General features: G+C 34.8%; 1 long non-coding RNA gene and 2 other non-coding genes across 4 annotated transcripts; all 3 read right to left on the bottom strand.

Moving 5' to 3' along the window:
• Positions 1–12,481: 12,481 nt before the first annotated feature.
• Positions 12,482–17,118, bottom strand: LOC130804988 (uncharacterized). Of its 2 annotated transcripts, XR_009040121.1 has the most exons (5): positions 17,009–17,118; positions 16,325–16,581; positions 15,865–15,974; positions 14,837–14,990; positions 12,482–14,252 (listed from the first exon to the last, which is right to left on the bottom strand). It is a non-coding gene; the product is annotated as an uncharacterized LOC130804988 (long non-coding RNA). The 2 variants fall into 2 exon arrangements; XR_009040120.1 differs by lacking the exon at positions 17,009–17,118 and having other exon boundaries at positions 16,325–16,928.
• Positions 17,119–21,409: 4,291 nt separating this feature from the next.
• LOC130807104 (small nucleolar RNA R71) lies at positions 21,410–21,515 on the bottom strand. The gene has a single exon (XR_009040476.1). It is a non-coding gene; the product is annotated as a small nucleolar RNA R71 (small nucleolar RNA).
• A 7,073-nt stretch (positions 21,516–28,588) lies between these two features.
• LOC130807118 (U11 spliceosomal RNA) lies at positions 28,589–28,717 on the bottom strand. The gene has a single exon (XR_009040489.1). It is a non-coding gene; the product is annotated as a U11 spliceosomal RNA (small nuclear RNA).
• Positions 28,718–65,655: the final 36,938 nt, after the last annotated feature.

The raw sequence follows: 65,655 nt of genomic DNA, 5'->3' as shown, positions 1-65,655 counted from the left end.
TCTTTAGCTCCAAAGCTAGGCTTGGTGTATACTCGTTGTTACTAACAGCGAATTAAAAGAAATGGTCAAAAAATTTAGTCAAGTTTAAAGTCGCTGTTAATTAAAGCGAACAGCAGTAAACCTGGTCAAACCAGGTCAAGCCTTTGTTCGCTGTTACTAACAGCGAACAAATGTTTGACCTAGTTTGACCAGGTTTGCTGCTGTTCGCTTTTATTAACAGCGAACAAATGTTTGACTTTTATTGACTTTTTTGTATGATTTAAACTAGCCGTTGTAAAATTGAAAAATAGCCGTTATGAAGTTGAAAATAGCCATTGTTATTATGTTCTATAAATAACTCCATCATTTCCCTACTTCATTGTATCCAAACTCCATCATTCTTGTTCTAGTTAATCGATTTTGAAGGTAACATAAAGTATTATGTTTGTATTATTCTCAATTTATAAATGTTAATATTATTTTTGAATGTTTACTTATGTTACTATATCATATGTGTTCCGTAGATGTCACATGAGCATTCTATTGAAGAGCTTTATGATTGTAGTAATACGATAAACATATACACATCTACATATATATTACAAAATATACACAACAGTCCACATGTTACAAATATTCAATATATACAAAACATTACTAATGTTTAATATATAAAAACAGTATACTAATGCTAATCCTCCTCCTGTACCCTCTCTAACTGTGACGGTCTATGACGCCTCCTACGATAGTAAGAGGTCGTCGCATGACGCTCGGGTAGGGGAGGTGATTGATACTGGGATGATCCAGCATGCTGTGAGGACCCGACACCATAGTCGGGGCACGTTAAGTCTACCTCCTCAAGATGAACTTCGGCATGATGAGGAGATTACCCCTGAGCGTCCTTAGTGGTGTCAGGCACAGCGACTTCTGGAATGAAGTGCTGAAACTGTGTCCCTAGGAGTATGCCTTGGGCAATCTCCCGTACAGGCTCCTCCTGGCTGGAGCTGATGACAGCTGCAATGCCCTGTGCTTGCATTCAATTTGGAGTTATTGAAATTTATAATATGTAAGTTCTATGGATAATAATCAACATGGAAGAATACTTACAAACTGTGTCATCGTCGGTGCTGCGGGAGCGTACTGGGCGGCTGCGATGATACCTCGTGGTGTCATCCATCGACGAGTGATGGAGAGGAACCACGGCATGTAATCCGCCGACAGCATCGATCGGCGGGCCTTGGGCCAGCAGATCTAGCCTGTGATCCCAACGAGCGATATGGCGCCAGTTGATCTCTAACTAGTTCTTGGGTTTCCGACCCTTGCGTGAGCTGTGATGGAGCTCCGCCTCTGTGTCACAAGGCGGCTGGATGCCCTGCACTATCCCAAATTGGCGCAGTACGCGCTCAGGGAGATGCACTTCGACTATGTTGAAGCATATCAAAGGTACAAATGCTCTCCACGCCCCTGATAATATCCATGAGTGCTGAGGCAATGCAGTGTATGCCTCGGCGGGGTAAAGGTCCCATCGAAACTACACGTGAAAATGTAATTAATAAATTACGCAATATGATAGTTACAAGACTAGTAAGTGAATCCTTTACCTGGTCAGCTCGAAGTAGATCCAACTGATCGCGATAGAAGCCCACGCCAGATCCTATGTGAGTCCTTGTACGTCTTTATGTTTCTATACTCAAATGATGATATTGTTTACCTAGACGTGCAAGTTCTAGTGTAGTGTCCTTTACTACCACACTGTCGACAAGCGTTGCGTCTCCTTGAACCTTCGTCCATCTCGTTGGTGATCCTCCTTGACTTACGTCTTCTTAGTCCACGGATGTAATCTGGATCGTGTATCACCTCAACACCGGTGTATTGAGGCCATGACCTCTTATCAATCAACGACATGAATATGGATTCATATGTATTAACATAGCTCTGGGTAGTGCAACAGGAGTTCACAAAACGCTCATACGATAAGTGTCTTTTAATACAAACGGCAAGAACATGAGAACAAGGTAAGTGATATATGGAGGGTTTGTTACAAGTGCAAAACCTATGATGGGAATTTGGAGGTTGCCATTCCGGCTCCTCCATGGTTGCTAGAATGCTCGCATGTCTATCAGAAATAACACATAAACCTGGACTATGCGTCACATGCTTACGAATACACGCCATAAACCAAGACCACGCAGTTATGCATTCTTTCTCTACCAAAGCAAAGGCAAGCGTGAAGATTCGCTTATTCCCATCTTGAGCAATCGCAGTCAATAATGTATGGCGATACTTACCATACAAGTGTGTTCCGTCAATGGCAATAAGGGGTTTGCAATACTTGAACCCCTCAATACTAGGTTTAAAAGCCTAGAACACACGTTGGAAAGTTCTAATACTAGGACGGACGTACACACCAACATCATTATCTTCCTTATAGAACAACTCAACTACAGTCCCGGGGTTAGAAACTTGCATTGCTTTCAAGAAGCGTGGAAGGAGAGGATAAAAGTCTTCCCATGTCCCATAGATGGAGGGAAGGGCTTGCTGTTTAGCACACCATGCCCGCTTATAGGTCACTTCGACACCAAATTGGTCTTTCACCATTTGTCGCACCACAAAGACCTTAATTGATGGGTCTTCAGCAACACAATTTCTAATAACATTGTTAATCACAGAAGATGTCAAATGAATGTGTCCACCTGACACATTTTCAGTACATAATACACAACCCCCATGCTTCCCTTTACATGTAATAATTTCCCATGTAGATGAATAAGAGCTCTTCCTAGCCCTTAGCCTCCAAGCACACCCCCTCTTACACTTCAAGGTAAGCACATTTTGATTTGAAGTCTCAGTTCGGTACTCAACGTTCCTACGAATATGATACAATCTAACAGCGTCCAACAAGGCATCCTTGCTATCAAACATTATACCCTTTTGAAACTCTCCTTCATCGGTGTAGGTTGTATCACATGCCCAAGACCTCCAAGAGTTGTCCTCAACGTGTTCATCTAGAGGGGGAACTAATGCATAAGGTGTAGGAGCAACTATTATTGGAATGTTGCCTAAGGTCATGTCATTAGCTAGAGCCTCCTCATCAACACCCGCATCGTCCTCAGAAGGAGCTTCAACGAATTCATTACTCTCACTATTAACATCATCCCAAGGCTTATTTGTATCTTCTAAGTTAAAAGTATCATCATTTGAGACTTGAATTTGAAGTTGATTGGGTTCATTAGAAGGAGAAGAGGAAGATGGCATAATGGGATTTTGGGTTTCTTGGGTAGAGAAAGGCGTAGGAGAAGGAGCAGAAGAAGTTACTTTCAGGACTGCATTTGTTTCTACAACATTGACATATTGATTCTCTAGGGGTACCTCTTCTACATATAACTATAAAGAAGGAATAGAGGTAGACTTTGAATACTCCCACATTGCATCTATAGCCTCCTCATCCTTAACCGGAAGAGCTAACAATTCTCCACTCATATTGTATTTAAAACTTACTGCTGGCTCTCTTAGATTTTGATGATGACTGCACTTTATATAAACAAATGTATTTTTAGAGATTGTATGCAGGTCGATATCCGGTCTTGAAAAGGATCGTTGATAGTGCCTATGACTTAGTCTATGAACGTGTACTTGTCAAATGAATCCAATGAAGTTAGATAAGGTATATCGCTTAGGATGTCAAATGTAGACATGAGGTCTACTGTTCCCAAGTTTGATAATCTGACGTTGCTGGAAAATGGTAACAGTGCATTGTTCCCAGATTGAAGTCTGATGAAGTTACGTCTGCTGAAAAATCTGATTTATTTATTTTCTGATTTTTTAGTTGATGTATTAGTTAAAATTAATTTGTTGCATTATTTATTAATTAAGTTAGTTGGAAAAATATTTTATAACTTCCTTTAAAAAGGTTCTCTCCTTATTTTCCTCCTTATAAAAAGGCTTTTTGGACCTAATTTAAGTAAGTAACTAACCCACCTATTTTTAGGAAAAGGGAACCATAGCTTTTTGCTTAAGCACCAAGCTTCCACTTATTTCTTCCTTGTTCATGGAAAAGGGTACAAGTAATAAACACATGATCCATATTATCCTCCTTGTTTTTAGGGATAATGGAATAATGGAATAAAGGAATAATGGGTGGTTACTTTCCATTATTCTTCTTGTTTTTAGGGATAATGGAATAATGGGTGGTTACTTCCTATTATTAAGCAAAATAAACTCTATAAATAGAGAACTTAGTTGTTCTTCAAAGTAAGCAATTCATTTGAGCCATAAAATCCATAAGAGAGAGATTGAAAAATCAACAAGAAATATTTTGTTCAAAAATTGCCAATTAACTTATAGTATTTTCTTATGCAACTCTTTAATTTTATCTTTAGAGAATTTATCCTTGTAAAGGGTTTTTGAGAGAATTATTGTAACTAGACTTGGGTAAGTCTAGGGGGAATTAGAAAGCTTCTAGTAAAGCTAGAGAAGAGAATAGCTTTGAGTAAAGCTAAGAGAGAAGCTTTGAGTGAAGCAAGAGAAAGAGAAGTTGGCCTAGTAAGAGAAGCTTTGAGTGAAGCAAGTTGTTTTATGTAATTGTAACGAATTTCCTAAAACATATTGGAGAGTTTTAGAAATCCCGAGGGGTCGTGGTTTTTCCTTCTATTTAGGCCTAGAAGGTTTCCACGTAAAATCGTGTTGTCTCTTTACTTTTTCGCATTAAGTTTAAGTTTTATTTCTTCAATTTAATTCCGCAAAAACAGGGCTAAAATTCTTAAACTTATCAAAACAACAATTCACCCCCCCTCTTGTTGTCGTTCCCATCTCTAACACAGTCTACACTTACATTAACAGTACTTCTTGTAGTGTCAATGCCAATCTTAGAGCATATAAGATGTTTAAATTCATTCAAATCCATGTTTGAGTTGCATGCAAACAGTTTACGTCTTCCCCCAACATACTTAACATTGCTACTACTTGATCGAATTGAACCATTCCAAAAACATACAACAGTTACACGAAATGAAGTTATTTCTACAACAATACGTACAAAATCAACATCACCATCAAGTTCATAAGAAAGCAAGTACATTATTCAACAACTCTCACAACTAGAGTTCACAACATTCATAACAACATTTAAAAACAAGGCACATTGATTATTGACTACATATATATATATATAATTTACAAATTTAGGGTTTGCATTTAAACATTCTCTACATTAAATTCATGAACAAACAACCTCATTATGAAGATCATGGCAAATAACAACTACATTTGACATATTTATAGAGTTTAAGTGTAAATGACCATTATAAATGACATACTTTTTAAAAACAAAAAGAACTAAAAAATTATAATAAAAAGGTACCTTAATAAGCTGTAGATCACTAGAAAGGTACCTTAATAAGCTGTAGATCACTAGAAAGGTACCTTAATAAGCTGTAGATCACCAAGGAGTAGTAATTTGCAAGTTTATGAACCTGCATTTATGTGAAAGTTGATGAAGAAATATAAAACCTAAATTTTCGAAAAAAGTAAAAAAAAAACCAAAAAAATTATTACCTGAAGTGAATGTAGGAAGATGACAGAACTAATTAGTAGTAGGAACTTGGAATTTGATGAGATTAATTGAAGGATTGAAGTTGATTTTAATGGTGGAAAGAAGAGGGAGATTTTCGTGGGTTAGGCGCTGAAACAAAGTTGAGTGAAATGAGAAAGAAGGAGAATTGTTGATATTTAGGGCAGCATAATTTCGCTTGTTGAACTAAAAATTCTAGCAACTTTATACTCGTTGTTAGTAACAGTGATTATGTACCAAGCCTAGCTTTGGGGCCAAAGACGCTTATTTTGGGAATAAAGTTTGGCAAAAGCTTATTTTTTGACTAAAGTTATTAAAAAGTCTTATTTTTTTCAAATTTTCTGTATGAGACGAGTGTATATACATCATCTAATTTAGAAACCAGTTTGCCACATGTCAGTCCCTCATGCAATTTTATCTTTCATAATAATGCGCCACATAACAATTGTTGATTAATATTGCATCCAACAATCTCAAAAAAAAGTATATATAAAATGTTGTAATTTTGCATCATAATTCTTATTAAAGAAGCTGACAAAATTCCATAACATTCCTCCTTAAATACCTTAATTACTCTACTATAATGGAAATCAGTTTGCCACATGTCAGTCCCTTATGCAATTTAGGCTTTCATAATAATGCGCCACATAACAGTTGTTGATTAGAGCAATCTGAAAAAAAAGTATATAAAAAATGTTATAATATTGCGTCATAATTCTTGTTAAACAAGTTGACAAAATTCCATAATATTCCTCCTTAAGTACCTTAATTACTCTACTATAATGGGTAATAAGTATTTTGAAATTAATAAGACTATTTTTCAAAGCCCACGAATAACGTAATTAGAAAACTGATATAACTCTCGAGTAATTTTCCATAATTCATGCTAATATAAAAGGTAAGTAATTGTTCTGAGAATTTGGTTAATAAAAGGAATTTAATACCATCAATATTATATTTTTTTTGCAACTTAAACCCTTATAAGTTGTATAAAAGCCTAACTCAATAAAACTTGCTTTACTGCATTTTCATACTCTCACATTTGTACAAAAGATTAATTTTTAAAGAAAAAACCAAAAAACAAAAAGGTTTATGCAAAATAATGACAATATGGATTTTCTCAAGGAAATCATACGAATAGATGAGAATAAAACATAAAGATAATGTTTGTTGCTTGTGTGCGATTGGTGATGTTGGTTGATTGTCGTACAAATGTGATATTGGCCGAAGGATATGTGATGAGCAGAGAAGGTTATTGTTGTGACACCTTTGTTAAATTTGTTACTTTCTTATAATCTATTCAAGTAAGAATGTAAAACTTTCATATCGATTTAAGAAAAAAAAAATACAGTTTGAGTTGCCTATCATTATTACCGAGGTTCGATTTCTTGTAACAAAGTTTTAAGGGATCAAAAGTTGTTATTCATGAATTAGCCTTTGTTTGAAGTAGCCTCATAACAAGTGGTATTGTAGTTGGCTTCTTTTAACGAATTTGGGTTGGGTTATGAATTTGATATATTTGAGTTTATTAGTTCAATTAATTGTGATGGATTATTTATGTGATTTGGGTTTTTTTGGGTTATTTAATATTGAGTGTGTGAAAGTAAAATTATTTTAGGATATAAATGCAAACACTTTTATGGAAAAAAAAAAGAGTAAAAGTAGTTTTTTCAAGCAAATTAAATGATGAATAAAACAACTTAATATGATATTGAATAATAAAAGGTATTTCTATCATAATAACATGTGTTTTTAACTTTCACACCCATTATACAATTTGTGAAGGTATAAACATGACATAATAGTTATAATTCAGACATTTAATGGTATTTTGTTTTAATTTTATCGATATGAATAGTGTGTTTGATGTTTCTTTATCTATAATTTTATACAATATATTACTTTTTTATACGGGACTATAATAGTATGCTTATTTTCATGTCTCACACATAAAGTGATGCTAATATTAGATAACCATGATTTTATATTCAATTTTAACAAATATATATATATATATATATATATATATATATATATATATATATAATTGCAGTTTTTAGGTTAATTTTACTCCACAGTAAGGCATATTTTCACATTCTTAAATACATTCACATATCTTATGTAAGAAAAAATAAACCTTTCCCTTTATCCCTTATAAAAGGGATGAACAAAGGAGAAGTAATAATTATTCAAGTCATATGAAGCATGAGCATTGATCTTTGTATGCTTGTTTAAATGTCAGTTTGAGTGCATCACCGAAAATGTGTTTGATTGCATTTATACTATAGTTTTGCTCAACTTTTGACTTCTGCCATTTTGATAATTCAAATAGTTCAAAAAGTAGTAAGCATAAAAAAAAATCATCACTTCCTGTTAGTCAAAACAAACCAACTCGAAAGGTTAACCACCAATTGTCAAACACCATTAATGCACTGATGTTATTATTTTATTTTATTATTAATAGTGTAAGTTAAAACATAGTCAAGTTGAGTCTTATTTGATTCATATCAATGTAAGGATTATTAATATCAACGTTATATAATTTTTTTTATTATGTATAAATAAAGATATTAAAATTAAAAGTGTATTGGTAAACGTGTCAAAAAATGAGATAAAGCTAGGGAAATGAGAGTATAACGAAAAGAGACAATATAAAATAGAGCAAATTACGGTGAATGATACAAAATTTTGCTAATCTCCATACAATAATCCCAAAAATTTGATTATCCATGAATAATACAACTTAGGGGTGTGTGTTCTTGGAATAATACTAACTTTTTTTTTATTGTAGGTATTTGACAAAAAAAGGTAAAATCAATAGTTAAACAAAAGTTGGTATTATACTAGGATAACACCCCTAAGTTGGTATTATTGATGGTTAATTAAAAGTTGGTATTATTTTTGTAAAATCAATAAAAGTTTCTAATATTGTTACATATTATTATTATATAATAATAATAGTAATAATAATAATAATAATAACAACAACAACAATAATAATAATAATAATAATATTATGTAATAATACCAATTATTATTACATTATTATTATATACAGTTATACTTAGGTTGATCAAGCGAGTATGAAAGGATTGAAGTCTAAGATAAGTATTAAGGGCAAAGTGTAAAAGACTAAAATCTAAATTATACAATGGAGATTCTACGTATAGATCGAGATTGAAAGCGAGTTTGAGACTGAAGAATCTAAGACATAATTCTACTGGTGAAATATGTTCATTGAAGTCCGATCCTCTTCAAAAAGAAAAAAAATTATGAAATCTTGATCAGATTTTTGTTAGTGTAGCTAATCTGAATTTAGCATTGAAAAGTGATGGTTTAAGCTATTATGATGTTTTTTTTTTAATCTTATTCGGTATAAACAAGAGCGGACCTAAGATTTAAAGAATGGGTTTCTTTAAGTACTGAATAATAAGTATATAACATTCTAGCCATCTAAGTTTAATTGCTTGTTCAACTTTTCTTTATTTCTTTTTTTTAAAGCTTAACTGGGTCCAACCCTCAAAGTAGTGTTTTGGTCTTAGTTGAAGTCATGTTTACTCTGCTATGATCTGGATGTTTAAGCAACTATAGATCAGTCTACAAATAGGGTTCCTCTAGTAGCTCAAAGTAGTAATAATGGAATCCCCAAATTTTATATTATAGGAAAAAAAAAAAAAGAAAAAAAAAGAAAACTCAAAGATGTGCATTATAGACAGGAAAAGGGTTCATCAAGATGGATACCAACAATGGGGAAAGTTATTACATTGCCCCGGTGATAACCGGATTTCTGGCCCGTCGTAAATGCTAAGAACCGGGTTATACAAACAATATTTATAATCACCCTAATACTACTACAACGAGTGTAATGGTAAGTCGGGGGTCGAACCACAAGGATAAGGGATGCTAGTCTAAAGACTTGGTGTGAGAAGGTTATATGGAAGGTTGATTGGTGGGTGAACTTAACTAATAACGAGAATAAAAAGGGAAACTCAACAATGAAAGACAAGCGGGGAGTAGATTACGTCCACCCTAGGATGGTCTATTGGAAATAAAGATAAGCTAGGTCAAGGGAGTTCGAACGATAATCAATCAAGACCCTCTAGATATCGAGAGGAAGTTGGTGACCCTATAAGCCACACGAACGACCTATAATCGCCCTATGTCTCTCTAGGAGTGGTGGGACAAGATTCGAATCGAATATCTATCAACAACCATCAACCTCCACCCTAATCCTAAACATTGAAGACAAGACCAAACCTAGGGTTTCTATAATCTAAAACCCCTAAAGAAACTACTCACACATACTCATATTTAAAGTAATACCTTCCAAAAGCTTCAATGATAATACATCAATAGTTGAAGAATTTCAAGTTGCAAACATTACAATAAAAGATGAAGTAAAGGTTGTGTTTAGAAAATGGAAATACTGAATTGAAAGAGAAATTATGCTAATACTAATCCTAGAATACATAAACACTACCTAAGATGAAAGGTAAAAACCTCCATCAAAGTTAAAGACTTGGATCAAAGATAAAGACCTTGATCAAGGGTAAAAACCTTGATGAATGCTCCTTCTTCCTCTTCTCTATATATAGGCTTCAAGAACAAGTGGGAGGGTGGTGGTGCATGCTTGCTCTACCATCCTTAGGTTGTAGGAGGGGGGGTGCCAACCCTAGTGAATAGGTAATGGGGGATGGCAGCCTTGGCATAGGCAAAACGAATCAACGAATAAAGCAATGACGCTTTAAAAGTTTCGTACGTATTGCTGTTGCCCACTACGCTCGACCCGAGCGATCTTGCTCGACCAGTCGAGCAAGTGTACTGTACTCTTGAATTAAGTCCTGCTGATGATCAGAAGCTTCTGGGAGTGAAAATGCACTTCGGTCGACCCGAGCCATATCGCTCGACCGGTTGAGCGAGCTTCAGGTTGTAATTTCTAGCTTCTGACTCGAGCAATGTCGATCGAATCCAGGTCCATTCGACCGAATCCAGGTCCATTCGACCGATCCAGGTCGAATCCTTGTCGAATCCTTGTTCTCCTTGGCCCGTTTTCGTCTTTTGAAGCTTTGGATGCCTTCTGGACTTTGCGGGGACCTTGGGGAAGACTTGGAATGCTTGGGAAGGCTTTGGTACGCGTGTCTAATCTTCGATCAAAGCATCTAAGTCTCGTACGCAACGTAAAATACCTTGAAATCTCCGAAAATACCAGAAATTACCGCAAAACACCATGGAGACAAGAACAAGGTAAAATCATGGGTAAAGTGTGTAAAAACCATTCTAAAACGCGAGACTCGACACTAAAATGAGGAGATAAATGTGCTCTAAAAACGAGCACATCAACTCCCCCAAGCCAAACCTTTGCTAGTCCCTAGCAAAAGAACTAGCAGGGCAACATGAAAGCGCGGGGCAAAAACAAAACTAAACTACGAAAAACAATAAAACCTAAGACTCACTTTCGTAGGAATCACGGTCGCACTTAGCATGTGCGACAAGCCCTTTAAACCCCTAGGTCTCCCGTAGAGGACGATTAAGGTCTCGTGAGGGTTTTCAGAAGGAAACCCACAAATCCAATGCAATGCAATGTAAGGTGAGCGGAAAACAAAACAACGGAAGCTGTGCACGTGCAAACTCTTTCTTAGCCATAGGTGTGCAAGTAAAATGGGCTCAAGAGAGCGCAATACCAAGAAGGATGACCAGTTCTAAGGACTAGGGATCACTAAATAAGCTACAACACAGGCTATGCCAACCATTACACAGAGAGATCACAAGTCTACGCTCCCCGGGTTATTTCTCAAAAGATGTGAGAAATATGCAATGACGCTCATGTGTTTGATTATGGTTCGTGTTTTGCTCATAATCATCCGACTAAAGATGAGTCGGGAATCAAACACCTAATAGGGGAAAATCTTGGGGATTGTGTCATATCTACACTCCAGCACAGAACATACTAATCAGACCAAGTCGAACAGGTTTGTGAAGGGTTGTAACGTTGGCTTTGGGTTAAGGTGGGATACATTTGGGAATGTCGCGCTAAAGTAGAGGATAACAAGTGACCCAAGACTAAAGATACCACAAACACCTCATAAAAAACCAATAAATACCGTATCCAATAATGATATCAACCCAAAAATCACAAGTAAGCACAGATGAACTCTATCATAAAACATCATGAAAAATTTTGAATTTCATCACAATTTGTGTTTTCAAGCTCATTTCACTTTCTTTGATAGATTTCCTCACTCAAATAAATATATATGTAAATCTCTTTGTAGAACAAGCGGAAGATCTCCTCACTCAATGAATGTGTACGTATATATATGATAATCACTATGTAAAGCACAAGAGGAAAAGGGAGAAATAATATGAGCAACAAATGAATGAATAGAGTTATGATAAACTAACAACCACTGGACTAACCAAAAAGTCCACAACACAATGTAACTCACACCAACCCCACCATCACTACACTATCCTCTAGGTCAAAAGAGGGAATATTTGAATATTTGGCTCATGTGGAGTTTAAACAATGTGGCTACAAAAGAAAAGGTAAAGGCAAGAACTTGGCTTAACCTAAAGTCAATTTACGTCCATAGTAGGCTATTTGGCTATGTAGTTCAAATCTAACAAACGTGTTATCATCCCCGGCCCTAGAAAAAGCAGACTATGTTGGAGGAGAACAGACACAATACTTAGATCCCCTAACTAGCACTCAAAATAAATGGAACTCGCAAGGAGTCCAAAAAGGTTCAATCCTCATAGGCTAGTCGAAATGTGCCTCAAAAGGTAGTCATCCAAGCCACCAACCAAGCAAACCCAAATCCCCCAAGTCAGGTGGAAAACGGTCAATTACTTGGTCCCAAAAACAAGCACAGGGCTAAGAAAATATGAGTATGTATAAGGCCACAGATGTACACACCAGAAGCTTGCATGCTAGTTTCAAAACTCAAATTTTTTTTTATTGAAAACAGAAAAACAAAGCATGAATATGCAATATATACAGTATGTCGATCGAATCCAGGTCCATTCGACCGAATCTAGGTCGAATCCAGGTCGAATCCTTGTTCTCCTTGGCCCGTTTTCGTCTTTTGAAGCTTTGGATGCCTTCCGGACTTTGCGGGGACCTTGAGGAAGACTTGGAATTCTTGGGAAGGCTTTGGTACGCGTGTCTAATCTTTGATCAAAGCATCTACATCTCATACGCAACGTAAAATACCTTGAAATCTCCGAAAATACCTGAAATTACCTCAAAACACCATGGAGACAAGAACAAGGTAAAATCATGCGTAAAGTGTGTAAAAACCATTCTTAAACGAGAGACTCGACACTAAAATGAGGAGATAAATGTGCTCAAAAAACGAGCACATCACCCGGATCCTGATCTTAGTCATCATGCTTCTAAAAAGGGAAACCCAGGGACCTATGACTGGATACCATATGCAGATGCACAGGTGAACACACCAAATTCAAGCAGTAGAAAACTCTGTCTGTCTCAGTGTAACATAATTAGCTTATCTCTCTGCAAATCATGAATTGAAAAAAAAGAACTATGGTTGGTTTCGGCTATTTTTGGTCCATTTTGAGCAAATAACAAATTTAAAAAGAAAATTGGATGGCGAATTATGTTACACTGACTGTCCCCAAATGGACAGTGAAGTATATTACATTCATCAGTTTCTCCTGTCCCCAAATGTTTGTCCCATCAACCTAATTTGCGTGAGAGCTCTTAAGAGAACTTGGTGCAAACAGTTTGGGACGAGTAATTTACCGTTTATGCAGTTCTGAGTGCATTTTGACTTATGCAGGTCTCTCTAGTTTATATACTCTAAATGTCCAACAATCCTCCCTCATTTAGAGTATTTAATTAGCTTTCTCTACAAACTCTTAGATTGCTCCATCTTGTACATCAATGCTCAATGTCCCTATGGATTGCATTGGCACCTAGTACATCTCCTCCACAAGTGAAAATAAATCAATGATGTCCCTTAGGGATTGAATCAAAGAAATATATCTATCCACCCAGAGAGATGTACATACAAGAAAATTTCTCTTATACCTGCTTCTTTAGGTTCTAGGTCTTCTAACTGATTCTCGAACAAATGTTCGGTGCATATTAACTCCTCTCCTGAGTTCATTTTACAAGCAACACGACCCTTAATCTGAACTACTAAGTCATCATCTATACAAATGTTCGGTGCATATTAACTCCTCTCCTGAGTTCATTTTAGAGTATTCATTTTGGCAGTTTCACTACAGAAATGAGGCATACCCTTTATAGGATCCTATGCTGGGGATATTTTTTTCCCATTGGATTTCAGTTCAGAAAGCTGCTGAACAGTTTTTGAATAGGCAACAGCGCTAATGTCTTCAAGGAACCTTTAATTTGCAATTGCATATGGAAAGGAACTCTTTATTTTCCACTTCTCTGACTTCATAATTAACACCAGTAGCCACCCCCTGGTAGGGCAATTTTATGTTGATCACACCAAAGAGGTAACACCAGAGTAATATTCATCATCCATACCACATTTTCCCTTGGGCAACTACATAAATCCTTCTCCAGATTTGCTTCTTCCTTTGTCAAGGCACCACTGCCAGAGGGGGATTGCATCATCGGAGGTAAATCTGGTTTCAGCACTAAAACGATGTACTTCTTCATGGTGGCTGAAGGTATCTTCATCACCACCCCTAGTAAATGATCCTGAGACTATTGAGAATGGACAGAAGAGACATAGTCATTACTAAGAAAAGAGCAAAAGACACATGTTTTGTTAAGGATAACAACTTTCATAAAATCGCATGGAACTCTAACTTTCATTACGCAAATTTATTATGGATGTAAAGACACAAACAAGTCAGAGGTTAATGTCAGAGATTTACTGTTCACCTCTACCTTTAAGGAAAGGATAAGGTGCCAACATGTGATAAGATGCCAAAAAGATTTAACCATAAGATGCCAAAAAAATGTTAACTCTTTAGCATGTTCTAACACACAACGCTACCCAACGCCTCAGCAGCATCTCAACTCAAAAGTTATCTTATTTCAAATTAATTCACTTGATATTGGTTTAAAACATAGCAACATAGTTGGTAGATAGTTGAAGGGGCCACTAAAAATTATAACGATGTGGAATGTGAAGTAAATTATAAAAATATATAACAGATTCCAAAAAGTATTATAAGATGACAGACAGAAAAAATCTCTAACTGCAACTCTAGAGTTTGTAGCAGGAGCTAATGCATAAGGCACGTATAGTTCTCAGAAACTAAGGCAAATAGAAGTGGACTCACCGTTTGCGATTTAACGACTACCACTCTTCCGAGCACAAGAAATTCCTGTGTAGAATGAGACTGCATGACATGCCCTGTTACCTAGTTCGAGTATCTTTCAGCCTCTGTATACATCTCATAATATTCCTCAATTGCAGGTTCACCCTTTATGCATCTACAAGAAAACAAATCCATTGAATTCAAAGTACTTGCTTGATATTATTCTACATGCACTAGTATCGGTAGGGGGCTATACGAAGAGTAGGAAGAGATGTAAGTCTCTATAAATCATAATCCCACTCCAAATAGATACCATAAGTACAGATGGTGTAGGTATAACATCTTTTTCTTCTTCATATGCAAGCATCAAGCTTCACAGTTCACATTGACACGTTAATAAACTTGTTGTTACTTTGTTATATATGGGTGATCTGACATGTGAAACCACTAGACTAAATGTGGAATACATCCCTTGTCTTTGAATCTTTAGTGGGATGGAATTGAAATTCAATTACAGGATAGGCCCTAATAGATGTTGAAAGTATTCGGATGATGGGAGTAGCTTACAATTTCAAGACTATTGTGACTCCTCCAAACAAACCAAAAAAGGCAAGGCCTTAAAGAAGAACAAATGCAGATAGCTTGGTTTGCTCAACGATTCAACCTTACCAAATATCACACCGATTAACCCTATTCCACTTATTTTGGTTGGTCTGCTTTCAATATAGCGTACCAATTATCATTACATAAATTCATGACAACATGTGGCATGTAGTTAAATATGTTCATTCTCTACAGCCTTACCAACTTTTATTTTTCTTAACGACAAATTGATTTCCCATTCTCCAGGATACTAAGATAGAGAAGCATAAGCCTACTCCAAGGCACCAAACTGCCACACCATCCCTAGATAAGAGTTGATCCACAGGATAAATGCCTTAGAAATTAATATTGCGTCATATTAATGTGGTGAGTCTGAGTGAATGCAAGTTTGTGACTTAAATCAGTCTTTAAAGAAAAGTAAAATTTGTGACTGGAAAGAAACATACTTTAGGGTCTTTGTGGGCTGCGCAAATTTTACCATCAGGAGCTGTTGCTTTTCAGGAAGTTTCTTCTGAGTATGAAATTCTACAAAGCTTCTCTTTAGCATGTCTTCCACCTGCAAACAAGTAATATTGATGAAACCACAATACACGACCATAGGGCATGTTTAACAATTAAAAAAATCCAGAACCTATGATTTCTAAGGCTAAATGCTGACATAATGATAAGCCTTATTTGAATACACTGCCAAGAACTATATATTATCAACCTTTTTCGCATATTTCCCTGAGGTTTTAAGTAAACTGTTGCCATGACAAGAGTGACAAAATAATCACCATATTGGTTTATAATAAATAAAAACGTATCAGATAATTCAAAAGTGTGTTACATGTTCTCCTGGTCAAATCTCACTAAAATGATTGCATATCTTGAATTTTTCCCTGACTCAAACATCAAAAGACTTACCTTTAGTTCTTCAACACGAAGTAGATGCATAATCATAATATAAGTTAGATGAAACTGAGATTCAAGTTTGGTTGGATGTCTAACAATGACATGCTTCAGGTCTCATTCATCCAGAATTTCATCACGACACATTATTATAACTGTCCCAAATTTATCGAGCCCTCTTCTGCAAGCACGACCAACCATTTGTGTATATTCACCTGGAATTATCTGCCTATACTCCTTCCATCAAACTTTCTTAAAGTATCAAAAACCACCTGAATATTAATTGTACGAAAGGATCTCTAATCAGCAAGAGACAGTTAACCAAAGGCATCCGGTAAAATCGACAAAACAAAGCCAGAATATTAAAAAGTAACTGTTTATTCAGTTCTCTAACAAGAACTCACACACCACAAAAAAGAAGGCAAAATTTCAAGAAAAGTATAAAGAAAATAAAAGGGCATGAAAGGAAAAGTAGAAAATATGTGGTGATGGAACATCAATTGGTAAACTGCAAGATAAAGATCCCTTGCCACCGGGATCAAGGCCTTTTTTAGAAAAGGGATAACGTAGGGGAAAACCCTGAGCATTCAAATTGATTTTTTACAATGAAAAGTACCAGATCGTAATATGCAATAACTGGAGGGAAAACTAAATTCGTGAGTACAAATCACATTCTAATATATTGAACAAATGACTTACCGTTCTAGCAGGAGCATTAACACCCATAGCAAATGTTTCAGTTAAAAATAGAACCTAAATTTAAAATAGACATCAATATTTGTCAATATCAGCCCCAGCTATAATCCTCAAGGATCTTGTCTAATTGCCATCTATAATGACAAAAAAAAAGATTTAATTTAAAGACCGAGAGTACAATTGCATCAAAACTTTCATTGGATCTTGTCACCTAAATAAATTTTAAAAAGGTGTTTAATTATAATATATTACAACACTTTCAAGAAATTCGGCCAATATATCTCAGTTCGGGTCTGTTTAAAGCTTATAGAAACATTGTTATGAGTAAAAATGAAATAATGATCACACAATTGTAACAAGACACATACTTTGATTACACCACAGCAGAAAAGCATCTCGATAACTTCTTTTACAATGGAAAGAAGCCTGGCGTGAAAGAGAAGGAAAGGCTGTAAAATAAATAGCATGGGCTGTTAATTTACGTTTTGAAGTCGCCACGTACAACTTAATTCATGTGATATTTAAATTGTACATGGGAGAGAGTAAGAGAATTGTACTACAATACAACTTTGTTCTTTACAGTTGATACTCAAAGCAATAAACAAATCACTCTTTACAGTATAGAAATAAGCAGGATTATAGGACTAATGTTTATAGTATAAATGCAAGTCTATAATTTCCATGATAATGCTTGTGCACAACTCTAAAATCTTGAACCAAAGATTTCAGAGAATAGAATAAAATGGAATTGTATTCATTTAATCTTTCAAGGTGTACACACCTGTTTATATATAGGCATGGATCCTAGAATTAAACCGAAAAACTAAGAAGTTAGCCTTTCTTAAAATTAATTTTGAGTGAGTCTAATTCATCTTTTGTAAATGCTCTTGATCAATATATCAAGGACAAGGATATAAATCGCACTGAAGTTTATTCTGCTATGATGAACTTAAGGCGACGAAAAATGTTTGTGAAAACCTTGCAGGTAGTAGAAACCCTTTTAAAGTTGAACTTTTAGTTTAAAGCGGAGTAATTAACTTAACTATATTGTATTGTATTAATTTTATAGTTTAGCTAAGTAGAATTGAAGTTGTGCACAAAAACGTAATCCTATTATGATTTTAATATATACATACGAAGTTTATGGTCCAACTTAAAGTGCATCTACATTGAAAATTTTCATTTTTGTTGTTGTAGGTGGTTGTTGTTGGCATCGTTGTTGTCCGCTATTATATTGTTGTTATCGTCCCTACTAATTTACTATGCATTGCTTCTATTTTGTAGATGTCGCAAATGTTTCATGTTGCCACCTTTCCTATTGTACTAAAAAGCAAATAAGTCTTTATATTTGCCCCCAAGAAATCCTATTATATTTAAAATATATATTAAAGTAAAATAATTTACATATAAAACAGTAAATAATCAAGGAGAAGTAGAATTTAAGATATCTACTGTTAGATTCTCAAATACACAACAAGAGAGCTTATTGAATGCACCAAGCATTTAAAATCCTAGAAGAATGAAAAGAGTCAGAAGATGTTCTTCATACTCAAAACCAAACTCAATTACAAACAATCTCAGAAAAAGTAAAGCAAGCTTTTTCTTAACACATTACTTTATGTTCAATAACATCTTATCTTATTATTGAAACAATCATCATCAGCTAATCCAACTTCTTTTCTTGGAAACAAATAAAATTCCATATCCCCATCATTAGTGGGAGAATAGAATAAAACACTCATTCATCAAAGGAGTCCCTAAAAAGGTGGGGAAAGCTATTGTTGTAAAGCCTTCAAATTCAGAAAATAACCTTACAATTAAAGCCAAGATTTGATGAAGCTAGAAAATGAGATTTTGTTGTCCTTGACTATGACGAAACAGTAATGTTAGCTATATTTTATCTTTATTTTACCCCTATAAGTGGCTTGTTTAGCGTGAGGAAATTACATGTTATTGCATTGGTTTATTGGATTTTACGCTTGTTTGGTTGCTTTGGTATTTTATTTCATTTTAGGATCTAACTATCTACATCAAGCACAAACTAGCCCCTTGGGTTGCATACATTGCTCATCTAAACACCAAGGGCTCAAAGAAGTGAAACATCATGAGCCAAGCCACAAGAACAAACCAAAAAAAAGAAGCCAAAATAGATCCACTCGACTAGAACAGGCTCGAGCCAAGGTGGCTCGAGCAGCATTGCTCGAGTCAGAAGCTGAGAATTTCACACCTGATGCTTGCTCGACCGGTCGAGCGAGTTGGCTCGGGTCGAGCAAAGTCATTCACATTTCCAGAAGCTTCTGATCATCAGCAGAACTTAATTCAGGAGCAGAGTACACCCGCTCGACTGGTCGAGCACAACGGCTCGGGTCGAGCGGAGCTGAATTTTACATTCTGTCCAACTTTTGAAGTCTCTGATGTTGGACCTGAAGGTGGCTCGACTGGTCGAGCGGGATTCGCTCGGGTCGAGCAAAATGGGCGGCAGCAACATGTGCGATCTTTTTAAAGCATCATTCGAGGTCCAATTGCATTTGTTGCTTCTAATTGCATCCCCCCCCCCTACAACCTAGGGGTGGTGGAGCAATCATGAAACCACCACCCCCCACTTGTTTTTGAAGCCTATAAATAGAGAAGAGGAAGAAGGAGCATTCATCTCAGTTTTACCTTCCATCTTGAGTAATTTTTATGTATTCTTCAAAGCTTTACTTTCATTTCAATTAAGCATTAGTGTTAGCATAATTTCTCTTTCAATTCAATCCAGTATATTCACTTTTCAAATACAATCTTTAGTTCATGCTTTATTGTAATGTTTTGCAACTTGGAATTCATCAACCATTGATGTACTATTATTGAAGCTTTTGGAAGGTATTACTTTGAATCATCAATTCATCTTGTTCATCCTTAGATTGAGCTCAAAAGAGTAACTTCTATCCTTGCTTATATTGTTTTCAATTCATGTCACTTAATTCCCTTGATTGTTTGCTTTAGTTTCATATATTCATGCTTGTAGTTATTCAACTTATATTGCTTTCATCTCTTTAAGATACTTTAGCTTAATATATTCATCTATGATTCTTGGCTTGTTTGCATTCTACAATTTCAATATGAGTATGAGTGAGTAGTTTGCTTTGGCCCAGGCTAGGCATCATCACCATGTTTGTAGTTTGATTTGCTTTCTTTACCTTTGGCTTGGTTATGTTGTTTATGGTTTAAAATGGATTTTGCTATCATGTTGTAGTATCATTGAATTGAGGGCGAGAGTCGATTTTTAACGATAATCTATGCTTAAAAGTTAAGACATCTCCATGAGAATAGGTAGATGCTTTGATTGGAAATATTGAATTTGTGCTTCATGTCTTAAATTATGCTTAGCTCCATGAGAATAGGTAGTTGAGTATGTTTAGGAAGTTTTTGTTGCTCGAGAGAGAACATTAGTACTTATGATGCGTTCTTCCCCATAACAAAATATCCATGACCTTAGGTTAATGTTTAGTAAACACTACTTTGGTGAGAAAGCCTAGCCTATGCCTCTTAATTTATTGATCATTTTATCCTTGTTTTTAGTTCATTGTATCCTAATTTACTTTCAGGATTTGTTTTCATTAAGTACTTTAAATTGTTTGTTCTAATCATTTCTATCTCCAAACATCATATTATACGTTTTCGAACATACTAATCGATCGAGAAACTATTAACTTAACCCCCACTCCTTGTGGATTCGACCCGTACTTGCCGATGTACTACGCTACGCCGTGCACTTGCGGTATTACTATTGAAGGACGTAAAGTCCCGATCAAGTTTTTGGCGCCGTTGCCGGGGAGTGGCGACTTTGTTAATTGTTTTTCTTGATTAGTTAGTTCATTGTTCTTTGTCATTTTGAGTTGTTTTCATTTTTTTTTTTCTCTTCACTTTGCACTTGACCCCGATTTTTGAGTGTAGTGTATACAAACTAGGTCTCAAGGACAAGAAAATCTTGTACCTATAAATCCTGAAATAGGGAGAAGAAGAAGGAGAAAGAAACAACGAAAAATGGCAGAAGAACACCCAAAATCCCTTCAGGAATATGCCATGCCTGATGGGAGTCTAGGGTCGAGTATTGTTCAGCCAACCTCACAACCGCAAATTATGAGATCAAACCAGCTTTCTTTCAATTCATTGCTCAGAATCAATTTGCCGGCACTGAGATGGAGAATCCAAACGACCACCTAGATGAGTTCGTGAACAAGTGTGGCACTGTGAAATATCAGGGGATTTCTTATGAACAAATGAAGCTGATTTGTTTCCCTTACTCACTCCGTGGTGAGGCAAGAGATTGGTTAAGATCTGAAGGGCCAAACAAGTATCGCACTTGGGAGGCATTATGTAAGGCTTTCCTTGCTCGATTCTTTTCACCAGCCAAAACTGCTAAACCACGTAATGATATCACCTCATTCCGTCAAGAAGATGGTGAAGCATTATACGAGGCTTGGGAAAGATATAAAGGGTTACAAAGGAAGTGCCCGCACCATGGAATCCCAGACTGGCTCTTAATTCAGAATTTTTACAATGGTCTTAGGGACGAGATATAGATTTCAGTAGATGCTGCAGCTGGAGGAACATTGATGGCCAAAACCCACGAGGTAGCCAAGTACATAATCGAGGAAATGTCCTCGAACTTCCATTGGAGAGATAAAAGTAATACCAAGAAAGGTGGAAAATATGAAGTGGATGCATTAGTTGCCATTCAAAACTCTGTCCACGCATTGTCAAGGAGGATGGACCAGTTGAGTGTAGGGAACACACTAAAGACTTGTGAAGTGTGTGGAATCCAAGGTCATTCCCCATCAGAGTGTGCAGCAGCAGAATCATCATCATCAAGCCAACAAGTTAATGCAGTGTACAACCAAGGGAAGCCACCGTTCAATCCATTCTCCAACATTTATAATGAAGGTTAGAGGCATCATCCCAACTTTTTATATAAAAATCCAAATGCATCATTGAACCCACCATCATATCATCAACCTCCACCAACATATAACCAACAACCCCCAGGGTTTCAAAAACCTCCACCACAAAACCCACCACAAAAATCAAATTTGGAGTCCATGATGGAGAACTTCATTGCCACTCAGTCCAAGATTAATGCTGACACTTCTAGTGCCATCCAGCAGATTCAAGCACACAACAAAATCATTGATAATTAGATGGCACAGATGGCGCAACAATTGAGCAACCTCTCCAAACCCAGTGGACAGCTGCCAAGCAATACCGAGAAAAACCCATCCGGGCATGTAAATGCAGTTACACTAAGAAGCGGCACAACTTATAATCCTCCACCCATGGTTGTTGTTGAGAATGAAGAAGAAGAGGTGGTAATAGAGGAAGAAGCACCTGATGAAGAGGAAATGGAGGAACAACCAGCACTTGCCCCAGAGAAGAGAAAGGAGCCCACCACTGATGTATATGTACCTCCTGTTCCTTTCCCACAAAGATTAGCGCATCGCAAGCTTGAAGAAAAATATGAGAAGTTTTTAGAAGTTCTGAGTAAGCTTGAAATAAACATTCCCTTCATAGATGCTATCAAGGAGATGCCTTCTTATGCAAAGCTTTTGAAGGAGGTACTATCTAATAAAAGGAAACTGCTGGAAACAAGCATAGAAACACTGAGAGGAGAATGCAGCACTATCTTAGAGTGCAAGGTACCGAAAAAGGAAGCTGACTGTTAGCTACATTTTATCCTCATTTTCACCCCCATAAGTGGCTTGTTTAGCGTGAGAAAATTACATGTTATTGCATTGGTTTATTGGATTTTACGCTCGTTTTGTTGCTTTGGTATTCTATTTCGTTTCAGGATCTAATCATGTACACTGAGCACAAAGTGGGCTATTTAGTTGCATACATTGCCCCCCTAAACACCGAGGGCTCAAAGAAGTGAAACATCATGAGCCGAGCCACAAGAACAAGCCAAAGAGAAGCCAAACTGACCCGCTCGACCAAGACAGGCTCGAGCTAAGGTGGCTCGAGCAGCATTGCTCGAGTCAGAAGCTGGGAGTCACATCCTGAAGCTCGCTCGACCGGTCGAGCAAGATGGCTCGGGTCAAGCGAAGTGCATTTTCACTTCCAGAAGCTTCTGATCATCAGCAAGACTTGATTTAAGAGCACAGTACACCCGCTCGACTGGTCGAGCCAGATTGCTCGGATCGAGCAAAGTGGGCAGCAGCAACACGTACAAATCTTTTAAAGCATCATTTCTATATTTTTTGATTCCAATTGCCCATGCCAAAGCTGCCAGCGCCCATAACCTATTCACTAGGGTTGGCACCCCCCCCCCCCCCCCCCCCCCCTCCCCCCCCATACAACCTAGAAGTAGTGGATCAAACATGCTACCACCACCACTTGTTCTTAAGGCCTATAAATAGAGAAGAGGAAGAAGGAGCATTCATGGAGGTTTTTACCTTTCATCTTTGGTAGTGTTTATGTATTCTAGGATTAGTATTAGTATAATTTCTCTTTCAATTCAATCTAGTATTTCCATTTTGTAAACACAATCTTTACTTCATCTTTTATTGTAATGTTTGCAACTTGGAATTCTGCAACTATGATGTTTTATCATTGAAGCTTTTGGAAGGTATCACTTTAAATATGAGTATGAGTAAGTAGCTTGTTTTGGCTTAGGTTGGGCTTCATCACCATGTATGTAGTTTGACTTGCTTTCTTTGCCTTTGATTATGTTGTTTATGGTTTAAGATGGATTTTGCTATCATGTTGTAGTGTCGTTAGATTGAGGGCGAGAGTCGATTTTTAACGATAATCTATGCTTAAAGGTTGGGACATCTCCATGAGAATAGGTAGATGCTTTGATTGGAAATATCGAATGTGTACTCCATGTCTTAAATTATGTTTTGCTCCATGAGAATAGGTAGTTGAGTATGTTTAAGAAGCTTTTGTTGCTCGAGAGAGAACACTAGTATTTATGATACGTTCTTCCCCATAACAAAATATCCATGACCTTAGGTTAACGTTAGTAAACACTACATTGGTGAGAAAGCCTAGCCTATGCCTCTTAGTTTATTAATCACTTTATCCTTATTTTTAGTTCATTGTATCGTTATTTACTTTCATGATTTATTTTTATTAAGTACTTTTAATTGTTTGTTCTAATTATCTCTATCTCCAAACATCTATATATACGTTTTCGAACCAACTAACCGATCGAGAAATCATTGACTTAGCCCCCGCTCCCTGTGGATTCGACCCGTACTTTGCCGACGTACTACGCTATGCCGTGCACTTGCGGTATTACTATTAAAGGACGTAAAGTCCCGATCACTTTTACAATATTGATTAAAATGTAATCAACTTAATAAAACAAAGGGAACAAGAAAGGAGTAGTATTGATCACTTTATCCTTGTTTTTATCGTTATTTACTTTCATGTTTTATTTTCATTAAGTACTTTTAATTGTTTGTTCTAATTATCTCTATCTCAAAACATCTATATATACGTTTTCGAACCGACTGAACGATCGAGAAACCATTGACTTAGCCCCCGCTCCCTGTGGATTCGACCCGTACTTGCCGACGTACTACGCTACGCCGTGCACTTGCGGTATTACTATTGAAGGACGTAAAGTCCCGATCAAGTTTTTGGCGTTGTTTTCGGGGAGTGACGGTTTTATATTAATGGTTTTTCTCAGTTAGTTGGTTCATTGTGTGATTCTTATGGCTAGTTGGTTGTGTCGCCAATTTGAGAATGAAGCTTTTTGGAGGTATTATTGGAGGCTTGGTGACTCCTTCCCACATGACCATAACCTTGAAATATGGAATATATGCCAAATGATGTATGATGGTTTAAATAATGAGACTAGGGATCAAGTTGAGACCATGTATAACTTTGAGTTCCTAAACCAACCAATAGAAAGAGCTTGGGAATTTTTTGAATGGCTGGCGAAGGAAACCTATGAACAAGAAATGTCTCATACTCCCCCTTCTCTAGATATGAATCATACAACCTTTCATGACCATTTGGAGGCCAATCCTTCATGTTTGGCACTAAAGGATGACTATATAGGGAAAAATTCATATGAAAGTTATGACTTGGTTAGTGAGTTTAGTGTAGAAAATGCGGATCCTAGTTACCTTAATGAGTCCTCCGCTCTACCCTTTTCTTACCCTTGTCCCTATCCACCTTTTGAGGAGTCTGATGATGACGATTTGATTTGTGAAAATGATGATTTTAAGGAATTTAGTATGCAGTTAAGGCAAGCCCTTAACCAATCTGACTCCTCCACAGATAAGCCCCTTTTAGAAACATCATTTGATGGCATAAAAAATAAGCTTTGTAGCCCTATGCCCTCTCATTGTGAGCCTATTATTGAGGCACCCTGCTTGCCTTATATTGATGAGAATCCTATTTTTATGCCATGTAAGAATGGCTTGTCTGTGAATGAACATAGTGATCACACAATTAATGTGCCTATTGATAAGGAGTCATGTGTGCGTGCATACAACACTCTTTCAAGTGAGACTCCAAACATCATACATTGTGATCACTCTATAATGCCTCATTTTGGTCCGTTTCAAGCTCCTTTCAATGGTCATAAATCCTTGCCCTTAGTAGAATATAGATATGCCTCCATTGACCTATGTCAGCCTATTCCAACTGATTTCCCCTTCCCTCCCTTTGTTTAATTTTTCTTTGGCTTTTCATCATGTAATGATAAGCCATTTTTCTATATTTATTCTATTCTATTGAGATATTTGTCTCAATTTCTCTCTGTTTGTTATTACTTAACTCTTTCTTGTGTAGGGAGTGAGTTTGACAAACTCCTTCGAAGTTTGTCAAGTTATTTACTAAAGAAGGTCTAGCTAATGACCTAAAAGAAGTGCTAGTTGGGAGGCAACCCAACTTTGTTTTAGTTTTTACTTTTTAATCAATTTTTCAAGTTTTAGTTTGTATTATTGAAAAGCATGCTTGTGCCGAGTTGATGGATATAGGATTAGATAGTCGAATGCAAGGTCGAGCAATGAGCAAAAGAACAAACCGCTCGACCAGTCGAGCAAGGCTGGCTCGGGTCGAGCGAAGAACAGGCAAATGCACAGCAGCAAGGGACTTGCTCGACCTGTCGAGCAAGCCTTCTTTCTTTCGCTCGACCACTCGAGCCAATCACTTTGTTTTTTCCAGTAGCATCACAAACAAAACAGAAAGCGAAAAAACAAAATTTGACCTTCGCTTAGTCGAGCGAAGAGCAGTTTCCGACAGAATCGAGCTTAAATTCAGTTTTTGCTCGACATTTCTCATTTCTCACTCGACCCAAACATCAATCCTCCTACTTTCTCTCACTAAAAACTCAAAGCCTGAGCCCTAAAATCCTTCAATCCTTCTACATTCACTCATCAACAACAACATTCACTCTTCAAATTCATCAATTGCATCCACTTTGTGCCATTTCCATCAACATTTTCACCAAATTAGGGTTTGTGAGATTAAGGTAAATTTGTTAAATTCTTCAAGATTTGAGTTTTTATTTGCTTTCTACTAATTAATTTTTACTTTTTAGTAGAGATTTTGCGTTCTTTGCTTGTTTAATCTTTATTTTACGAAAATCATCATCCAAAATAAGCTAATGGTACCAAGAAGGCAAAGAAGGAAGGAGAGGACACCATCACCTCAAAGAATTGAAACCGACGAGGACTATCCCAACATCATCTTTAGGAACGAAGACCAAAGAGATAAGTTTCAAAATCTCAAAGAAAGGCCTATCGTTCCTACTAGGTTTATTTGTGCAAATGTGCTTAGAAACCTAGGATTGCTTGAGTGTAACAGTAGAGGCAATCTCGATACAAGATTAACATTTAATAATAATAATAATAATAATAATAATAATAATAATAATAATAATAATAATAATAATAATATCTAATACAATAATGTAGCGAAAGTCTCAAATGCCGAACTGTAAAAAAAAAAAAAAACTTCAAATCATACAAACTAAAATTATTTAAAATAAAATAATAAAAACAAATTACAACTGATAAGAAATACTGTTTGTTCAAAATAAAAAAAAATAGATACATCATAATCAAGTCATCATTAGAGCTGTTCAAAACAAATCCGACCCGAAAATCCGACTCGGAACCGAAAATTATCCGACCCGAAAAATGTAAGTTTTTTAGGTTTACCGAACCGTAATTACCCGAACCGAAACTTCACTCGAACCGTTTAATAACCGAAAAGGCCAAAATCGAACTCGAACTGCAACCGAATTTTATAACCGACATATAAACCTTAACCGATGTTACCTGAACTGAACAATGATCGACCCGATTCAAATCCGACCCGAATTATGCACGTAACCGGATGCAACCTGACTAAAACTGATTAAGATCGAACTGTTTTTAACCCGAACTGATACAAATCCGAATCGATTATTAATCGAACTGTTTTTAACCCGAACTGATACCAACCCGAACCGATTCTTAATCGAACTGTTATACATCCGAATCCAATTTCAGTTTTCTAATTATGATTTTTTGAATATTTGAAAACTAATTTCTAATATTGAAAGATTGTAAACAAGTTTATATATAAATATTTTAGCAAATCAACTATAAACCAATAAGATTCCACCAATTCTTCAAGCTTTAAGCCCCAAAAATTTACATTCATCACTTATACATCCACCAAATTTAAATATATAAATATTAAGTTTTTAACCCCAAAAATTTACATCACTTATACATCTATGTAGCTTTATTGGGTCATTGAGTTCTGATGCATGCTCGTTCCTTTTATGTATGGCCAACTAATTCAAGATGAATTCTGTTTTTCTCATTGTCCCACATCGCCTAGGTGAAAGAACGCAATCCCACTAGTGTGTTATTTATATGGGCCAATTAGAAGTGTTGTATAGATTGATTTGAAGGTATACTGAGTAAAATCTTATTATCTAGTATCCTTCTATATCTGGAAAAGGTTTAAAAAAAAAAACTTCTTTTAGTTATTTAATTAAATGTATAAGTATTTGAAATTATAAAAGCATTCCACAATAATCTGTAGGATAATGGACTTATATTATACATGCCCATTATAATAGGAACTAGAAAGTGCTGATAGATAATGTAGTAATTTTTGTATGAAATATGAGATAGACGATAAAAAAAGTCCAAATACAAAATTTGAATATTTTAATTTAAACATCTTAAATGATGTATAAGATATTAAATAACAAAAGTGGATATTATAAGTAAAAAAATAAATGTTTTAAAATATTGGAAATATTTAGTCTAACTTAGGATATTTGGAAAACTACTTTTGTAGCGGAGGATGATGATGGATGTCATATGGATGATATGTGATGATCAAACTTATATTTACCTATTTATTTGGTTTTCTTTGATTTGGTTTGTATGACTATTTTTAAATACTCATGTTGTTTATTTGGTACTTATTTGAATGTTATGTGAGTTTTATATTTTTAAAGTGTTTATTTACAAATATCAAATGAAAGATTGTAAAATTATCTTTAATTTGAAATATTTATTATATTACCACCATTTACGTGTCCCCGTGTCCGCCATTTTAGTGCAACCTAGTGTTTAACTGAGATTGAGGGTCGGCCAAGCGAGCCAACCCTTCTAGTTTGCACAAATTATGTCGGCCATATGTCTTGATTTCCATACAGCACTCACCAAATCAAAGGGTAAGCATGGCATAATTAGCCAACCGACCCTTTTAAATATGCCCCAAGGCTGTTTGGTCTTGTTTATAGCTAGTCATTACTAATTACCTCTTCTTCTAAGTCGATGTGGGACAAGCATAAATTACCACTTGTTTGGTCTTGTTTATAGCTAGTCATTACTAATTACCTCTTCTTCTAAGTCGATGTTGGACAAGCATAAATTACCTCTTGTTTGGTCTTGTTTATAGCTAGTCATTACTAATTACCTCTTCTTCTAAGTCACTAACAATAGGTCTAGTTCCGAACATTATTAAGTTTTAAATTAAATACGATGAATTATTAGCGTAATAGATTTATTATTTTAAAGTATTCAAGGTCACTAACAAGTATAAATACATAATATCATATAAAATGGTTATGATTACTTGATTAATCTAATTCACTTTATTATATATAATAAGTTTCAATTATCAAACTTAGAAATACAATCGATTATTAGTGTAATAGAGTAATGTATATTCTAATAGCCTATGAGATAGTTTAGATTATTCTTATTATTCATTCAAACAAATCGAGTTTCGATTATCGAGTTTTAATATTTAATCAATTATCAAAAGTAGCAACATGATGCATTACGAATAATCAAAAAAGGTCGAGTACTACACTAGTTTCATTTACTATAATCTATAATAGATCGAATTATGATAAGTGAACTTCGAATTACGAATCTACGATCGATTATTAATAATAGCCTATAAATTACTTTAGAGTTTAGAGTATTCAAGATCAATAATAACTAATAACTAATAGTAATAAGTAATAACATTGAGTTAACAGTCAAATGTCAATGATAGTCTATAAGTCTATAACTATAACTCTATAAGATAGTTTGTATTAGTTTTATTCACTCCAATAGATATAGTTCCAAACATTATTAAGCTTTAAATTACATACGAATATACGATCAATTATTAGTGTAATAGATTTATTATTTTAAAGTATTCATGGTCACTAATAAGTATAAATACATAATATCATATAAAATGGTTATGATTACTATTAATCTAATTCACTTTATTATATATAACAAGTTTCAATTATCAAACTTAGAAATACAATCGATTATTAGTGTAATAGAGTAATGTATATTCTAATAGCTTATACTCCCTCTAATTAAAAAACAAATGTCTCATTTGGAATTTGCATAAATTCTCCTCTAGTAATATATTCTAAATTTCTAATAGGTTAATTACAAGCCTAAAAAGAAATCGAGATAATTACTCTGAATTAGAGAGACTATTAGTTTATACTTTAGAGTACTCAATAAGACAATAACGCTAATAAGTCTAAGTACGTAACTAATAGCCTACGAGATAGTTTAGATTATTCTTATTCATTCAAACAAATCGAGTTTCGATTATTGAGTTTTAATATTCAACCAATTATCAAAAGTAGCAACATGATGCATTATTAAATAAAAGTCTCATATATATATATATATATATATATATATATATATATATATATATATATATATATATATATATATATATATAAACTAATTGAAATAAATTGATCTGCCATAAAATGAGCATACATCAATTAAAAACCCAACTATTAACTTATTTCGATATTGACCCGATCGATAGTTGTCCGTAACTGATAACTACTCGAAAAATAAAGCTCGAACCCCATCTGTACCCGAAAAAACCGAACCAATTAGTAATCGATGACAACCCGAGACCGATTGACACTCGACACGAACTTCAACCGACACCGAACTGATGCTAACCCGATAGCTTGAATAACCGATCTCCAACCGAACCGTGACTAACCAACTCGACCCGCGTGTGACCCGTTGTAACACACAGCCGAAAAATAACCGATTCGAAATGCAACCGAACCGAATAACACCCGTCCGAAACCGACCCGATCAACCGAATGAACACCTCTAGTCATCATGAAAGGTACAAAAAGCAGCTAAGTTCTCGATCTATAGTAAATGTTGCGGCCTGGATCGAAACCTGAAGCTAAACCTTCCTGCAAATTACTGTCATCCATGATACGGATTACAGCCGTTTGAATCGGAATCAGCGCCTAACGCCAAGTACAAACTCCTCAACAATATAATAATATGACAATCATAATATATTCACGAGATATGCAAAAGTACATTGCATGCCATGATTTTAAGTTCCTCGGTTCTCGTTTCTCATTTTCAATTCTGGAATATTTTCAACAATTTTTCACATTTATCAGACGAATGTAAATAACGTATTGGCTATAGTCACCTACACTTGGTAACTATAGGGTTCATCCAATGGTTCTACATAGACCCAAAAATCACATTTGCACAACACACATAATAATGACTATCTGATATAAGTAAGGGTCTGGCTAGAGGAGGAACATATTCCACACCCTAATTGTGATGGGAGCTGTCACTCCACCAATTTTTATGCTCGAGCTTCTACAGGATGGGACTCTCTCGGACCCCTTGTCTAACCCCGCTTTTCTACATGCCGGGAAACATGGGCTCCGAATTACACGCCGGTCCGTGGTTCGACATTTCCTTACTATCAGAGTCATTCATCCAAGTACACATAATTTCAAACAAGGCTCCATGTTATTTATTTCACATTGCTATAAGTCAACCCTAGTCTACTCAAACTCCAAGTCAACATCCTTTAAAAGAAAAGTCAACATATTTGCTAATTCGAGAATTAAGAGATTACCATAAAAATTTCACAAATTATGATAAGATTCTAGGGGCTACATAAATTCTTTACAAAACTATATAAACTTATAAAACTTAAGGAAAAAATTTCATAATATTTAATAAGGAATTTTTATCAATTAAACATATAAATTAATTAAAAATCCATAATAACCAATAAAAATATTCTAAAATATATTAGATGTCCAGAAACTATATGAAGTTAGTTTTGGACCAGAAAGTTCAATAAAAACGAGCCTATGCATTTTAACTAAATTATTTGGCCAATTTACCGATAAATCGATATAAAATTATTAATGTCCTTAAATGTCCACGAAAGTTAATCCAAGGGTCCTCATATAATCCTCCTGTGTATGAGAGTGTCCCATAAAAATTTTAAGTCCAAAATAGTCCGTTTAATATTTATTTTATATTTTATCGTTTTTGGATTTACCGTTTTATTTAAAATTCACAAGGGTCAATAGATGGTTGTATAAGCTTATCCAATGATCAAATTCCAAGTCTAATGTCCATATAAGAGCCTTATCAAAATTTCAAGTCCAAAATAGTCCATTTATTATTTATTTCATATTTTAACATTTTTGCGTCTTTTCGGTAAGTAGCCAAGACTTAGAAAAATTCTTAAAAAAAAAAACAAAAAATACCAAAAGTTTATATTCTGGTTCAAACTTGTAGGATACATAATAATATGATTTTATTAACTAATTTATCCATTAATAACATTATATAATTGAAAAATTTTCAGGTTTATATGTTTTTCTTTCGTGACTTTAATATAATACCGATTTCGAGTAATAATCACAATACTTGAATATTTATAATATAAACATGTAAATAACATTTCTAACATTATTATATATAAAAACATCATAAATTTTCAATTTATAACATGCATATACTTAAACTTATAATAAATACTTTATTTTTTTGTTTTTTACTTTTAATAAAAAAATGTAGTATTCTTACTTTGAGTGAATATGCAAGATAAAATTTAATCAATCTAACATATTGTCATATCTTTCACATATTCAAGTAGATATAATATAAATGTCAGGTAGTAAGAAAGTTAAGAGTGTGTACCATTTTAGCTATCAAGTGGTACTAAGACCAGAATAGAGAATATAAAATACTTCTCAACCTATAGATAGAAAATTTGATGAACTTGACTTGAAAATGGATGATGTTAAGCTTGTTCTTCAAGGAATTCTTCAACTAATAGAAAGGGTATAAAGTTAGTAAGAAGTTAATGAAGTGAAGATATAAGAAAGAATGGTAGAAAAAAAATTTATGATGTGGGTGCAAGTAATCTCATGGCTAAGGGGGGTATTTATAATGGGTTTTGATTTAGGGGTTGATTTAGGGGTTGGTTTAGGGGTTGATTTAGCTTAAATTTATCCTATTTTGGTGCTAGTAGGTGTACATCAAAATAATGGGCAAGTTTGCTTAAGATTTTGTATTGAAATTTAGCTTAGTTTGTATTCAAAATTAGCTAAAAATACACTTTAAAGTTGATAATAATATTCATAAATATAATTTGTGTCAAAACATATAAATCAAAATTATAAAGTTGAAAAAAAGTTAAACAAGGTTCGGTTAAGAAATCATCATCATCCAACCCAGTATATCACGCACATAGAAAAACTATGGACATTGTCTGGGGAGGGAAGGATGGCGGCAACTCATACCCATCGAGGAGAGCGCGGCCAAAGAACTTAAAACGCAACGTTTTGACGAAATCGTAAAATAAATAAATAAATAAATAAAATTTTTTAACATGAAATAATAAATAATTTCTTAGAAGTATAAAATATATTTTTGACGAAAATTAAAGTTGTAGAGTTATAAAAATAATCGTTATGCAAATTGTTGTGGAAAACGGGTTTAAAACGTAGACGTTAATTAAGTCGTAAAACGATTTTAAAATGTAACAATTCTCGTAATATAAATAATAACTAAGTTTTTTTTTTTTTTGGGTTATTTGAAAATGATACGGTTTTAGGGATTTTGGCGGTTTGATTTTGGTAATCGGGTATGAAAGTTGATAGGAGGTCGAATACTCTCTAGAGGGGGGGGGGGGTGAATAGAGAGTATGGTCGTTTAAAATTTTTGTCTGGAAGATCGTTTCAAGAGATTGAGGAGTCTGTCAAAACTGTTTTCTGAGACAGTTTTGATTCAATGTGTTAAACAATAACGTATGTGCTGAAAATAAACTTCAAAGAATAACACATGATATGTTAACGAGGTTCGGTTCTAAACAACCTACTCCCCGCCTATGGGTTCTCTTTCAACCCGTAGGATTTCAATGCCTTTTATTAATCCGACTTTAATACAAACAAGAAGATCTCACTATCTCCTCACAACCACGTTCTTCCCCTTGAAGAACCGTATTACAATTCCCTTTAATAAAAGCAAATCCCAAATCTCACAATAGAGATTAACAAGTTGAACACTTTGAAAAGTATTCTTGATTAGGCGTATGATATAATCTAACTCTTTTTAAACACTTAAGCCTATTACAAATTGTAAGAGCTAAATGAACTAAGAATTACATCTCTTAAAACACTTAGAGAATATTACAAGAGAGAAAGATGTAAGAAGAGGTGCATCCTTAATTCTGAAATGAAGCCTTATATTTATAGTGTTACGCCTTAACACATCCTTGAGGGACAAGAAAGCTTCATCCGTTATTTTCTGTTGAACTGGTCATTCTGCGCCTGTCTTCAAGACCTTGAGCTTAACTTCAAACTGACGTGCACTGACAGCTAAAATAATTTATCTTTAATATCCAATGCTATGCTGCCACGTTAGTACTCATACAAAATATTGAACAATAAGCACAAACCAGATTTATCAACGTTTAAATTAATCATTCAAATTAATTTTATTATTAGTATTACCACAAATAATCATTTCCTATATTTAGTATTAATTCAAATAGTCATTTCCTATATTTAGTATTAATTCAAATATCATCTTATTAATAGGAAATACTATAATTAGCATAACAACTAATTTAAATTCAATTATAGCCGTGTACTAAAATTAGCAAAACAAGTGTACCTTGTACTATATTTAATCATCAAGCTATATTAAGCACATATTTAAATTCAAATTTAAATATAAAATATTTGAACATTTAACAATGACGTGTTATAATATATTCAAACTTAATTTCAAATAATATCAAAGTTAATTTTAATGAATCTTGACATATTAAAATATTTCAAATATAATTTTAAAGAACCTTGACATATTAAAATATTTCAAAGTTATAATTACGAAACTAACCTTATTATAAACGTAATCAGCTTCAAGACATTGAAATGTATTTCAAGACTTTTAAAATTTAACCTTAAGATAAACTTAAGTTATTAAGCAAATTCTAGCATCTTCGAACTAAACCATATATTAATTATCAAATGTATATCAAATATGATTTTAGACTTACTTAAACAATTAAATGTAATTACTTAATTTATTTGTTTAATCAATATGTGTTTTGAATTATCATCATTTAAAAGAGTTGAGTCTTCAATCTCCCCCTTGATGAAAGTCAAAACCATATTTTCCTAAATCATATTTCTAAGTTAATATGAATTGAAAACATGATAAAAATATACACAACATAAAGCAGAATGTTTTCAAGACTTTATCATTAATCAGAATATTTTCAAGACTTTGAAAACAGTCTCAAAACAGAACAATATAAAAACAAAATAGTATAAACCAATGAATTTTCATGCATTTTATTATCACAAACGAATAAGATTTCATGCATAGATAAGATATACTATAATCACAAGTAAGCAAGTAACTAATCACAATACATGCAAATATAACAATCATTATTGTATTGTAGTATCATATCAATGCTTTAACATTAAAAATATAATCAGTCAATTATAAACATATCATCAAACATGTATCATCAAGTAACTATGTTTAAAAATAAACAACAATATCAGCATCTCCACTTACAATATTTCCATTAAACATATCTCCCCCGAACATGAATGTTTAATGAATGCATCTCTACCAAACAACATGTATGCATGCAACCAACTAGCATATGAACAAACATACTAATACCAGTATTTAAAGCATTAGAAAGAAACTATCCAGCTATATATCAGAGCATTAAAATAAATATATGTTAAAATATATATGCAACATGATATATGCAACATGCAAAGCAAGAAAACAAATCAGCAGCAGCAAACAAATCAAACTAAGTAACATAAAAAATAATTACATATAAATCTCCCCCTTTTTGACTTTCATCAAAAAGTAAACAAGGAGTAAAAATGTTGGGATTGTTTATCAAAATAACAAAATATTGTTTGCCGAAAAATAAAAATTGTGCATCAACCAACAACAAAGAAATTTTACTTCCTGGACCTTGTCTTCCTTTTCTTGGAAGGTTTTGGTTTACCAGGGAGGTGTTTTCATCAACGGTTGGTGGAATTGTTGGGATTGGGGTGGCATCAACAGCAACAGGAATTACTTCTTCTTCCTTCTATCCAGCCGTTTCCTTGTCTACCTTCTCCTCATCAGCTTCCTTCTCTTTTTCTTCTTCCTTCTCCTTTGCCTCATTCATGACAACATCCTCTTGTGGCACAGCAACACCCTCATCAACATCTTCTTCTACCACCACATCCTCAACTACCATGCCTTTCATATCTTTCATAAAAGTGTCCAACATAAAAGTCAAGGTAGACACCTTATCATGCAAATCAAGCAAGGAAGTTTTCATTTCACCAACCTCTAAGTCAAGAGACTAGAGGCGTGAAAGAGTGGTGTGCTCTTTGATGTGAGGTTCAAGACGTGAAAGCCGCTTACCATGAATCTTTTGTAGATCCTCTTTGTCAGTTGAAGACAAATGTGAGTATAACTCATACTTGCCATTGATTTTAAAAATACCAAGAGGAGGAAGGATGTTGTTAGACAGAGATAAAGGACCATAGTAATCCACTTCCTCTGAGTTAGAGAGCAGATCGAAGATCAATGTCAAAAGATTAGCATACGGAAGAGAACAATTGCGAGCATGAGAACTGCAAAAACGCATTGTTGAGAAGATAATAGAAGTGTAATCAACATTCTTAAGAGAGCCCATCCTCCACATTAGGATTAAATGAGCATCGGTGACTAATTCACATGAGGAGTTGCGTGAGAAGACAGTTCTTACAAGGATATTATGCAGCAATTTACCACATAAATTCAAGGCATTGTAGGTCAGTTGTTTAACAGAAGAGAAATCAGAATAGGATTCAAGAATAAACATGTCCTTAGCATTTTGTAAAGCTAGAATGTTAGGTGTTTTATCATCAGCATCATTTGAGAATTTAAACAGATCATTCATTAGGGTTTTAGAGATGATAATCTCTTGACCTTTGACAAAACTTCTTAAGGCCTGATTGCCATCAATCATAGTAAAAGACAAGTTTGGATAAAAGATTTTCACAAGAATGGGGTAAGTAGTAGAGCCAGGATTCAACAACATACCAGGTGTTGATTGAATAAAAGATGAAATAATCTCAAGATCTTCAAATAAGAAGAAATTGTAATCAAGAATATCAACATAAGAAAGGGAACGATGTTTGAAAATATCAATCCAACGACCATAAGCTGTGTGATTTTCAAACCACTGTTTTGGCACATCTAAAGAATTTAGAGGTGAGGGAATGGTAGGGGTAATTGGTTCAGTCATTGGGGTTTTAGATGATTCACCCTTTTCGGATTTTAAAGCAGATTTGGTCATCCTTCTTTTGGTGCCATGGAAAGGATTTTGAAAGCTTGAAAGAGAAGTGTGAAAGAGACGGTTTAGCAAGCAAATCAGAAAATGTAGTGGTGAGTGAATGAAAAATGCGTTTCACTCTCTATTAAAGGAGTGTAGTACAATGCATTTGTACTTCCATAAGTATTGATTTGACAATACAATGAATGCAATAGGTAAGTAACTTGACCGGTTGTAGAATGATGTGAATGGGTGTTTGATTTGGAAATGCAATTATGAGATTAATTGGATTTGAACCAAAGTCATGAACAAGACTTTAATTGAATGGTTGACGTCCAAAGTGTAATTCAAACAAACAATTTAGTTTTAAGATAATTAAATATCCTTTATTAATTAAAGGTATTTAATTATAAATCCCATATTTATATAAAACAAATAATATTTAAGAAATTGAAATTAAATTTTCAATTCTCAAATACATGTATAAACACACATATAATCACAATCAAAACATGTAAGTAATATGTAATACTCCCCCTTAATACATACTTAGTATAAAGTGACAATTAACGTTTACTATCAAATCCTTTTTAACTCTTAAATCATTTAGATACCATTACTCTTGTGTCATTACTCCCCCTCAATTCATGCAACATCATTTAGCATGTTGATGTGCTCGTTTTTAGAGCACATTTATCTCCTCATTTTAGTGCCGAGTCTCGCGTTTTAGAATGGTTTTTACACACTTTACGCATGATTTTACCTTGTTCTTGTCTCCATGGTGTTTTGAGGTAATTTCAGATATTTTCGGAGATTTCAAGGTATTTTACGTTGCGTACGAGACTTAGATGCTTTGATCGAAGATTAGACACGCGTACCAAAGCCTTCCTAAGCATTCCAAGTCTTCCCCAAGGTCCTCGCAAAGTCCGGAAGGCATCCAAAGCTTCAAAAGACGAAAACGGGCCAAGGAGAACAAGGATTCGACCTGGATTCGGTCGAATGACCTGGATTCGACCTGGATTCGATCGACATTACAACCTGAAGCTCGCTCGACCGGTCGAGCGAAGTGCATTTTCACTCCCAGAAGCTTCTGATCATCAGCAGGACTTAATTTAAGAGCACAGTAAACTTGCTCGACTGGTCGAGCAAGATCGCTTGGGTCGAGCAAAGTGGGCAGCAACAATACGTGCGAATCTTTTAAAGAGTCATTTCTTTATCCGTTGATTCTTTTTGCCCATGCCAAGGCTGCCATCCCCCATAACCTACCTACTAGGGTTGGCAAACCCCCCTCCTACAAGCTAAGGATGGTAGAGCAAGCATGCACCACCACCCTCCCACTTGTTCTTGAAGCCTATAAATATAGAAGAGGAAGAAGGAGCAATCATCAAGGTCTTCACCTTTGATCCAAGTTTTCTACCTTTCATCTTAAGTAGTGTTCATACATTCTTCATAGTTTACTTTCATTAGTATTAGCATAATTTCTCTTTCAATTCAATCTAGTATTTCCATTTTCTAAACACAACCTTTACTTCATCTTATTGTAATGTTTTGCAACTTGGAATTCTTCAAGCATTGATACATTATCATTAAAGATTTTGGAAGTCTTCTTCTTCAAGTCTTTACTTTCTAGTTTGAGATTTCAATCTTGATTATTGAATCCATTGGGTTGTAAGTATCAATCTCCTAATTTACTTTGAGTTAATTTAATGCACTTATTGTCTTGCCCAATATTTATTGCTTATCTAGAATAGTTCTACGTTGCTTTTACTTTTGTTGGTTTCTTCTGATCACTATTATCTATGGCTTTTGTTCTATTGATTATCATTGTTTCTTATATTTCAATCATGTGTGAGTAGTTCTCTTTGGGGATCGATTAGTGAAACCCTAGGAATGGATATGTTCTTTATTGTTTAGGATTAGGGAAAAGATAACAATAATTAGTTCTTGAAACCAAATGCGAATCTTGTCCTGCAACTCCTCCGGAGACATAGGGCGATTATAGGTCGTTCGTTGTGATTTGTGGAATCACCAACTTGCTCTCGCATTCTTGGGTGTCTAGACTGACCATTGTTTGATTTCCTCTGATCTAATACATGCTCATTTGATACCACCTTCCTATGGTGAATCTAATCTCAACCCCCTTTTCTCCCCTTTGACTTATATTATTAATCAACCGTGTTTGTTATTTTTGTCATTAGTTTTAGAAGCTCGTCAACCTATAGACATTAGTTATGTTGAGTCGTGGAGTTTATTGTCAACGTTTTCCTCGTGGTTCGATCCCCTACCCCACTATACTTGTGTAGTGCATAGGCAGTTATAAATATTGTTTGTATAACTTGGTTCTTAGTATTAACGACGTGCTAGAAAACCGGTTATCACATGCCAAGTTTCATACGTATATAAGCAAAACGATCAGCACTTAAAGGTTTTGTAAATATGTCCGCTAATTGATTTTCAGTAGATATAAAAGATAGAGAGATATGACCTTTTTCAACATGATCATGTATGAAATGGTGACGTACCTCAATGTGTTTTGTACGTGAATGTTGTACAGGATTCTTAGTAATACAAATTGCACTTGTATTATCACACTTTATTGGTATACCTTTGAGATCAATTCCAAGATCTCGAAGTTATTGTGCAATCCATAAAATTTGTGAGCAACATGCACCTGCAGCTATGTATTCAGCTTCAGCTGTAGATAAAGCAACTGAATTTTGCTTTTTAGAATACCATGAGATTAATGAATTTCCCAAGAATTGACACGATCCTGAAGTACTTTTTCTATCAACCTTATAACCAGCATAATCAGCATCTGAAAAACCAATCAAACTAAAATTTCCACAACTAGGGTACCATAGACCGAAGTCTTTAGTCCCATGTAAATATCTAAAGATTCTCTTAACTGCTGTTAAGTGAGATTCTTTTGGGTTAGCTTGAAAACGAGCACATAAGCAAACACTAAACATAATATCAGGACGAATAGCAGTTAAATACAATAAAGAACCAATCATATCTCTATAAGTCTTTTGATCAACACTCTTACCATTTATATCTTGATCTAGACTTAGTGTTGAACTCATAGGCGTATTTGCATCTTTACATTGATCCATATTGTACTTATTTAGCAAATCTCTAACATATTTACTCTGACAAATAAATATGTCAGCTTTCTTTTGCTTTATTTGTAGTCCAAGAAAGAAGGTTAGGTCTCCCATCATGCTCATTTCTAATTCCTTGCACATAATCTCAGAAAATTCCTTGCACAAAGAATCATTAGTAGCTCCAAACAATATATCATCAACATATACTTGAACAACAAGAATATCTTTTTCTTTAGTTTTAATAAAAAGTGTTTTATCAATTTTACCTCGTTGAAATTCATTTTCAAGTAGATGTGAGCTAAATCAGAATTTTCAAAGCCCGGTGGTTGTTTAACATATACTTCCTCTTGTAAGTATCCATTTAAGAAAGCACATTTAACATCCATTTGATATAGTTTAATATTCATGTATGAAGCAAAAACAAGCATAATACGGATAGATTCTAACCTTGCCACTGGTGCGAAAGTTTCATCATAATCTATTCCTTCTTCTTGATTATAACCTTGAGCTACTAGCCTTGCTTTATTCCTTATAATGTCTCCATCCTCATTAAGTTTATTGCGAAAGACCCATCTAGTTCCAATGATAGTACGATTCAGAGGTCTTTCAACAAGATCCCAAACTTTGTTTCTTTCGAATTCATTCAATTCATTTTGCATGGCAATGATCCACTCTGGTTCTTGTAATGCTTCTTTAACATAATTTTTAAGAGAGGATCGAGTTTGCGTACCTTTGTTTGGATCACTTATGATGTTTTCAGGAGGATGTTGAGATGACATTCTAAGTCTTCTTCGTAATATGGATGGTGTGTAATCATTTAAAGAACTTGTACCCACTTCATTAGAGGAATTTCTAATAGGAGTATCTAAAGCAGTATGTTCAGGAACTGTTTCAAGAGCTTGAGGTTGGGTCTCAAGATCAGGCTGTGAGTCTTCAATGTTTGCAACCTGTTTTTCTTCAACCTCATCAAGACTTTGTATGGTATCTTGCATGTTTTTCTTTTTAACTGCACTAGTATCATTAGCATCCAGTTCGTCATCACTCAAATCATCAAAATGTTTATTAAGGTTTAACTCTTTAAATCCTTCACTTAATGTTCCATTTTCGGATTCATCAAATACTACATGTATACTTTCCTCAACCATACTTGTATGCTTGTTTAGAACTCTGTAACCTTTACTATTTAAAGAGTATCCAAGGAATATACCTTCATCACTTCTAGCACCAAATTTACCTAGATTATCTTTACCATTGTTATTAATAAAACATTTGCAACCAAATGATCTAAGGTAAGCTATATTCGGTTTTCTTCCTTTGAATAACTCATAGGGGGTTTTCTTAAGTATGGGTCAAAGGAGGCATCTATTCAGGACATAATTTGCTGTGTTAATAGCCTCGACCCAATAGTGTTTAGCTAATCCATTTTCAATAAGCATAGTCCTAGCCATTTCTTCTAAGGTTCGATTTTTCCTTTCAACTAGACCATTTTGTTGGGATGTCCTAGGAGCTGAGAAGTTATGGGTTATACCGTATTTTTCACAAAATGAGTCAAAGCCTAATTGATCAAACTCTCTCCCATGGTCACTTCTAATTGAGACTATAGGAAGGTTCATTTGAGTTTGCATCTCTGTACAACGTCTTGAGAACGGTTTCAAGGCACTACAAGAAAACTTGTTTTTAGCAACAAGTTTTAGCAACGACTATATTTTTTTCATTGCGAAAAATACAAGTTGTTGCGAAATTCGTTGTTGTTGCTAAATAATCGTTGCCATAAAAAAAATAAACTTCCCCACCCCTTAAAATAATTTTCCAGTATAATCCAATTTTTTGCAACAAACAATTTAGTTGTTAAAATTAAATAAATAATTCGTAACTATATATATCGTTGCAAAAAATATTTAAATATACAGATACAATAAAATCGTTGCAAAAACCTTTTACTAATAATTTTTGTTTTCATTTCCCTCTCAAATCAGAATACCTCATCCCTCACAAACCCTCATTTCCCTCTCTCGCAATACAGACACTGCACCCTCACAAACCCGATTCCCTCAACTCACCCGATTCCCTCAGAATCCCCATTTCCCTCGTCGGCAATACAGAAACCCTCAACAAACCCGATTCCCTCACAAACCCTTTTCCCGCACACCGGAGCTTAGCGATTGCCGCCTGCACACTGGAGCTTCTGTCGCCTCCACGCCGGAGTTTCAGCCGCCTTCTGCACACCGGTGCTGCCTCCTTCTGCACATACGCCTCTCAAATAACCCACGACAGGTTGGGTTTTTTTTGCCTTTTTGTTTCTTTGAATTTCTTGTTCTTGTTTCTTGTTGCTTTCAATTTATGGGTTGTTCTTTGAATTTCTTGGGCTTTGTTGTAATTATCAGATTAATGTATGTGTATTTCATCAGTTTGAAATGTTGGGTTGTACGAATTTTAACACTCTTGGCAGTGAAGGAACAAGAATTCGTCTTTTTCTTGGGCTTTGTTCTAATTATCATAATTATGTATGTGTATTTCCTGATTTTGAAATGTTGGGTTGTATTTCCTGACATAGATTAACCTTTTTCTTTGCCATTGAGGATTTACTTGCGTTTGAAATGTTGGGTTGTATTTCATGATTTTGATTACTTGCGTTTGTAATGCTAAGAAAAATTGATGGAGTTACTTCAAATTGAAGTTGTAGATGATAAGATTAAAGCAAAAGTAAGTTTTTGGCCTATGATTTCACGGTGTAAGGTTTTGATGTCATGGTGGAATTAGATTTTTCTTTTAAAATTGAAGCAAAAGAACTCATTTTTTGCGATTGTGATGATACATACTTGATGAGGGCAAAGATTTTTAGTTTATTTGTTTTAGATTATAATGTAGCCTAGTAAAATGGTTCATGTGAACTTCTTAAATTGTTCTTGTTTATTCAAGTTGATTTGTCTAAGTTGATTTGTCATGTATTGAAAATATTTTCTAAGTTGATTTGTCACGCATACATTGAACAAATGGTAATCTTTGTTCTTGTTTTTATTGTTAAATTGTTCTTTAAACAACTTAAAGTTAAAATTTCCTTTCACGTAGTTGTTAAATTGTTATTGAAGTTGTTAAATTTTTTTTTTACTGAGGAAATAGATCTAGGGGGATGATAGATTGATTTCATCCATTTAAACCCAAATCGACGGGCTAAAGGAAGTATCAGTCCATTGAAGAACAAGAAGAAAGAGAATACTCCTAGGGTAATGGTGTTAAGTGTGAACTCCGATAAGTTGGAGAAAGAAGTTATAACCTTTTTTTGTTAGATTTAAGTCACAAGGACAGGGTTTCCGATGTGGAGTTTCCGTAATATACCTGTTTTATATGTTAAGTAATGTTCTTTAGTTTTGGCGGAACAACACAACAAATGTCACTCCAAACAAATGAATAGGAAATTTGGCTTCCAAATGCACCTTCACAATTTGATCTTATCCTACAACTGTTATCTACCCTTGTATTGATTTCTTGAATTGGTTTATGTTTATTCCATCAAATAACTCTAATTTCTCCCTCATGCGGTCTTGCTAGTAGTTTTATATAAGCACAAACTTCAAATTCAACATTTTGCCAAATTCTCTTATATGCTTTCTTATTCATGCCAATGTTGGTTTAAATATGACTTTTTGAAATAAACTTAAATTGGAAGCTTTTTAAATTAGTTTTTAAAAAGTTATACCTTAGCAACCTAGGACAAATGAATAATTCTTCTGAGCAATTTAGAACTTTAAGACACTTGAACATATCCAAAGACTTGCATATCTTTAACAACAGTGAATAAATGGTGTACTTGTGCTTTGTTTACTTTCGTAGTATTTTTTGCTTGATGTTGATGAAAATTTTAATTAGAGAATTTGTTCTGATAGTGATACACTCCATCACTTCTCGTTGAGAATCAAAGGTATTTTTGCTTTAACAGATGCAAAAGCAGAAGGCCTCAACCCTCATAGCTACTTTTAGCATTGTTTGTTTATCAGAAGGTCTATCCTGCTGATAACATTTTTACTAATATTGCCTCATTGTATGTGCTTATTCTTCTAGGTATATATTTTAACATTTGCGAGTATATGACATTCATTAACAAAAAATTTATTTGCTTCGCATATTGTTAAACTGTCTACAGGAGCTCCAGAATTCCAAATCAGCATTTAAGAGAACACGTTTTAGTTTGGTATGCTGAAAAATAATGCTCTTCTGTAATTATTTCTTTCCATTTGTTTATGGACCTTTCTTGACCATTATGAATTAAGGATTCCAGGTGAATTCTCTAATGAAAGTTGAATCAAAAGAGAAATATGAGTTTTTAGAGTCCTTCAGTGCAATTATGGATGCCCATCTAAGATATTTTAAGCGGGTAACTAGTGCGGAGAACTTTCTCTGATTCGGAGAAAATGTACGATTATGATAGTCAAACCTGAAATATATTTTTGTTTTCAGGGATATGATTTATTAAGTCAAATGGAACCCTTGATACATCAGGTATGGACTTATGTTCTCCTCCCAACAATAATCAGTGAATATCCTTTTTTGTTTTTATTTTTTATTTGATGGGGATGCTAGTGTTAGGGGCAGGATTTGTGATGACACAATTAATCATGATACAATTCAGACAAGAAAAAGCTTAACATTTTAGAGCTATTGCTCTTCATGGAACAAAGCTTTTGAACTGTTACAAAAGTGCCTTAGTTTTGTCATCTTTTGGTCTTCTATATCCTCAAATGTAAAGATGTCAAGGGAGATAATGAGATAATGGAATAGGGATTCCTTTGTTAGGAGGATGGATTGTGTAGCTGAACCAGGAAAGTAAATTTATAGGAAGGACTATCCTCTATCTTTTTTTTTTTATTTAAAGTTTTTGTAATTGGTGAAACTGCAGACATCAAATAGTTAAAAATGTTGATTTTGGGAGAATGTATTGCTTACCGGCCTTACTTAGCCTAATGGAAATTATTGTTCCACTCTCATGCCACATCCCCTCCAACATTTGGGTTCCTGCATACTGCATTGTGATTCATTCATGTCCCATATAGTTGTGGTATGTGATTTTGGTTTCAGATGTCATCACTCCAATATCTGAACATTGAGTTTAGGGGGTGTCTTCAAAACGAGGCAAATTTTATATAAGCTGCTCCTTAGGGTTTTATACATTTCAAACTTCAAAGTAAACATTAAATTTTTGACGACTTTGCATGTTGAAAAATTGTGGTTGGTTTTTGTTAGTACACAAATCTGCTCAGTATAAATGTTCAATTAGAAAGACGAACGTTTTTTACATCTAGTGGTCTGATTGAGTGTCCCACTTGTTAGTGAATATCATGCTAAATACTTCGCTTACTATGTCTCAACAAAAAGTGTAGTGATGGTTTGATTGTGAATATCATGCTAAATGCTTTCCCTATGAAGTACTCAATATTGGGGTTCTTTTGATTCTCAATTACTAACAAAATTATTTGGTGTAGGTAAACATATCTTCGTTGGAAATTTTTTGTAGTTAATGACAAAGTTCATGATAGCTACAAGCATTTTGGATGCGCGATGTTTTGGGTTATGAAGTAGCTATATGTGCACTTGTAAATTTTTGGACTTTTTCAAAGTGCCTTTCACTTGTAAATTTTTGCATGAAAACTTGTATATGGTAGGAGAATTATTTGAAAAAATTGCCTATCCGTAACATGTATATGAATTACGTATATTTTTGACACACGATAATATTTGGGACGTGTGATGTTTTGGGATACGAATTAATATATTGATATTAGTTTAGTTGGTTATAAATTTTATTATTTTAATTATCTAATTTATATATAGATTGTAGGTTGTTTCAGAAGATAACAAAGTCGTTGCGAAAAATGTGTATGTTTTTTGCAGCGGTAATAGTTGTTGCTAAAAACATTAATAACAAATTTTACTTAATTGTTTTCCCTACAGTAAAGTCGTTGCAAAAGGTTGACTATCATGTATTGCAACAACTTGAATTGTTGTGAAAAACAGATATTTAACAACGAAAAAAGTTGTAGCTAAAAGTGCATAAAATTTGGCAACGAGCTTTTTTGTTGCTAAAAACGTTGGAAGGAATTGCAACGATACGTCTTTTGCAACAATAGAACTCGTTGCAAAAAACAGATACCTTTTGCAACCACCATAGTCGTTGCTAAAAGCTTTAGCTACGGCTGTACCCGCAACAACGGAATTCGTTGCAAAAACTAGTTTTAGCAACGAAATCAGGTTTTTAGCAACGACTTTTTGTGTTGCTAAAAACAACTTTTCTTGTAGTGGCTTCACTTTTAGAATTCAAAAAATCAACCCACGTAAATCTAGAATAATCATCAACTATAACTAAGATGTAAGATTTACCTCTTATGCTCCGTACACGCATTGGTCCACATAAATCAATATGTAAAAGTTCACATGGTCTTGATGTACTTACCATTTTCTTCGGTTTGAATGAACTTCTTACTTGTTTTCCTTTAATGCATGCGTCACATGTAGGACACTGTTTATAGTCAAGAGCTGGAAGTCCCTTAACTAGATCTTTACTTGCCAACTCATGCATGGTGTGAGTATTGATATGACCAAGACGTCTATACCATAGTTTTGGATCACTAGTCATAGCCTTCAAGCACTTGAAATTCTGGGCTGCAATATCGTTAGTATTTAAGGCATAAACATTATCATGTCTAAGGGCGGTAATAAATGTATCTCCGGTATTAGGATTTTTAACCACATATTTTTCTTTGTCAAAGATTACTTCATTACCTTTATCACATAGCTGAGACACACTTAGCAAATTAAATTTTAGACCTTCAACTAAATAAACATTATCAATGGTTTTAGAGGGATTCTTACCGACTTTGCCAATACCTAAAATTTTGCATTTACCTTTATCTCCTAGAGTGATCGAGCCATTGCATTTTTCTTTAATTTTAGAAAATAAAGAAGTTTTACCACTCATATGTCTCGAGCATCCACTATCTAATATCCATTTTTTCTTTTCCTCTTTATGGTTTTGATCTAAGTCATCATTGTTATCATCATTAGCCATAAGACATACATGAGCTTGTCCATCTTCACTTTCAGGTTCTGATGATCCTTTGGAATCACTCCATGTTGCAACCATTGCTTGTTTCTTCTTGTAGGATTCCCTTTTCTTCTTAGGGCACTCCTTCACAAGATGATCTGTAGATCCATACTCAAAGCAAGCAAGTTTGTTAGTCTTAAAATTTGAATTGGAGTTAGAAGACTTACCTTTATTTCTGGATTTAAATTTCTTAAATCTTTTGCGCATCTTCATAAGTCCTTCAAGACCTTTTGTGATCAAAATGGATCTTCCTCATCATCGCTTTCTTCATAATCGCTTGAGGATTCATGATGTTTCTTAGCCTTTAAAGCAAGATTTTTCATGGAAGCTATTACATCATTTTCTCCATCATCATGTAGGGTAAGTTCATGAGTTGTAAGTTTTCCAAGGAGATCGTCAAGTGATAGAACTCTCAAGTCTTGGGCTTCTTCAATGGCGGTGACCTTTGGACCCCATTTGGATCTTGGAAGACACCTCAAGACCTTCTGGACTTTTTCTGCATTAGTAAACGTTTTGCCAAGAGAATTCAAACTGTTAGTAATCAATGTAAAACGTGTAAACATTTCATTAATATTTTCATCTTTTTTCATCTTGAACATTTCGTATTGATGCATGAGGATGTTGATCTTTGTCTCCTTCACTTGACTTGTTCCTTCGTATGTCACAACCAACTTGTCCCATATTTCCTTAGCGCTTGTACATGAGGAAACTCTATTGAACTCGGTACCATTCAAAGCACAACACAATTGATTCATTGCCCTATAGTTCTTAGATACGGCTTCCAAGTCACTTTGAGAATATTCAGATTCGGTTTTTAGAACATCATTTCCTTGTGCGTCCTTTTTCATGGTACCTTAGGTCCTTTTGTTATGATGTCCCATAGTTCCATATCTTGATCAATCATAAACATTTTCATCAAGGTTTTCCAATGTGAGAAATCTGTACCGCAAAACAAAGGTGGTCTAGAGCACGAACGTCCTTGAGCAAACAACCCTTCTCCTATCGGATCCATCACAAAATATTACTCTTTATATGTGAAACTTAGCTCTGATACCAATTGAAAGTTGATAGGAGGTCGAATACTCTCTAGAGGAGGGGGGGGGGGTGAATAGAGAGTATAGTCGTTTAAAATTTTTGTCTGGAAGATCGTTTCAAGAGATTGAGGAGTCTGTCAAAACTGTTTTCTGAGACAATTTTGATTCAATGTGTTAAACAATAACGTATGTGCTGAAAATAAACTTCAAAGAATAACACACGATATGTTAACGAGGTTCGGTTCTAAACAACCTACTCCCCGCCTATGGGTTCTCTTTCAACCCGTAGGATTTCAACGCTTTTATTAATCCGACTTTAATACAAACAAGAAGATCTCACTATCTCCTCACAACCACGTTCTTCCCCTTGAAGAACCGTATTACAAGTCTCTTTAATAAAAGAAAATCCCAAATCTCACAATAGAGATTAACAAGTTGAACACTTTGAAAAGTATTCTTGATTAGGCGTATGATATAATCTAACTCTTTTTAAACACTTAAGCCTATTACAAATTGTAAGAGCTAGATGAACTAAGAATTACAACTCTTAAAACACTTAGAGAATATTACAAGAGAGAAAGATGTAAGAAGAGGTGCATCCTTAATTCTGAAATGAAGCCTTATATTTATAGTGTTACGCCTTAACACATCCTTGAGGGACAAGAAAGCTTCATCAACTGGTCATTCTGCGCCTGTCTTCAATACCTTGAGCTTAACTTCAAACTGACGTGCACTGACAGTTAAAATAATTTGTCTTTAATATCCAATGCTATGCTGCCACGTTAGTACTTATACAAGATATTGAACAATAAGCACAAACCAGATTTATCAACGTTTAAATTAATTATTCAAATTAATTCTATTATTAGTATTACCACAAATAATCATTTCCTATATTTAGTATTAATTCAAATAGTCATTTCCTATATTTAGTATTAATTCAAATATCATCTTATTAATAGGAAATACTATAATTAGCATAACAACTCATATATAAGTCGGACTCTCTTTTTAGCCCAAAAGATTGATTGGGGCAAAAAATTCCAAGTGTTGATTTTTATTTATATCTTCCTAGTCCGACTTTTATACAAAAGTAGGACCTCAATAGAGGTCGAGTTATCCACTAGTAGCTGCGGCAACAAAACTTAAAATGCCATTAATGAGTTATGTCATTAAATTGCCAAGTCACTTATCGTTGGAAACTAACAAAAAGTCGCACTATCTTTTGGGGAGGTGTCCGTATCATAGATAAGTGGGACCCCTAAAGATCTCAATGAACGTAAAATATTCTAAGTATTGAAGAAATTCTTAGTTTATCCGCCTTCTCGATAAGTCGGACCCTACATTAAGCCTAAAATCTAAGAACAATTGCTAAGTATGGATGGTAACGGGGGCTTATGGATGCCGCGACAAAGTCCCATATTACATGAGAAATAAAAAGTGCTTGGGGCTTAGAAAATACTACGGGTATTCCGTGACATAGAATAGTCGGACTCCCATGGTGAGTCCCTCAGACAATAATGAAGTATACTCCAAGAGGCCGTATCATCCTTTTAAGCTGCGTCACCATTGGAAGTCACGTCCTCACTTGTTCTAATGATGTCATTCAAGCGGGTGTGTCATGTAATTCTTTCCGCGGCATCATATTTTTCAATTAATCATCCGCAGCATGTTATGAGTAGGATCCGTGTTATAAAGTAATAAAAAGAGAATGGTCATATCACTCCGTCCGTGAAGTAGACAAGTCAGACTCGATATATGACCAACTTTCTGAAAATTTTTCTAAGTTACGAAAATTCCACAATGAATCCATGCAAGTATCATTGATTCCGCGGCAATGTTCCATCTTATAAAATGGAGTGTTTGGGGCTTAATTGTTCAAGTTACCATATGAACTTTTTCGTAACTTGGAAAAAACGGACTTGAGAAGATCTATGTCATCATATAGCTGAATTCCCTTGTCTTGGTGTTGTCCTACAATTCTTATAAGGCATGAGTCATATGATAATTGTGGAAGATGTCCGTGTCATCAATAAGTCGGACTCCTAAGTGGTTTCAATAATTTTTCAAAATATTCTAAGTATGGAAGAAGTTTCGAATCTTAGTTCGTCTGCCTCATCAATAAGTCGGACCCTCTCTAAGCTAAGAATTAGAGTAAAACTTAATTTGTTTAAGTATGAGGAACAAACAAGACATGTGAATGCCGTGGAATAAGAAAATCGTCCATGTTGGGGCTCTTTAGTTTTAGTTCTAATTGTCCGTATTATTGAAAATGCAGACCAATTGCATTCAATCCGCATCATGGAAAATTCTTCCGGGTCTTCTTAGAAGTCGGACCCCAATAAATGAGGTTCATCAAGTTAGAAGAAAATATTCTAAGTATATGGTCATTCCGTGATATCGATAAGTCGGACTCCTTTTGGGTCCCTCAGTAGAAAATGAAGAAAAAAAATCTAAGTATAATTCCAAGCCGCCTCATCAATTGCTCGAGTTATAAGTCATTCAGACTCCAAGGCGTATGAGGGTCAACCAATTCAAGTCCGCGGCATACAATTTCTAAGGGAGACCGTGGCATATAATGCAAAAAAAATAATATATTAAACAATAAAGATAATAATAATAAAATAAAATAAAATAAAATCACATCATTTTGTCCGTGAAGTAGACAAGTCGGACCCATTTATGGCAAACAAATTCCAAAAATATTCTAAGTCATGGAAATTCCGTGACATTAGAGTATTTGTGTAATCTGAGCTGGAAAGTACCAAAATATACAAAATCCGCTTAAAAGTGTTATACAGGGATAATTTTGTCTCAGTTGGTTAGAGTACTTTTGTTTTGCATCCAAGGTCGCGGGATCGAACATCCGCATCTTCATTTTGCTGCTGGACTTTAAATTTTCTAAGCATTAAGGGTGGGATGAGAATAATTAATATAGTTTATGCGCACATATACATTACAAGAATGAGATAGCGTAGTTGGTTGGGGTTACCTCACTATATATTGCAGGTTGCGGTTTGATTCCCCTTGTTTGCATTTTGCTTGGATTGGTGTGTCTCACATAACTATTTTGAAAATGTCATAACTTTTTCGTTACAACTCCGAATTCGACGTGTGAATAGTCGATTCAAAACTTACGAGCCCAATTTTCATATCTCATTAGAAGATCCACCAAATTGTGGATGTATTCATCTTCATGAGCATTTGAGTGAGGTCTTCCATGATCGATGTTTCTTCCTTAACTCAGTTTTAATAAATAAGTATTATTTTTGCATAATGAAAGATGTTTCAAGTCGTTAGGGCTCTCCTCTCACATCATCCTTCATGCGTGGGGCTAAATGTTATGATAACATTTATTTATTTATTTATTTATTTATTTATTTATTTATTTATTTAATTATTAATATTATATTACCTTAATACCCTTTGACTTTTCGTTGACCTTGACTCTCGATCAAGGGGCTTTTTCTTAACTTTTCAACCGTCTTGCTTGGCTACAAGCAAGTAACTTCCATGATCCTAAAGTAACTGCCCATCGCTTACCACTATTCCCATGATACCCATCATGTCCTCCTTTCTCCTGGAATAACTTCCCTCTAATTCTTATAAATAAAACCTACCAGCACCATTTTTGGTTCATACTCATTATTCTATAACAAAACTCTGCCCAAATTATTATTCACCAAAAACTCGAATACAATCATCACACATCTCCATATATTACCTTACATTCAAGTTAATATTATTCATTCATTGATCTCATCACCGATCTAACTTGAGCGTCGGAGGGGTTTTCCGGGAGATCACCCCGGGCAAGGCTAACGTGTTTTGTTGCAGGATTCCAGGTTGTGTTTGTGGAAGAACTACTTCACATTTCTAGGTCGTGGACAATTGACTTCTACAATGCTTCATCTTCAGGTCTTATTATAGTCTTTTGTCGATTCAAGTTTCGTAACCGAAACACTAACAAAAAGTTATTTTGAAAATAGACATAATATGGGAAAGTTTTTTTTAAAAAGATGAACTATGATCTGAGCAAACCTACTTATGTGTCCTGATAATTATATAATTATGGAAATTAGAAGCATTGCTGCTACAGAGAGATGTATACATGGAGTACAGTAGGCCACTGAGCACAGTAAGTACAGGGCGGAGTCAAAATTTGCGCAATTTTTGGCCAGTAAGCATTGTCAGAAAAATGAGTTGCACATTGAGGATTTGAGGTGCCTCATTTCAGAAAATTGGCAAAGAGGCTGGATTTTGTTGCTGTGGTTTATGGTCATGGTTTTCTTTTTGTCTGGAAATTCATTCAGTACAGAAGAAAAGCCACATTTCAGATCATGGGTTACTGCTTATGTACAGCCAACGGAGCCGCGGAAACCCTAAAGCTTAACATGGCTTTGATCCTCCTTCCAATTTCAAGGAATACTCTTACTTGGCTTCGATCCACTTGAGCTCTTTCATGATACACATACAAAAAATGTACAAACTACAAAGTAATTTAAAGCTGCGACATCAAGGCCCAACCAGCCACCTTCATCATGTTGATCAATAGCTTTGAGAAGTCATGGATGGTTTTGTATTAAGCTTTTACAACCGAAATTATCATATCAAAAGTAAATTTCACAAGGAAGAATCCATTTTTGCTATTCTGAATCTCTTGTTCACAAGCCACTAATCTTAAAGCTCTTAATCTTTATACTTGAGGTAATGGCGGTGTGTCAACTCTTGGACTCGGTGTTGGCATTGTTGGAGACGCGGGTTATCACTTTGCTTTTGGTTTATTGCTGTGATGGTGATTGTGGTCGTGGTATCCATGGCTTTTTTTTCCTTTCTTCTTTAATAATGATGCTGAAAGAGGTCTGCTTTGTTTCCAACTGCCTCGTCTAGCATTGCACATATCAAAATTGGAGGACCAAAGCAGTAGAGTAATGAGTAGTAACTGAAGCATAAATGTAGGAATTTTAACTTCTAAACTGCTCACAAATTCAACAGCAGCACATGAAAGAAATTTAACAGTACAACTTCTAAACTCCAAGTGGTTGAGCATAGTCTTCCAAAAGAAAACACTAGTCTAAGCAGTTTAAAACTTGCAACAATCGTATGACCTAGATCTTAACGCATATCATGAATTATAATGTTGAAATATGTAACTTTATATATTAAATATACAATGAAGTTACAATTTTGTAAAAGGAAAACAAATTACATATGACCTTCAAGAACCATGCTTATGTACACCACCGAGATCTCCGAAAAACCGATCTTCAAACCCGAACAAAGTAATAAGAAGATTTTGTTTGATCTTGATATTAATTCTAGGCGAGATGCTCTTTCCTAAAACATCATTTCCTCCCTACTATGGTGCTTGGAAATAAACCGGAAATATGTTCTAAGATACAAAGAATTACACTAAATTCCGAGCAGACGGAAATTAGAACGATGTAAGAGAAACTTAAATGGAAAGAGATACGGAAAATTACAAACGAGGATTGCAAGTTCTCGATGTAAAGTGCTTGAAAAGTAAAGAAATCAGAAATTTCATATGTCGAAAAACCACACAAGCATTCTATATTTATAGAATAGCTCACACCACTTCGCGAAGCAACACGTTACTTCACGAAACACGAGATTGGTTCACGAACTAATGTCGCCTTTGAACCAAACCATTCCAATACATATGGTTAATATAACCATAATAAACCGTTGGAAGTTATTTTATAACCAACCAAACGAGAAACTAACATTGCAAAGGAAAACAACAAAAAACCAGAAACTTTGGCACTGTTCACTTGTGAGCCGCGAGCTGGGTCGCAGGCCGTGACCTGGTGATCCAAAAAACAGTGACTTTTTCCTTCTTCCTCGCGAGCCGTGTACATTGCTTTTGCTCAAAACATGATCTTTGCAACCTTGGGATATAATCAAATTAATTTATTTAAATTAATTTATTTAATTTAATTTCCGATAACCATTATACGCTCTAAATGACAACAATCCTCCCCCATTTAGAGTGCGTAATCCTTTTCTTCTTTCGCAATCCGTAATCTCCATCTCATTTCATGCATCAATGCTAATGTCCTTCCGGATTGAATTGACACCTAGTACCACGCATCTTTACAATTGATCATATCCCTTAATGTCCTTTCGGATTGAATTAAGCAGATATATCCAACCAATTGAAGGAGTAGTACACATGAAATAATTCATTAAACTTACATCTGTGACACGTTAAAGGCCATGTGTCCATATCTTTTCATAAGTCCAATGAAATCATAAGTATGCCCCTTGATTTCGTTGAGGCGGCCAAACCCCGAACTTATATAGGTAGCTTCTCCTAGTTACCATGCTTTCGTAAATAAAGCACTCAATCTAGAGATCTTCAAACTCTAGAAATTGGAGACTTCGAGGGACTACTCTACTACCTCATTTTTATCATCACGAACAAAGCAATTAAAGGATCTCAAAATTGCTTCCCAACATCTGATGAGCGATCAATCCACATTGAATTCAAGACTAGATGTTTCTTCTAGCGTTGAATTGGGTTTCGCTCATAGTGTTGAAGATGGGCATAATAAACCAATTCCTTGAGCCGAAAACTCAATGGAATTCCTACTCAATGGCTTAGTAAACTGATCCGCCATATTGAGTTTAGTATTAACATAGTCAATATAAATGACCCTTCCCTTGATAAGATCATGCACAAGACTGTGTCTTATTGCAATATGCCTTGACTTACCATTGTATGTTTGACTATACACTCTGTTCAAAGCCGAATCACTATCACTATGGATAGCCACCGCTGAAATTGGCTTAACCAACAGAGGGATCTCATACATGAGATTTCTTAACCATTCTGCTTCCTTGCTAGCAGATGCTAAAGCAATAAACTCAGAACACATCGTAGAATCAGCAACACATGTTTGTTTCTTAGAAGCCCATGAGATGGCACCTCCCCCAAACATAAACACCCATCCACTTGAAGAAGAATTATCTTCTTTATTGGATGCCCAAGTTGCATCAGAATATCCTTCAAAAACAGGAGGATCTCCACGATAAAACAAACCATAATCCTTGGTTCTAATCAAGTATCTAAGTACTCTTCTCACAGCTCTCCAATGGGTAGGACCAGGTTTTTGAGTAAACCTACTTAACTGACCCACTGCAAAAGCTATATCTGGCCTTGTACAGGTCATTGCATACATCAAAGATCCAATGATCTTTGAATATTCCAATTGAGAAATAGCTTCTCCTTTATAAGGTACTAGTTTCTCGCATGGATCCATGAGAGTGGAAACTGGAGATTTATCAAACATATTGAACCGTTTTAGAATCTTCTCAATATAATGAGATTGGTTCAAAATAAGACCTCCATTTTGTTTTATTATCTTAATGCCTAAGATAACGTCAGTGTAACGGCCCAGTCTAAGTGGCTCGGAAATTCATATGAAAATACGAACTCCGGTTCACTCGTCGGACTCTAGAGAAAGGTCTCCTCTAGGATCGTCAACGTTCCGTCGAAAAAGAAATATAATTAAAGTAGAAAACAGTACCAAAGCGAAAGAAACAAGTCAGCGGAAGTTCTTACGTACTACTCGAGAGCCTAATGGCCTCTAAATACACTAAAGGAAAATAGATGAAACAAAAGGAAACCAACACAAACTCTTGTTACATGATACAGAATTATTTCTACTCATGAACTTATTACAAAAAGGAGACATAGACTTGATGATTACGGGTTCTAAGACGAGTCCTCACTCCAGTCCCCACCTGCAATCAACCTGCTAGTAGTCGTATGACAACACGTAGCAAGTTCCAAGAACAAATCCAACACACGTCAGAGACTTCATACAAATATCAACCAGGTTGAATACAAGCAACGTGTTCCTCCTAACATGCAAAGGCTCTATTACATACGTTATTAGATAATCCCAACTTGTAACGTACCCCGTCCTGTTCGGGTCGTTCAAGTAAAAACAAATTCAATCCTTTTTTGGAGGAATACACTTGGGAGAGCTAATCCCAAGGCAACCACCGACCTAAGACGTTGCCCGTCCTGTTCGAGTCGTCAGAGGTTAAAGTATGCATACCCCCATGGTGACCGTAATGATCCAAAACTGCCATGGGAACAAAATTGTATAATCCAATCCAAAAGTTAACCCCTTTGGGTAACAACACATAAATCCTCAATTCCAAATTAACTTCTTTCAAATTATTTGAGATGTCTAATCCTTATGTGATTTACAATGCGCCATTAGAAATAAAACAACACTACTTGCACAACCACATAAACAGTATGGTCTAAGCGTGTACCTTTAAACACTGCAACCAAACGACGTTTAAGCACGATAGGAATTTCACCCTCTTATGAATCGGGGTCCTAAATAACATATACACAAAACGACCACGTATTAGAACGTGTTTACACATTTAATCCACTCCATTCTACTAAAATATCACTAAGACTTAATAATTTTAAATGTTCTCAACAAATTCCCATTAGTTTCAAATTTTAAATTTTAACCAGAAACTTAAATGGCCATTTCGGACAGTTTAGAAAATTCAAATGAAAAATCCGACTTCACCACTGCGTCCGGAACGCATCAATTACCTTGGGTACCAAATCTCATAATTTCTAACATCCATTTACTATTTTTAATTATTTTAAGCGTTTTAACGAATATTCATCATATCGGTAAATAAAACAACAACGGAACATGACTAACATTTCCGGGTTGACGCCAATACCGTGGCAGCAGTTGCTGTCCGAAAATCTTTTATTATATCATTATTATATATATATATATATTTACACATATCTTATTTAATTTATTAAATCCTTTTAATCTCATGACTAAATAAAACAAACAAAAAAACCACATTCACTTTACTAATTGGATCCTCAATAGTGACCCAACCAAAACATCCAACACATAAGCAACTTGATATTTACACACATCTATTAATACACAAAACTTCATCACCAACTCAACCCACAATCAAAACATAAAAGTCATCAAATCAAAACATCCTCATCAACATAATCCTTCAAGAAAAACTTGAAATTCATAAATTGTGATAATTAAATTAAATACTTAATTCTCTTAACAAATTAAAATTTTGTAGAGAATCATAAAATCAAAACAACCTCTTGAATCAAAATACATATATAAAAACAATTCTTCAAACAAATTTAATTTTGTTAAAGGATTATATCTCATGGATGATTACATAATTAATTCCTCCTAGCAAATTGAAATTTTGTTAGAGAAATTAAATCATAAAATTTTATTTAAATACCAATATGAACTTGATTCTTATAACAAATTTAAACTTTGTTAAAGAATTATTAAATCAAGAAAAGTTTTATAAAAGAAACATGACTTAATCCTTTTAGCAAATTAAATTTTATAAAAGAATTATTAGAGACAATTTTATATAAAAATACTCAATCCTCCTAAAAAAAATCATAGGATATCATCATATATAAAATGTAATCCATCATAGAAATCTTATAAGTAAAATTTATAATTAACAACTCAACTTAACTTACCCTTTGATTAAAGGATTGGATTGAACAATTTTTTTTTTTTTTTTTTCTTGATGAAACGAAACCCAAAGAGAGAAAAGGGAGGAAAATTTTCTGAATTTTTACTCAAATGAAATGATGGCAAATGAGTAGGATTTGAGCATGAAAAGGCTTTAACAAGGAATTCCTTAATTGTGCCATAATACACAATTATGAGAGGAGTTACAAGACTCCTCCCATACTCCTACCAACCGGCCCCCTTCCCCTCCCCTAATAATTTTTTTTTAATTTAATTAATTGTTATTTATTATTATTTTATTTTTTTAAATTTTTATCGGAAAAGAATATTACGCGATAACAACGTACGCGATAAAACGCGTTACCGTAAAAAAATAAATTTAATTCACTCGTTTCTCATAGTTATCTATGTAAATAATTTAATTTAATAATATCTATTTATTTAGTTTATCTTCAAAACCCGATAAAACACGGGGTGTTACAGTCAGCCTCTCCCAAATCCTTCATAGAAAAGGATGATGACAAAAATTCCTTTGTCATTTCTACCTGCTCTATACTTGTACCAAATATGAGCATGTCATCGACATAAAGACAAATGATAACCCCATTTCCTTTATCATCTAACTTGCTATAAACACATTTATCGGCCTCATTGACAACAAAACCAAAAGACAACACGGTGTCATCAAACTTTTGATGCCACTGCTTTGGTGCTTGTTTAAGTCCATAAAGAGACTTAATCAATTTACGCACCTTCTTCTCTTGTCCTTTAACAACGAACCCTTCGGGTTGTTGAATATACACTTCCTCCTCCAGATCACCATAAAGGAATGTCATTTTGACATCCATTTGATGAATCAACAAATTATGGATAGAAGCTAAGGCAATTAAGAGCCGAATAGTAGTAGTTCTAGCAATCGGTGCATAAGTATCGAAATAATCAATACTTTTCTTTTGTCTAAAGCCTTGCACCACTAATCTTGCTTTAAACCGAACCACGGACCCATGTCTACGTTTAACTGTAAATATCCATTTACATCCAAGTGGAGTACAACTTGGAGGTAGGTCGGTTAAGACCCAAGTGTTATTCCCCATAATGGAATCCATTTCATCATTAATAGCTTCTTCCCAAAAAGCCTTATCACGAGAAGACATTGCTTCTTCGTAAGTTGATGGATTGTCCTCCACATTCAAACAATAAGGTGTGGATGTACATAGAGAATCTCTTCTACCCTCTACTAAGTAGACTTCAAAATCTAGACCAAAGGATTTGCCAATCCTTCTTCTCTTACTTCTCCTAAGAGAAATCTCTACATGTTCATCATTTGATGAAACATTTTGAGATTCAAGTTGATCTTCATCAATTTCTTGAACATTGGTACTAACTTGTAGGTCTTTAGGCCTACCAATTGATGAAAATCGAGTTTCATAAAAAATAGCATCTCTAGACTCTATTATCGAATTAACCGATATGTATTCATTATATTCTATTACATAGAACCTAAAAGCATGACTATGATGTGCATAGCCAACAAAGATGCAATCGAAACCTCTTTCTCCAAGTTTCTTCCTTTTATTACCGGGCACTCTTACGATTGCCCTACATCCCCAAACTCGAAGATAGTTCAAGTTTGGTTTTCTCTTGTACCAAAGTTCATAAGGAATAGCCTTATTCCCTCTAGTGGGAACCCGGTTAAGGATGTGACATGCAGTCAACATCGCTTCACCCCAAAATCCTTCACTCAATCCTGAGTAGGATAACATGGAGTTAACCATTTCTTGTAATGTCTGATTTTCCCTTTCGGCAACACCATTTGATTGTGGTGAATAACCCGCCGTAGTTTCATGGACAATTCCCATTTCTTGGAAATAACAAGGGTTATAATACTCCCCTCCTTTATCCGTTCTAAGTCGTTTGATCTTAGAATCCAATTGTACTTCAATTTCGTTCTTAAAGATTTTAAACATGCTCAAAGCCTCATCTTTAGAATGCAATAAATACACATAACAAAATCTAGAATAATCATCAATAAAGGTGATCATATACCTTTTGTTACCTAAAGATGGAGTACTGTGAAAATCACACAAATCACTATGAATTAAATCAAGAATGTTAGAAGTTCTTTCAACTTTCTTAAACGGATTTCTAGTGATCTTATTTAACATGCAAGTACTATATTTTCAATGATCAACACCACACAAAGGAATAATATCTAGTTTACCCGTATATTTCATATTTTCATAATTTACATGACATAATCTATTGTGCCATAATTCATACATATTTACATTATTGTCATAAACATGAAACATACTATTATCTAAATACGTCTTGATAGAAAGCTTAAATAAATTACAATTTAAATAACATCTTCCAATAAATACACCACCCCTACTAATTACACATCGATCAGATTCGAATACTAATTTATGTCCCATACGATTCAAGGTCGGCCCCGACACTAAATTCCTTGCAATCTTAGGAGCAAACATTACTTCCTTCAAAGTAAGAAGATTCCCCGAAGTGAAATAAAGTTCAACCGAACCTTTCCCAAGAACTTAAATAGTAGAATTATTTCCCATATAGAGAAACTCATCACCATCACACTTGTGAAAGGTCTTGAACCATCTCCTATCCATGCAAACGTGCCTAGAGGCACCTGAATCGATGTACCATGAATCATCCTGCACACAACAAACATTAAAGTTTGTTCCATTTAATTCCAAATTAGAATTAAACTTAATAGATTGTGAGGAAATACCATCATTCACGGGATCTTGGCTATTAGAAGCCTCACCCTTGTTACCATTCTTTTTCTTGAAAAGAAAACAATCTTTCTTACGATGTCCCGGTTTTCCGCAAAACCAACACCCACCAACCGTAGGTTTCTTGGAAAAATAGTAGATTTTCCCTTGAAAGAACTCGAGCCCCTTTTCTTAATCTTCACAAGTTTAGACTTGTTAGAATTTTCTCCTACCATGTTAATAGTAGAAACCGAGGATGGATCCTTCCCTTTCTCTTGCTCTCGGATCCCAACTTCTATGAGAAGATGGGTGGCAAGTTGGGTAAGGTCGATTTCCTCCTTTTTGTGTTTTAGGGTACTCCTAATATCTTTTCATGATGGTGGTAATTTATCGATAATACTAGAGACAACAAAGAGTTCATCCATATTTATGTCATGCCTTTTAAGATTATCATATAACCTTTGTACCTTATGAAATTGTTCCATAATAGGGCGATTATCATCAAACTTAAAATTATTGAAATTACTTACAAGAAACTTTTTGCTTGATGCATCTTCGGCCATATATTTAGATTCAAGTAAGGACCACATTTCTTGAGCGGATTCAACATTTTGGTAAACATCGAAGAGAGTATCACTCATACCATTAAGGATGTGCCCCCTACAGATAAAGTCATCATTGTCCCATTTACTTCTGGCACGAATATCCTCCGGAGTCTCGTCTTCCTTTTCACTAGGCCTTGGTGTACTTATCACATAAGCAACTTTTAAAGTAGTTAAGAGAAAAAGCATTTTCTTTTGCCATCTCCTAAACTCATTGCCTACAAACTCGTCAAGTTTGACAAAGTTCGTAGTCAAATCCTTGAGACTTGCCATATCGTAATTCAAAGAGAAACTGATGTTTTAGATTGTTGAAATATGTAACTTTATATATTAAATACACAATATAATGAAGTTACAATTTTGTAAAAGGAAAACAAATTACATATGACCTTCAAGAACCATGCTTATGTACACCACTGAGATCTCCGAAAAACCGATCTTCAAACCCGAACAAAGTAACAAGAAGATTTTGTTTGATCTTGATATTAATTCTAGGCGAGTTGCTCTTTCCTAAAACATCATTTTCTCCCTACTATGGTGCTTGGGAATAAACCGGAAATATGTTCTGAGATACAAAGAATTACACTAAATTCCGAGCACACGGAAATTAGAACGATGTAAGAGAAACTTAAATGGAAAGAGATACGGAAAATTACAAACGAGGATTGCAAGTTCTCGATGTAAAGTGCTTGAGAAGTAAAGAAATCAGAAATTTCATATGTCGAAAAACCACACAAGCATTCTATATTTATAGAATAGCTCACACCACTTCACGAAGCAACACGTTACTTCACGAAGCAACACGTTACTTCACGAAACACGAGATTGGTTCACGAACTAATGTCGCCTTTGAACCAAACCATCCCAATACATATGGTTAATATAACCATAATAAACCGTTGGAAGTTATTTTATAACCAACCAAACGAGAAACTAACATTGCAAAGGAAAACAGCAAAAAACCAGAAACTTTGGCACTGTTCACTCGTGAGCCGCGAGCTGGGTCACGGGCCGTGACCTGGTGATCCAAAAAACAGTGACTTTTTCCTTCTTCCTCGCGAGCCGCGAGTTGTTTCACGAGCCGTGTACATTGCTTTTGCTCAAAACATGATCTTTGCAACCTTGGGATATAATCAAATTAATTTATTTAATTTAATTTCCAATAACCATTATACGCTCTAAATGACAACATATAAAACACCCGATAAAACCACATTAACATAAATACGATTTGTAAAATTCTAACAAATCAAACAGAACAAGAACAATCCATCCTTTATCTAACCACACTAACATTAACACAAACACGATACTATTAATTATAGAACATCGATTGAATTGAAAAAGGCATGGAAAGTGGACAAAATAAAATACTTGATAAACATTTTATGCCTTTTTGGAAATCATTTTAGGAACACAGAACCCAAAACTGCTCTTCAGTCAATAGAATGCACTTATATGATTGCTTATGATGGAAGAAGAATAATGCTCAAACCTGTTGCAGCAGCAGCGGTGACAGTCATAATATCACCATGAGACTGAACATTGATAGTGGAGTTGATAATCGACGACAAGTGTTCTCTCTCAGCCCCCATTGCCTCAGTGGCTTCCACACTGTGCAACTACCAAAGTTGCAGTTGAAGCCACTGCCAAACCGGTGTGCACTGCCTGTTCGTCCTTTCCAGATGATTTGGATGCAGTAACAGTCGCATCAGCTGTTGTTGCCACTGCTGCAGCCACTGCAGCAACAGAAGCAGCTGTATGGAGCTGCGCATTGTGCACTGGCAACTCTTGAACTCAGCTTCCAAGTTACAAGTGCTTTGAGAAATTCCATAACCTGCACAAAATATACAGAACATAAGATCACTTGTTCCGAAGGAAGTTGTGTGAAACGATCCAATCTCGGGGAAACTTTTGATATCGTTGGGCATTAACAATATCATCGTTTTACAAACCCATTTTTAAGAAGATAATACTCATTGAGCGCATTTATTATGTCTCTAATAGCATTATATTGTGCAAATTTGTTAGTCATTAACAATAATTAATCGAATCAATACTCAAAATAAATTACACTTCATAGTCTTCACAGCCGTCGACAATGCAGGACAGAAATGAACTGTTTGAGAAAATAAGAATCATCAACATCCTTGACCCAAGACCAACTTACAAGACACTACACAAGTTCATAACACACACCTTAACTAACAGTGAACTCCACGCCATAAGATTTTGCAACTATGAATAAGTAAACATAAAATATGATTAATCAGACAGAAACTACAACTTTAAGGTCATCTTTTTTGTATGACTGTATATTTTGTTTCACCAAAGACCCACCATTTAGTGCGAGAAAATGGTGAGTTCGTTGTGCAAGTATTAAGAATCAGAGGAAGTATAATATTTAAATAGGGTTCAAAGAGAACTGAAAGAGCGAATGACGATCAATGAATTGATTAAAGAACTAAAAATAGAGTAAATTAATAGACGGCACATTAACTTGCAAATCTACAAATAGTAAATAGATTGCATACTTAGACAAATTTGTAAAAGCTAACAAGATTTCACCAAAGCCAGGTACACAATCTTCTAGTTTATAGACGTTGAAATAGGAGTGCACATATTTGGAGACACAAGTCTTTAACCCCAAGGAGCCTCATTTTCAATGCATGCCACCTCATCAGCGCGATCCTCTCGGAAAGCTTGAAGGTTCTCTGCCTGTGTTTTGACAGAAGAGAAGATTCCAGAAACTTCTCCCTGTCTACTTTTCAGGTGCAATTAAACTGATTTTCTGGAAGTTCACTTTTGCAAAGTCATGTACTTCTTCATTCGATTCAGTCTTCAGTCAAAAATCAGATCTCTTCTGGGAAGCATTATGAACATGATAGCTTAAATTCTATAGCCATGCCTGCAAATATTGAGAGTCGTGTGGCTGATACATGCAATATGGTTTCATCTACATATGGGCTGTTCAAATATAAGCCTGCTGAACTGGTAACTTGAACGCAACATGTTTATTATGCTTCACTAATTATCATCATGTTATAATCCTGAGGAACAACCACCAGAAAACAAGAAATATCATGATTTATTGTTTAAAAGCACAGGATGGACCAAATAAAACTGAGAACAATAGAGGAAAACAAAAGACTCACATCTTCATCTGCTAGATCAAGAGGTAAGCCACTTATGTATACAAGATTTCTCTGAATAAACGAACACTATTCAACTGCTTCCTGCTTTAGACATTTTTGTCTTGGCTTATTGTGCCATTTGCTTCTTTTCCATATTAATCTCTACTACCAATTTGATCAAAGAAACATCAAAGGAACAAATTTTACGTCAAGATAATTCAAAGTAGTTAAACAGAGGTTTGCACTAAACACTACATTATCCAGAAGTTGGGTTTCTTATGAGTTAAAGAGAAACATAACTACAGTTTGAGGTCAAAAAAATAGGATTAATGAAGTCAACAGCATAATTAGTCTCCAAGCCAGATATGAAAAGAAAATTACAAGCTAATTTTAAAGTAATCGAGGCCATACTCGTCTATCACATGCTTTCTTTGGGATATCCTTCAGATCATTAGGCCAACAGATTGAACCTTAAAACTTCATTTTTCTCCACAAAAGGTGGGTATGTATTATAAATTGGTAATGCCATACATTGCAAACAATCCAACAACCATGGATCCATAAACAAACTGAATATGACTATACAAATACAAATACAAATACAGTTATTATAACTCAACATTAACTATTATTCTTTTACCTTGAAATCTTTTATGTCCAAAATCAAAGGCCCATTACCAGTACTCTCTTTCATCTCCTTCTCTGCACAACAAATTGAAATAAATATTACCCAGAACAATTAACTATTATTCCATTTAATTTTGTTCCATTTACTTATGTTACTTGGGAACTACTTCAGTGTGTTACTTCTTTGTGATTCCTCACAAAACCAGTAACTAACTAATAAAATATACTTTTGATGGAAAACAGATTATTTCCATATTACTTCCAACCTAGTATGGCACATCCACATGACACCTCAAAGAGTTCAACTAATTGAAATAAATGAAGCAATCTAGGATATGTAATAACACATTAACATTTTCACAATGTAAAATTTTCAATAGAGAAGCCAGAGTCTGCAGTATAATCATCTGCATAAAGAAACCCACATAAAGAGCTTAATATAAGCCATATAAAATAGTTTGAAGTGTAGTCAACTAAGACATTCCCAATTGACAGTGGCCACAATTCTCCACCTATATGACTATATCAGTAGGCATACAATGCATATTGTAATGAAATTCGGAGGTATCAAAATCACTACCTTAGTTTCTTGTGTTCTTGCAAGCATTCTTTGATATTGCCGGCGGGCTTCTAGAAA

Source organism: Amaranthus tricolor, chromosome 2, assembly GCF_026212465.1.
Source record: "Amaranthus tricolor cultivar Red isolate AtriRed21 chromosome 2, ASM2621246v1, whole genome shotgun sequence".
Classification (NCBI taxonomy): Eukaryota; Viridiplantae; Streptophyta; class Magnoliopsida; order Caryophyllales; family Amaranthaceae; genus Amaranthus; species Amaranthus tricolor.
This window is presented reverse-complemented; position numbering and strand designations above follow the sequence as displayed.